At 31.5% G+C, this 60,948-nt stretch overlaps 3 protein-coding genes and 1 non-coding gene across 6 annotated transcripts in view; 2 read left to right on the top strand and 2 right to left on the bottom strand.

Annotated features, from left to right (window-relative positions):
* Window positions 1-5,838, top strand: part of LOC130962055 (agamous-like MADS-box protein MADS3) — a 6,369-nt gene extending 531 nt beyond the window's left edge. The window contains exons 2-8 of the mRNA XM_057888142.1: window positions 2,533-2,608; window positions 2,827-2,888; window positions 3,191-3,290; window positions 4,379-4,420; window positions 4,593-4,634; window positions 4,799-4,941; window positions 5,745-5,838. Of these exons, the coding sequence (XP_057744125.1) occupies window positions 2,533-2,608; window positions 2,827-2,888; window positions 3,191-3,290; window positions 4,379-4,420; window positions 4,593-4,634; window positions 4,799-4,941; window positions 5,745-5,838 (559 nt within the window). The remainder of the gene's footprint in view (window positions 1-2,532; window positions 2,609-2,826; window positions 2,889-3,190; window positions 3,291-4,378; window positions 4,421-4,592; window positions 4,635-4,798; window positions 4,942-5,744) is intronic.
* A 15,061-nt stretch (window positions 5,839-20,899) lies between these two features.
* LOC130964784 (small nucleolar RNA R71) lies at window positions 20,900-21,007 on the top strand. Its single transcript, XR_009080858.1, has one exon. It is a non-coding gene; the product is annotated as a small nucleolar RNA R71 (small nucleolar RNA).
* A 9,906-nt stretch (window positions 21,008-30,913) lies between these two features.
* LOC130961949 (MADS-box protein SOC1) lies at window positions 30,914-40,027 on the bottom strand. Of its 3 annotated transcripts, none has more exons than XM_057888001.1 (9): window positions 39,665-40,027; window positions 39,257-39,313; window positions 38,938-39,133; window positions 34,189-34,270; window positions 32,239-32,303; window positions 31,983-32,082; window positions 31,816-31,857; window positions 31,685-31,726; window positions 30,914-31,399 (listed from the first exon to the last, which is right to left on the bottom strand). In XM_057888001.1, the coding sequence occupies exons 3-9, from the start codon at window positions 39,117-39,119 to the stop codon at window positions 31,229-31,231; spliced, it is 684 nt and encodes a 227-aa protein (XP_057743984.1). In that variant the 5' UTR covers window positions 39,120-39,133; window positions 39,257-39,313; window positions 39,665-40,027; the 3' UTR covers window positions 30,914-31,228. The 3 variants fall into 3 exon arrangements, with proteins under 3 accessions (XP_057743984.1, XP_057743982.1, XP_057743985.1); XM_057887999.1 differs by having other exon boundaries at window positions 38,938-39,137; window positions 39,665-40,026; XM_057888002.1 differs by having other exon boundaries at window positions 32,239-32,300; window positions 38,938-39,137; window positions 39,665-40,023.
* Window positions 40,028-54,551: 14,524 nt separating this feature from the next.
* LOC130961113 (lysophospholipid acyltransferase LPEAT2) lies at window positions 54,552-60,730 on the bottom strand. Its single transcript, XM_057886796.1, has 14 exons — window positions 60,167-60,730; window positions 58,701-58,881; window positions 58,538-58,597; window positions 57,782-57,945; window positions 57,621-57,684; window positions 57,449-57,514; window positions 57,243-57,338; window positions 57,011-57,055; window positions 56,699-56,769; window positions 56,514-56,580; window positions 56,226-56,276; window positions 55,949-56,059; window positions 55,799-55,846; window positions 54,552-55,247 (listed from the first exon to the last, which is right to left on the bottom strand). The coding sequence occupies exons 1-14, from the start codon at window positions 60,592-60,594 to the stop codon at window positions 55,083-55,085; spliced, it is 1,617 nt and encodes a 538-aa protein (XP_057742779.1). The 5' UTR covers window positions 60,595-60,730; the 3' UTR covers window positions 54,552-55,082.
* Between the last annotated feature and the right edge of the window lie 218 nt (window positions 60,731-60,948).

A 60,948-nucleotide genomic window follows, 5' to 3' on the forward strand; every position in this document is an offset into this window, starting at 1 on the left:
CCCATTAGTTTTTTTTTTAGTATTTTTTAGAAAAATATTTTTTTTTTATTTTTTTTCTTACCAATCACCAACATTCATGGTTTTTTCTTTGTCTAACACATACATCTGACACCACCTTCTGGCTTCTTTATCTCTCTCTTAGTTCTTCCTTTTCTGGATCAATGGATCTTATAACTATACTCCTCCATGATTTCACACCTTCTTCTTTTTATTTTTTAATTATTATTATTTTTCCAATTTTGGGATTCTATTATATTTCTTGGGTTAGAGAAAGTTTCATAGTTTCATACCATAAGTTTTAATTTTGCTCTCATCCAATCATAGATGGACACGTTTCATGATGGTCATTCAATCAATAATATTATTATTTTTTTTTCTCATACCATATACCTTCTATTGGGGGATAAAGGGAAATTGGTTCAGCTTTCATACTCTTTTTATGGAACAGTACAATCATATATTTTTCTTCTTCTTTTCTGATTCTAAGTTTCTAATAACTCACAAGCAAAGGAAAGAAGCTAAGAAGGAAAACAAAGTAAAGGAAGAAAGCAATCATCATATGATATGAGTGGACAAGGCATACAAGAGAGTTTATTTGTAAAATTTAATGGATATTTTTGTGTTTACTCTCTTGTACCGTTGTGCAAGATCTAGGGCTTTTTCAACACCTTATAAAATGAAAAAAAATAAAAAAATTTAAATTTAATTTTTTTTTTTCTAAAAAAAAAACTTACCCTTGTCCATATTCCTTTCTATCCATGCTTTGATCTTTTGGTTCTATCATTGATTTCCTCTTTCAAGTTGAGTTGTTCTATTATTCTATATATAATCTCAAATCTTGTTTTAATTTCTTTTCATTCTTGATTCTTTTAGATCAATTATTTCTCTCTTTCTTTTCTGGGTATGTTAATTATCCATCACTTTCATAAAGGTTCATGTCCATTATTGATATTTTCTTCTTGGTTTCTTCCACTCTCTTCTTATTGTATTTGTAGATTATTTTAAGGTGTTATAATTTGACATGTAATTTAATTTTTCCGCGTGATGAATAATGATAAGGTTTTACTAAAGAAAAGCAAAAAGAGGATAATGAATTAGTTTATTTTTGTTTTGTTTACTTTGTTCCTTTTTCATTGCTAGCCCTAATAGGTATATCTGATTTTCTGTGGTGAAGGAATGCCTTTAGGACATTTGAAAAGGAAAGGAGAGTGCAAAGATGAAAAAGTTGGACTCAGATTTTTACTATTTTATTTTATTCTTTTACTCTTCTGTGAAGAGATTTAGGTTAAACAAATTGCAACCTATAGTAAACTTTGTGATCCAAGGTATAAAGAGAAAAGTAAAACTTTGTTCTAGGTCAAGATTAGGGATTTAGAGCTGTTCACCTTTAATTTGTTCTAATTTTCGGATTGTATTTGTTGTTGCATTATATTCAACTTTCTCTCTTGTTGGAGCACCCAATTTTCTCTAAAAAAATAAAACAAAAATAAAAATAAAAATAAAAATAAAATAAATAATCTAGGTTTCCTGGAGAAGTAGTCTGTGAGAGAAAATAATCCCTTACAAGTGGTGTCCATATTTTCTTTTCTTTTTAGTTTTGACTTGCCTAACCAACAAATAAAACACTTCTTTTGCTCTAGAAAATGATATAGTGATTTATATGTTTTTCTTTTTCTTTTATTTTTTTTTCAAATTTGTATAGTCAATAAAATGAATGAAGGGGTAAAGCTTAGTTGAACTATTTGTTCTTTGTATTGATTTCAAATTAAGATTAACTTTTATGGATGCAAAATTTAGTTTACCCTGCTTATGATTACGCATATATACATAAAAAAATTTAATTTTAATGTATTAATATTATAAAAGAATTTATATAATTATTTAATTATATTATTTTTTAAAATAATCACTTATACAATTAATATAAAAGAAATAATTATTTTTAATGACACATAATCTTACATAATTAGATGTACGTATAAATTATTTATACTGATATTTTATATTGATAATATATTAAAATTAAATTATATAAAAATCAATGCATAATCATACCTGTTTTAAGAGAACAATATAAAAAATGTATGTTACATGATTTACCCATGGCATTATTATTACCGCGTTCGTTTTCCCTTTTCAGAATATTAGAATTGGGTCTTTTTCATTCAATTGTCATGTACCTTTCATGTTTGTGCAATTACAAAACTCTATGTATGAATTTGAACATGAGTATTTGCAAAATGATGATAGTAAATAGTAATTTTGTACTGAACAACAATGTGAATTGTTTTTCCTTGTCCGAAATTATTATTTTTTAGTGAAATGGATGGCATTGATAAGAATTAACTATGAAATATCTAGTTACTTTAATTAAGAAATGTTTTATGGACTATGCATAAAAAAAATATTTGTATATAAGAAATTAAGAATATATAATTTGTTTTGATACTTATTTTCAAAAAAAAAAGTTATATTATACCATTAATATATTATATTATATCCTAATTCTTATTTTGTTTTGAAATAATGCAGTATCAACAAAACTATTGAACGATACCAACGCTGCTCTTTTACTCCTCAAGATGAACATGTTGAATGTGAAACTCAGGTACACTGTATTTTTTCACTACTTCTTTCATCTAATAAGCGTAGCAATTTTTAAACAATGCAAGAAGATTGCTATCTTTGACAATAAAGATTAATGAAGTTTAAATTCTAAGCCATTCAACTAATTAACAATGGGATGCATATCATATATAAATACTAATTAGATCTTAGTAATTTTGATTGAATAATATTTTAATACATATGTGTTGCAATAATCAGAGCTGGTACCAGGAGGTATCAAAGCTAAAGGCAAAGTATGAGTCTCTACAAAGGACTCAGAGGTATTATTCACTTATTTCCCTTCTAATAATAATAATAATAATTACAATACACACTTAAATTAATAATATGGATATGTATGTTATAATATTAAATGACTACTTATACGAAGACATTTTTATACAAAGATGATATTTGAGAATCGTTAAATTGATTCATATAAAAATATATATTTATGTAACATATTAATCAAAGTGAAGACAAAAAAGGGCCTGACCTATTAGTAACTAATTGAATTTATTAGCAAAAATCATAATATATAATGGAATATATTACAAAATTTAGTTGGCAATGTAAAACACAGGCACTTGCTTGGGGAAGATCTTGGACCATTGAGCATAAAGGAGCTGCAGAATCTTGAGAAACAGCTTGAAGGTGCTTTAGCACAAGCTAGGCAGAGGAAGGTGAGTGCAAACACCTATCTATTATCTTTCATTTGCTTCCTTCTTTTTGTTCAAATTTGTTCTTTGATTGCTTTCCTTTATCTTTTTTTTTTATATATATAATTATTTGGTTACTTTTCTTTGGTTGTATATATATATATATAACATGCGTGCTAATAAAGGATCTAAAATTAAATCAATGGGTTAATTAGGGTACAATCTAGTTTAACTTGATTCAACAAAATTTTGACTGTTAAATTAAACATCATATAAGGTTGAAAATGTGGAAGTAAGGAAAAGGAGGGGGAAATGCTTAATTACTTGGTAATGAAATTTTATTATGCAAAAAAATTAAACTGATTTTTTTTTTAAATTTCTTCTCACAGCACTAAATTGATCAAGCACAAGCAATAAATTGTTAGAAAAATAACTGAGAAATTTCTAGAGTCATGTCTTGTATAATTAGTCACTTTAAAGTCATATATATAGTGACTTATTATTGATAATAATAGTTCCTATCTGTAATATAATATACTAATATTAAGTGTATATGCATTGCTATATAGAGATCCTATTCTCTATAATTTTTATCTCATCCTTCCACATCAGTAATGTCAGAACAGCATACTCATGAAGAAACTAATAACTCTTTCAGGGTTCTTAAATATAATTATAAGGGTTCTTTTAACATATCAATAATTTTCAATCATGGCATGCTATTCTAATAAATTCCATCATATTATTTCTTTTAAAAATTTAAACTAATATAAAAAGTTATATAAATAATTATATTTTTAATATATTTTTTTAAATATATTTATTTTTTAATTTGCTTAAAGTTTTGTATAAATTGCTAAAATTCTTTTTTTTTAATTCAATAAAAATCGAATACTAAATTTTTCAATCATAACAATTCTGATTTCATATCGTAATTGATATCACTTCTTACAGAAATTTGAGATGGTAAGATGACAAATAAATGCTTACACATTATTCTATTAACAAACAATTTGTATTATGTGATAAAGAACTGGTTCGTTTCAATTTCTTTGGTAAAGATTACCTAACAAAAAAAGAAATTTAATTGTGGACTTTTACTTTAATTGCAGACACAAATTATGATCGAACAAATGGAAGAGCTGCGTAGGAGGGTAAGACATGATACTCATCATCAATTAATATTTTTTATCTTATAATTCTATATATTACTAATCTGCAGACCATTATGAACACTTGACTTGCATTGTGTTCAAACATTTTAATTTTGTAACCTGAAACACGTTATAAATTTCTCAATTTTTGCATTTTTCATTGATCTTGCAGGAGCGTCATCTTGGAGATATGAATAAGCAACTTAGGCTCAAGGTTTTGAAATATAACACCAAACATTTTAGAATAAGATTATTATTGCAACAATTCTAGCTATGGAGGATACATGCCTCTTGTCATATTTGTTTAATTAATTTAATTAATCAACACATTTTTAAATTAATTTATTTTTTTTTTAAAAATTAAACTTGAATTTTCAGCTTGAGGCAGAAGGGTTCAATTTAAAAGCTATGGAAAGCTTGTGGAGTTCAACTTCAGCTGCTGCAAACAGCAACTTTACCTTTCAGCCTTCTCAAACCAATAACCCTATGGATTGCCAACCTGAGCCTTTCTTGCAAATAGGGTAAATTAAATTTCCAATTTAATTTTAGCCATGTGTTCATAAATAATTGATTAATGACCTGATTAAGGCATTAACACTCAAGTACTAATGGTTTTTTCTTAAACTGAAACTTGGGTCAAATGTCATACTACTGGTGTCAATTATTTTATAAAAGCAATTTAAAAATCATAGACTATATATATATATATGAGGGATTTCTATAGTCATTGAGATGTTTTATTTTTTTATTTTAACTATTCACAGTATTTTGTCTTGTAGTTTTAGCTTTTGATTTACACACAGATAACATGTGTCTTTTGAGTTTTCCAGTTCTATTTTCAGTTATAGTTTCGGAATATTATTTGAAATTATAATAACATTCTTGATATATTTAATTACTGTTTTTTATTTTGAGAGTCAATCCTATTCTTATTATAAAGAAAAAAAATTTAATGCATTGACAGTTTAAAAATTTTTACACATTTTTATAATTACATCTATTTTTTATGATTATTCACATATCCAATAAAAATAGTAATTATTTTTTATAATGTGACATTAAGTGATTGAATACACATGAAAAATTGATTTACATTGACAATACACCAAAATTGAATTTAAAAAATACTATAAATAAGAATATAAAGAATTGATTTACACTGAAAAATGCACTAAAATTAAATTTAAAAAAACTATAAATAAGGGTATGAAGAATTGCCACTGATTTTTTTCTCCTTAGAACTTTTTTTCCCTTCTCTTCAATAATATGGAAATTAATATATATTCCGGGATGGAATTCTAAATTAACAAGTTGTTTTGAACAGGTACCATCACTATGTTCAACCTGAAGCATCTAATAATGTTGCCAAGAACATGGTTTGTGAGACCAATAACTTCATGCATGGATGGGTGCTTTGATCTTCATTATAATTACTATATAATATAATAGCGTATATGACTACTCACCCTGTTGTCTATATATGCTTTTATTTGAATTAGAAGATACTTGTGTTTTGAATGGTTTTTAATTAATTAGCATCATAAACTGTGTATCTTTGTTACTATCATCAATGTGTGGGAAGCTATTACAGACTTCTATAGCCTCTTCTGTGTAATTGGATACAAAGTATAGACCTTAAACAATGTTATATTGTTTGGACTAATATGCGCTACAATTTTTTTTAATATAATATGAATACTAGACGAATATATTTTAGTTTAATATGTTTCAAATAAATTATTGTTTTGGTTTTGATTTCTTTTCATTAAATTTTTATTACTATGCTTTATTTTGGTTCCAAGTTGCAACATCTCAATAATTTGATATTAAGTTGTTACATGTTAAAGATTCAACAAATTTTGAAAAATATTTGTATGACTAAATAAATATTTTTTTTATATTTGAATTAACTAAATAAATACATTTTTTAAAATATTTATCAGAGAATGTTAGAGAATTAATAATTTTAGTGAAAAATAAAAAATTAACTAATATTGATTAAAATACAAAAATATGTAAGGGAAATATTAGTTACTAATATCTTTTTAAATATTATGAGAATATAGTAAAAATAAGAGACAAAAAAACGAGTTTATTTTATTAGAAAATGTTTAAATATTTTATAAATACTGATATTCTAGTCATTTTCTATATGATTAAAATTAATTACTAAAATTACTAGAATACCACTTTCAAAATATCATTGTTCATTTTATTTAAAAAAAATGAGATAGAACAGTTTTGAGAGCGTGTAATATTTATTAAGTTTGGTAAAAGAGAAAGAACAGTGGAACTACAAGAATCCAGGAAGTTCTGACAGATGAAAACTTTAGCGTACTTGGTTGTCTTGTGGTTCCTCAACTTGATTTTGTGACAGAACTGGAATCCAATCCAGTAATAAGTATTCTCTGCTCTCACTTCAGATATATATCCCTATGCATTACATGCTTATGCTTTTGGTGTTCCTCAAAACACCCCGGATTTTTCCACTTACTATGCATGGAACCCCTTTTCATTCCTCAATATTTAATGCTTTCTAACTGAAATTCTTCAATGTATTCTCCTATCTACAAACCAATCAACATATTACAATAAAGGAATAATTTTAGTCATTGAGATTAATAGCCAAAATTACTAGAATTATGTTTACATGTTTAATATACAGTGAAAAATATAACATTATTTTTATTTACTTTTATTATGATTTTCTTGGATATAAGATGGCATTAAATAAAAGAAACTCTTATTGGTAATTTGGTGTGTTGTATGTATATATGTACTTAAGGCTTCAATAAAATGAAAAAATTAAAAGAAAAAAAAGTTAGTTTAAGATAATATTTTCAGTTTGCACATTATTGTGGCTTGGCCTGTTGCAAAAAACAACACGGGGAAACCTTCTCATTCTAACAACCTGAACTAAAAGTTTCTTTTATCTAAAAGATAAAAACAATCTTATCATATTTATTAATTTCACGTGGCTTTTATATAATTATATTTTAGAACATGCCTAATCCTACTTTTGTTTTTATTTTATTAAGAGAAAAAATTTTTAGAGTAACAATTTAATTCGTATAATTTCAAAGTTACGGTTCAAATTGTAAAAACATTTATTGATGTAATTATCATGTTAAACTATGTACATTACATTTTTTGGGTTCAGTCTTTGGATTTTTGTATAGTGGGCTGTCTACTATTTTTTGGTATTTTTTTACCAAACAAATCTCACACTAATCAATACATGGGTTTTTATTGGGCTAGTTTTGGTCTTTTTAATTTTTGGGTAGGATAAAGGGGCCGAAGCCCAAGAAAAAAAACAAAACACAAACTACTCAGTTACATCTGCAAGTACCTGACAAATCTCGCACTAATAGGTTGAACTTGCAAGGAAGTCCACGATCATCAAGAAATGGGTCTGTTTTTAGTTTCAAAATCTTTAACTAAGATACCTTAAAGGGCTTCTTAACCTATTCAAAGGTTTGAAGCTGTCTAAACATACAAAACATTAATAATTGATTGATCGGACCACACATCTTGAATTCTAATTGCACATACATGTACTATATTTCTTATTGTTGTTATTATAACTTATGATCTCAAAGGTGGATATGTTGATTCGTTGTAAGAGAATGATTTTATGAGCTCTCCAAACTACCATATTTTGTATATTTTCTATTTTATTACTCTTGAATTTAGTAAGACTCCTATCTGAAACAATAATAACTTTAAATTTTATTTGACTGTTAGTTCTATTAACACACCATTTAAAATATTCAAATAACACAACTTAGATATGAATATGATGGCTGGTTTTACTGTGGGGAAAGAATAATGTGGTCCTTTAAGGACCTGGGAGGTTTTATAAAATAAAAAAGTTGTAGGAGTTGATTTATAAATGAAGATGAGTTGAGAAAAATTTGGGTTGCTTCACTCAAAAAAATGAAAATGAAATTTTGGGTTTTCGAATGGCGGGAACGGTGCCTGTCTGTTTCGGTTCCTTCTTTTCGCTAGTTCTCCTATGTTCTAATATTATGCTCACTTTAACTGGATTTTTTTTAAAATAAATAATTTATTTATTTTAATTATCAAAATAAATAATTTGTAGTGTATTTATCAATTTAAATGGATGATTTATTTTTTTATTATTTAAAATAGACTGTTTAACTTTTTTTATTATGTTAAATCGTTCATCTTTTCTATTATTTGAAATGTTCTATTTTTAAGAGTTTAGTCCAATTTTAAATTATTTTTGTGTCCACTCTGACAAGAGGACATAGAGACACTAACAAGAGACACAATTTATTTTTTATTATTTTTGTTAATTTACTATAATTATATTTTTTATTATTATATTTTTTTTCCAAATTTATTAATTAAAAAAATGATAATAATTTAAACTTTTATAAATTGTGCTAGTTTATCACCAAATAAAATATAACAACACTAATTTTGTGCCTTATTTTCAAAGTCTTATCCTATTTTCAAAACCAAATAGAGCTAAGCCATTAAACCAATTTAATTAAACTTAATTATCGAAATATCTTTGTTATATAATATTACGGTTAGATTAATATAATAACAGAAGACAATTGAACTATACATATATTATTCACAATCTAATTTTAGTCATTTTAAAATTTAAAAAAATAATATACTAATCTTCTTTAAATTATTTTTAAGGAATTGTTATATGTTTTGGCTAAAATCAATGCTTTGATGAAACAATGTATATAATTAAGGATTATTATTATTATTATTATTATTATTATTATTATTATTATAGTGGACACTTTTGCTTGTGAGTTTTTTTTTTTCTTGTTTACAATTTGTTTTATGAGTTTTTTTTTTCATAAAAGAGTAAGTAGTAACGTTACAATTTTGTTAACTAGTGTCCAATATTAGTTTAAAATATTTGTTCTTTATACACGTCTGTTAAAATCTCAAGTTACAAAAAATCCATAAACTCAACTCTTTCCTAATTGCATCTAAATAACAATGTTTTCATTAATGATTGAGGCTTTTTTATAATTATTATAAATTTTGGGTAAGAATATAAATACACATACTAACCTGTACGATTGATTAACAACCACACACTTAGAATCAAAGTGTCCTTTAAAGACCACTTGATACTTTCACCACCATAGCCAAATCCGAATATGATATGAGTTAAAACTGTTTGGTCTAGTGAAATAGATCAGAGAATAAAGGAACTGAAAGCAGGGTACTAGATTAGAGTCTAAGTCATTAACCAATTCGGTTATATTCTATTATTTCTGTTATTCTAGTTATATAACAGAATTCTATCCTTCTTCTAAACTTTATACTGATTGATATATATATATATATATATATCACAAATATCCACAATCATGAGCAATAGCCAAAGGGGGCTTAGGTGCTTCTCAATTTCTAGAAATTAATATATAATAATTATTCATGCTGTGGGTGTTAGGAAATTATTTAATTTCCTAACTTATTTGTGGGCAATACATATATCAATTATAATCACAAATGATGCTATTTTAAATTAAATGACTTATATAATGACGATCTCATTTATTGTTATAAATGCTAATTGAATAAGTCATTATTATTTTTGATTTGGAATTAAATGAGAATAAAACCGGATATTATCTTTTGTTCCTTAGATAATTATCTTTTTGGATTTTAGATATATTATCTTTTGGGCTTTAGATACTATTTTATTTGGGCTTAAGGGTTTAATGGGTGCCATGCTCAAATATAAATAGACCTTCAGGGTTTCGGTCCCCAATATACCAAAGCCGCCTTTGTTGCTCTTTCCCCATCAAAAGAGTTACAGTTCAACCGCTTAGGAATACAGAAGGCTTTGGTTGAGGAAATTCTTCCGATCGTATGATTCATATTTATGAATTCAGGTACGCTTCCGCATTATGTTATATTTTTGGTGATTCAACATGGATGATCTGGATTATAGAAAATTAATTTATTCCAACAAGTGGTATCAGAGCCATCCATAATTTAATCATTGAAAATATTTTATTTTATTTTATTGGATTAATATATATATACATATGCATTATTTGCATTACATATAAAATTGCTGGACGCTTCGTGAAATTGTTTCCATGTGCATCGTGCGTCATATGTATATATATATTAATTAGTATGTTTACTAATGCTTCATGAAATTTCTACATGAATTATTCAGACGTACTAATGTGTATGTACGATTGATGGACACTAAAGGTATATTTATATATGTATATAAATATATTATACGAGATTAATTCAGGACTTAATTTATATAAAGATTAATTTTAATCTTAACGGATCAAAATTTGTTGGCACATGAATTATAATCATGTTTTTTTTTAAGGTATAAAAAGATACCATTAAGATTAAATTCCTTTTGGAATTTATATATTTTGTTTAATTGTTACATAAGGAAATTAGTAATAATTTGAATTATTATACCCACATGTTTTATAAAGATTTGGTTTTGGAATAAATTGATTGAATATTATGCTGCCAAAGTAGCCTCTTTTGTGAAAATTGATTTATTCAAAACATTAGGAATATGGTGATATGTAATTCATGCAAATATTGGTCGGCCCAAAGGAAGGCCTATATTTGGCCGAATTACATACACATATTAATGGTAAATAAATATTTGGGTAACTGATCAAGAATAAAGTAATACTTATTATTTATGCGAACAATAATCGGCCCAAAGGAAGTTTATTGTTTGGCCAAATAATAAGCATTGCACACTTTTGTTTATTTTATATTAATTATGCGGTCAATAATCGGCCCAAAGGAAGGTTATTGTTTGGCCAATTAATAAAAAATATATGCGGTAATAAATAGGTTGCGAAGTTTAAGTTTCCATGTGCGCATTAAGTCGGTCCAAAGAAAGGCTTAATGTGTGACAGGAATTTTGACAATATTTGATTACTGCAATGAGAGTATCACTTACAGTTAATTTTTCTATCCAAAGATTGAAAATTAATGTTGTGCTAGATATCTCAATATGGATTTTTTACCCATTAATTAACTAATGTTTACTGCATGTTTATTTGTTCTAATCCAGAAACTATGGCTTCAGCTACCAATGTTTCTGCACAAATTAGCAGTATTCCTATGCTGAATGGTTCAAACTTTAAAGTTTGGAAGGATACCGTGGAGATTGTCCTCGGTTATATGGATCTAGACACAGCTCTTCGAGAGGAGAAACCCACTTCCACTCCGGAAAACCTCAATGAGGTTAAAATAGAGAAGTGGGAGAAATCCAATCGAATGAGCATTATGATCATGAAACGCTCAATTCCTGAGGTGTTTCGGGGCTCAATTACTGAGGATAAAGATGCCAAACAGTTCCTAAAGGATGTTGAGAAATTCTTTACTAAGAAATTCAGTGCTCACATGGCTTTATCTTCTCAGTATAAAAGAAAGCGTGATACTACTGCGGATGCGCCTTTTCAGCAGAAAAAGGCTAAGAAACAGGATCAAGTTTCAACCTGTTTCTTCTGTAAGAAGGTGGGACACATGAAGAAGGATTGTACCAAATATGCCACTTGGCGTGTGAAGAAGGGTATAATTCTCACTTTCGTTTGTTCTGAGGCTAGTTTAAGTTATGCACCTGTTGATACTTGGTGGGTAGATTCTGCTGCTACTACTCATGTAAGTGTCACTATGCAGGGTTGCCTGTGGAGCCGACCGCCAAGTGATGTTGAAAGATACATCTACGTGGCAGACGGCAATATAGTTGCAGTCGAAGCTATAGGAACCTTTAGATTATGTTCCACGAGTGGATTTTATTTGGATTTATTAGAGACATTTTATGTACCGTCATTTAGACGAAATTTGGTTTCTGTTTCTCGTTTGGACAAATCAGGTTATTTTTGTTCATTCGGAGACAACAAAGTCAGTCTCTTTTATAATTCGAATAATATTTGCTCTGGTCATTTGGTGGATAATCTATATAGGCTTAGCTTAAATTCCTATAATAATGAAATACTGCAAACGGGTACAAAACAAAGACTTAATGAGAATTCGGCATCATTATGGCACAAGCGCTTAGGCCACATCTCTAAACAGAGAATCAGAGGCTTGTGTCGGATGGAATTCTCGGACCCCTAAATTTGGCGGACTTTGAAGTTTGCATTGAGTGCATAAAGGGGAAAAGGACAAACGAAAGAAAATTAGGTGCCGAGAGAGCTAAAGATGTATTAGAACTGATACATACCGATATATGTGGCCCATTCCCTACTGTATCTTGGAATGGACAACGGTACTTTATTACGTTCATAGATGATTACTCTCGTTATGGGTATCTATATTTAATTCATGAAAAGTCCCAAGCCTTGGATGTTTTCAAGTCTTTCAAAGCTGAAGTTGAACTTCAACTTGGAAAGAAAATCAAAGCTGTCAAATCTGATCGTGGTGGTGAATACTACGGAAGATATGACGGTTCAGGTGAGCAACGTCCCGGGCCTTTTGCTCTTTTCCTAGAGGAGTGTGGTATTGTTCCGCAATACACCATGCCAGGCAAACCTAGCATGAATGGCGTTGCAGAGCGAAGGAACCGAACTCTTAAAGACATGGTGAGAAGCATGATTAGTCATTCTTCCTTGCCTGAATCACTCTGGGGAGAAGCCTTAAAGACCGCAGTGTACATCCTTAATAGGGTGCCAAGCAAAGCAGTTAACAAAACCCCATATGAAATTTGGACTGGGAAAAGGCCCAGTATAAAGCATTTGCACATTTGGGGATGTCCAGCTGAGGCGCGACCTTATAGGCCGCATGAGAGAAAATTGGACTGCAGGACAATTAGTTGCTACTTTGTTGGTTACGCTGAGCGTTCACGGGGGTACAAGTTTTATAATCCTGCATCAAGGTCTATTTTTGAGACGGGAAATGCGAGATTTCTTGAGGATGTTGAGTTTGGGGGGGAAGGAAATATTAGGAATGTTGCTTTTGATGAGGATTCTATAACTGACAATGATCAGGACCTTGTGCCTATTATTGTTCAAGATACAGTTATAGTACAAGAGCACAATGAGAATCCTACTGTAAATCCAGCTACAGTACAAGAGAACAATGAGAATATTGTTGCTCAAGATACTGTTACAGTACAGGAAAATAATGAGAATCCTCCTCAACTCCAACCCATACAGCAAGCTCAACAACCTCAAGAAGTGTCATTAAGGAGATCCAATAGAGAAAAGAGAAAATCCATCTATGATCTCAAACAAGCTTCCTGTTAAATGGTATCACAAGTTTAATCAAGTCATTACCTCATAAGATTTTGAGGTAAATATTATAGATGAATGTGTATACCGCAAGTTCAGTGGGAGTAAATATATCCTTTTGGTCTTATATGTTGATGACATTCTACTTGCTAGTAACGATATAGGCTTGTTGCATGAAACTAAGAACTTTCTATCGGACAAATTCGAAATGAAAGATCTTGGTGATGCCTCTTTTGTATTAGGAATCGAGATACTAAGAGATCGCTCTCAAGGTATTCTTGGATTATCACAAAAGAACTATATCGAAAAGATTTTAAGTAGATATGGCATGGAAAATTGTAGACCAATGGACACACCCGTAGCTAAAGGAGACAAGTTTAGTCTCAAACAAAGCCCTAAAAATGATCTTGAGAGGACAGCAATGCATGATAAACCTTATGCATTAGCACTAGGGAATTTAATGTATGCTCAAGTCTACATACATCCTGATATATCATTTATAGTGGGAGTGTTAGGTAGGCATGGCAAAAATCCCCGGCGGGGCGGGTACCCGCGGGGATTTACCCGTCGTGGAGCAGGTATGGGGGGTCATTTTTACCCGCGGGGACGGGGGACGGGGCCCCGTATAATAAATGGGGCGGGGGCGGGGGTAGAGGTCCCCGCCCGTGGAGACCCGTTAAATCCCCGTTTGTGTGAAAAGACAAAAATGCCCTGATATATATATATATATATATATATTATATTTGAGCCACTCAGCCACTCTCATTTGAACCTAACCCTAGCCGTCCTGCTTCAGAGAGAGACAGAGAGTGAGAACTGAGCTGAGACCTGAGAGTCTCGTCTCCGCACTCCACTCCTCCTCAAACCCTTAGCCCCTCCTGCCTCCTTCCCGCTGACCACTGACCGCCGACCGCTGACCGTCGCCGCTGCCTTCCACCCTCTGGTCTCTCAGCGCTGCCTCCCACCCCAAACTCAGCAACATAGTCGTCTTTTCCTGGTCGTGGTCGTCATCTTCTCCTGTTCGCGTCGCCGGTCTTCGCTGGACGCTGGTCTTCTGGTGCACGAAATTGTGATCAATACTTTTACACAGAACAATCCCTAGTAATGGCTCCAAGGACTTGGTGCTCAATACCATGGCATAAACACAACTTCGCACAACTAACCAGCAAGTGCACTGGGTCATCCAAGTAATAAACCTTACGCGAGTAAGGGTCGATCCCACGGAGATTGGTGGTATGAAGCAAGCTATGGTCATCTTGTAAATCTTAGTCAGGCAGACTCAAATGGATATGGTGATGAACGAAAATAACATAAAAGATAAAGATAGAGATACTTATGTATATCATTGGTGAGAGCTTCAGACAAGCGTATGAAGATGCCTTCCCTTCCGTCTCTCTGCTTTCCTACTGCCTTCATCCAGTCCTTCTTACTCCTTTCCATGGCAAGCTCATGTAGGGTTTCACCGTTGTCAGTGGCTACCTCCCATCCTCGCAGTGAAAGCTAATGCTCACGCACTCTGTCACAGTACGGCCAATCACCGGTTGGTTCCCGCTCCTACTGGAATAGAATCCCTCTTTTGCGTCTGTCACTAACGCCCAGCAGGTTACAAGTTTGAAGCACGTCACAGTCATTCAATCATTGAATCCTACTCAGAATACCACAGACAAGGTTAGACCTTCCGAATTCTCTTGAATGCCGCCATCAGTTCTTGCCTATACCACGAAGACTCTGATCTCACGGAATGGTTGGCTCGTTTGTCAGGCGAGCACTCGGTTGTCAGGCGATCAACCATGCATCGTGTAATCAGAAATCCAAGAGATATTCACTAAGCCTCAGATGCTTGTAGAACAAGAGTGGTTGTCAGTCACCTTGTTCATAAGTGAGAATGATGATGAGTGTCAATCATCACCTTCATCAGATTGAAGAACAAGTGATATCTTGGACAAAGAACAAGCGGAATTGAATAGAAGAACAATAGTAATTGCATTAATACTCGAGGTACAGCAGAGCTCCACACCTTAATCTATGGTGTGTAGAAACTCCACCGTTGAAAATGCATAAGAACAAGGTCTAGGCATGGCCGAATGGCCAGCCTCCCAAAGTGAGTTCAATCATCAAAACATGATCAAAAGACTCTCTATCTCTATTACAATAGTAAAAGGTCCTACTTATAGAAAACTAGTAGCCTAAGGTGTACAAAGATGAGTAAATGACATAAAAATCCACTTCCGGGCCCACTTGGTGTGTGCTTGGGCTGAGCAATGAAGCATTTTCGTGTAGAGACTCTCCTTGGAGTTAAACGCCAGCTTTTATGCCAGTTTGGGCGTTTAACTCCCATTTAGGTGCCAGTTCCGGCGTTTAACGCTGGAATTTCTTGAGGTGACTTTGAACGCCGGTTTGGGCCATCAAATCTTGGGCAAAGTATGGACTATCATATATTGCTGGAAAGCCCAGGATGTCTACTTTCCAACGCCGTTGAGAGCGCGCCAATTGGGCTTCTGTAGCTCCAGAAAATCTACTTCGAGTGCAGGGAGGTCAGAATCCAACAGCATCTGCAGTCCTTTTGAGTCTCTGGATCAGATTTTTGCTCATATCCCTCAATTTCAGCCAGAAAATACCTGAAATCACAGAAAAATACACAAACTCATAGTAAAGTCCAGAAAAGTGAATTTTAACTAAAAACTAATAAAAATATACTAAGAACTCAACTAAAACTACTAAAAACATACTAAAAACAATGCCAAAAAGCGTACAAATTATCCGCTCATCACAACACCAAACTTAAATTGTTGCTTGTCCCCAAGCAACTAAAGATCAAATAAGATAAAAAGAAGAGAATATGCAATGAATTCCAAAAACATCTATGAAGATCAGTATTAATTAGATGAGCGGGGCTTTTAGCTTTTTGCCTCTGAATAGTTTTGGCATCTCACTTTATCCTTTGGAACTCAGAATGATTGGCTTCTTTAGGAATTCAGAATCCAGATAGTGTTATTGATTCTCCTAGTTAAGTATGATGATTCTTGAACACAGCTACTTTATTGAGTCTTGGCTGTGGCCCAAAGCACTCTGTCTTCCAGTATTACCACCGGATACATACATGCCACAGACACATAATTGGGTGAACCTTTTCAGATTGTGACTCAGCTTTGCTAAAGTCCCCAATTAGAGGTGTCCAGGGTTCTTAAGCACACTCTTATTGCCTTGGATCACAACTTTATTTCTTTCTTTCTCTTTCTCTTTTCTTCTTTTTTTTTTTCGTTTGCTTTCTGCTTCTTTTTTTTTTGTGTTCACTGCTTTTTCTTGCTTCAAGAATCATTTTTTTATGATTTTTCAGATCCTCAGTAACATGTCTCCTTTTTCATCATTCTTTCAAGAGCCAACATTCATGAACCACAAATTCAAAAGACATATGCACTGTTCAAGCATACATTCAGAGAACAAAAGTGTTGCCACCACATCAAAATAATTAAACTGTTATAAAATTCAAAACTCATGCAATTCTTTTCCTTTTCAATTAAGCACGTTTTTATTTAAGAAAGGTGATGGATTCATAGGACATTCATAACTTTAAGGCATAAATACTAAGACACTAATGATCATAAGACACAAACATGGATAAACATAAGCACTAAAATTCGAAAAACAGAAGAATAAAGAACAAGGAAATCAAGGAACGGGTCCACCTTAGTGATGGCGGCTCTTCCTTCCTCTTGAAGGTCCTATGGAGTGCTTGAGCTCCTCAATGTCTCTTCCTTGCCTTTGTTGCTCCTCTCTCATGATTCTTTGATCTTCTCTTATTTCATGGAGGAGAATGGAGTGTTCTTGGTGCTCCACCCTTAGTTGTCCCATGTTGGAACTCAATTCTCCTAGGGAGGTGTTTAGTTGCTCCCAATAGTTTTGTGGAGGAAAGTGCATCCCTTGAGGCATCTCAGGGATCTCATGATGAGAGGGGTCTCTTGTGTGCTCCATCCTTTTCTTGGTAATGGGCTTATCCTCATCAATGGTGATGTCTCCCTCTATGTCAACTCCAACTGAATAACAGAGGTGACAAATGAGGTGAGGAAAGGCTAACCTTGCCAAGGTAGAGGACTTATCCGCCACCTTGTAGAGTTCTTGGGCTATAACCTCATGAACTTCCACTTCTTCTCCAATCATGATGCTATGGATCATGATGGCCCGGTCTAAAGTAACTTCGGACCGGTTGCTAGTGGGAATGATTGAGCGTTGAATAAACTCCAACCATCCTCTAGCCACGGGTTTGAGGTCATGCCTTCTCAATTGAACCGGCTTGCCTCTTGAATCTCTCTTCCATTGTGCGCCCTCTTCACATATGATTGTAAGGACTTGGTCCAACCTTTGATCAAAGTTGACCCTTCTTGTGTAAGGATGTTCATCTCCTTGCATCATAGGCAAGTTGAACGCCACCCTCACACTTTCCGGACTAAAATCCAAGTATTTCCCCCGAACCATAGTAAGATAATTCTTTGGATCCGGGTTCATACTTTGATCATGGCTCTTGGTGATCCATGCATTGGCATAGAACTCTTGAACCATCAAGATTCCAACTTGTTGAATGGGGTTGGTAAGTACTTCCCAACCTCTTCTTTGGATCTCATGGCGGATCTCCGGATATTCACCCTTTTTGAGTGAAAAGGGGACCTCGGGGATCACCTTCTTCAAGGCCACAACTTCATAGAAGTGGTCTTGATGCACCCTTGAGATGAACCTATCCATCTCCCATGACTCGGAGGTGGAAGCTTTTGCCTTCCCTTTCCTCTTTCTAGAGGTTTCTCCGGCCTTGGATGCCATAATGGTTATGAAAAAACGAAAAAGCAACGCTTTTACCACACCAAACTTAAAATGTTTGCTCGTCCTCGAGCAAAAGAAGAAAGAAGAGAGTAGAAGAAGAAGAAATGAGGAAGAGGGAGATGGTGGTGTATTTGGCCAAAGAGGGGGAGAAGTGGTGTTTTGGTTGTGTGAAAATGAAGGAGTGAAGAAGGGTATTTATAGGAGAGAGGGGAGATGGGGTTCGGCCATATTGGGTGGGTTTGGGAGGGAAAGTGGTTTGAATTTGAAGGGTGAGGTTGGTGGGGATCCTGTGGGGTCCACAGATCCTGTGGTGTCAAGGAAAAGTCATCCCTGCACCAAATGTTGCTCAAAATCACGTTTTGAGCTATTTCTGGCGTTAAACGCCGGGCTGGTGCCCATTCCTGGCGTTTAACGCCAGGTTCTTGCCCTTTTCTGGCGTTTAACGCCAGTCTGGTGCCCCTTTCTGGCGTTAAACGCCCAGAATGGTGCCAGACTGGGCGTTAAACGCCCAACTGCTAGGTTTACTGGCGTTTGAACGCCAGCAACATCTTCCTCCAGGGTGTGCTGTTTTTCTTCCTGTTTTTCATTTTGTTTTTGTTTTTTCAATGGATTTTGTGACTTCTTATGATCATCAACCTACAAAAAACATAAAATAACAAAAGAAACTATATAAATTATAATCATTGGGTTGCCTCCCAACAAGCGCTTTTTTAATGTCAGTAGCTTGACAGAGGGCTCTCATGGAGCCTCACAGATACTCAGAGCAATGTTGGAACCTCCCAACACCAAACTTAGAGTTTGAATGTGGGGGTTCAACACCAAACTTAGAGTTTGGTTGTGGCCTCCCAACACCAAACTTAGAGTTTGACTGTGGGGGCTCTTCTTGACTCTGATTTGAGAGAAGCTCTTCATGCTTCATCTCTATGGTGACAGAGGGATATCCTTGAGCCTTAAACACAAAGGATTCTCCATTCACTTGAATGATCAGTTCACCTCCATCAACATCAATCACAGCCTTTGCTGTGGCTAGGAAGGGTCTGCCAAGGATGATGGATTCATCCATGCACTTCCCAGTCTCTAGGACTATGAAATCAGTAGGAATGTAATGGTCTTCAACCTTTACCAGAACATTCTCTACAAGTTCATGAGCTTATTTTCTTGAGTTGTCTGCCATCTCTAGTGAGATTCTTGCAGCTTGTACCTCAAAGATCCCTAGCTTCTCCATTACTGAGAGAGGCATGAGGTTTACACTTGACCCTAAGTCACACAGAGCCTTCTTGAAGGTCATGGTGCCTATGGTACAAGGTATGGAAAACTTCCCAGGATCTTGTCTCTTTTGAGGTAATTTCTGCCTAGACAAGTCATCCAGCTCTTTGGTGAGCAAAGGAGGTTCATTCTCCCAAGTCTCATTTCCAAATAACTTGTCATTTAGCTTCATGATTGCTCCAAGGTATTTAGCAACTTGCTCTTCAGTGACATACTCATCCTCTTCAGAGGAAGAATACTCATCAGAGCTCATGAAAGGCAGAAGTAAGTCCAATGGAATCTCTATGGTCTCATTTTGAGTCCCAGATTCCCACGGTTCCTCATTGGGGAACTCATTGGAGGCTAGTGCACACCCATTGAGGTCTTCCTCAGTGGCGTTCACTTCCTCTCTATCCTCTCCAAATTCGGCCATATTGATGGCTTTGCACTCTCCTTTTGGATTTTCTTCTGTGTTGCTTGGGAGAGTACTTGGAGGGAGTTCAGTAACTTTCTTGCTCAGTTGTCCCACTTGTCCTTCCAAATTTCTAATGGAGGACCTTGTTTCATTCATGAAACTTTGAGTGGTTTTAATTAGATCAGAGACCATGGTTGCTAAGTCAGAGGGGTTCTGCTTAGGATTCTCTGTCTGTTGCTGAGAAGATGATGGAAAAGGTTTGCCATTGTTAAACCTGTTTCTTCCACCATTATTATTGAAACCTTGTTGAGGTCTCTCTTGATTCTTCCATGAGAGATTTGGGTGATTTCTCCATGAAGAATTATAGGTGTTACCATAGGGTTCTCCTAGGTAATTCACCTCTTCCATTGAAGGGTTCTCAGGATCATAAGCTTCTTCCTCAGATGAAGCCTCCTTAGTACTGCTTGGTGCATTTTGCATTCCAGACAGACTTTGAGAAATCAAATTGACTTGTTGAGTCAATATTTTATTCTGAGCCAAAATGGCGTTCAGAGTGTCAATCTCAAGAACTCCTTTCTTCTGACTAGTCCCATTGTTCACAGGATTCCTTTCTGAAGTGTACATGAATTGGTTATTTGCAACCATCTCAATTAGCTCTTGAGCCTCTGTAGGCGTCTTCTTCAGATGAAGAGATCCTCCAGCAGAGCTATCCAAAGACATCTTGGACAGTTCAGAGAGACCATCATAGAAAATACCTATGATGCTCCATTCAGAAAGCATGTCAGAAGGACATTTTCTGATTAATTGTTTGTATCTTTCCCAAGCTTCATAGAGGGATTCTCCATCCTTCTGTCTGAAGGTTTGGACTTCCACTCTAAGCTTACTCCATCTTTGTGGTGGAAAGAACTTTGCCAAGAAGGCATTGACTAGCTTTTCCCAAGAGTCCAGGCTTTCTTTAGGTTGAGAGTCCAACCATATCCTAGCTCTATCTCTTACAGCAAAAGGGAATAGCATCAGTCTATAGACCTCAGGGTCAACCCCATTAGTCTTGACTGTGTCACAGATTTGCAAGAATTCAGCTAAGAACTGATGAGGATCTTCCATTGGAAGTCCATGGAACTTGCAATTCTGTTGCATTAGAGAAACTAATTGAGGCTTAAGCTCAAAGTTGTTTGCTCCAATGGCAGGGATAGAGATGCTTCTCCCATAGAAATCAGGAGTAGGTGCAGTAAAGTCACTCAGCACTTTCCTTGCATTGTTTGCATTATTGTTGTTTTCGGCTGCCATGTCTTCTTCTTCTTTGAAGAATTCGGTCAGGTCCTCTAAAGAGAGTTGTGCTTTGGCTTCTCTTAGCTTTCTCTTCAAGGTCCTTTCGGGTTCAGGGTCAGCTTCAACAAGAATGCCTTTGTCTCTGCTCCTGCTCATATGAAAGAGAAGAGAACAAGAAAATGTGGAATCCTCTATGTCACAGTATAGAGATTCCTTGAGGTGTCAGAGGAAAAGAGAAATAGAAAGAAGAAGGAGAAGAAGAATTCGAACTTTAATTAGATAAGGTTCGAATTGTGCATTGAGAAGGAGTGGTACTCCATAAATAAGAGGATGTGAGAAGGAGGGAAGAGAATTTTCGAAAATTCAATTAAAAAGATTTTGAAAACATTTTGAAAATTTGATTGATAATTTTCGAAAATTCAAAGTGAAAAAGAAATCAAGTGATTTTTGAAAAAGATTTTGAAATTAGAAATTAAAAAGATTTGATTGAAAACTATTTTGAAAAAGATGTGATTAGAAAGATATGATTGAAAAGTTATGGTTTTAAAAAGATGTGATTGATAAGATATGATTTGAAAACAATTTTAAAAAGATATGATTTGAAAACAATTTTGAAAAGATTTGATTTTAAAAATTAATGACTTTCCTAACAAGAAAAGATATGATTCAAACATTAAACCTTTCTCAACAGAAAAGGCAATATACTTGAGATGTTCAATCAAATCATTAATTGTTAGTAAGTATCTTTTAAAAAGGAAGGAAATTGATTTTGAAAACATTTGATTGAAAAGATTTGATTTGAAAAAGATTTGATTTTGAAAAACTAAAAAAATTGATTTGAAAACAAAATCTTCCCCCTAGCACCATCCTGGCGTTAAACGCCCAGAATGGTATCCATTCTGGCGTTTAACGCCCAAAATGCACCCTTTTTGGGCGTTAAACACCCAACCAGGCACCCTGGCTGGCGTTTAAACGCCAGTCTGTCTTCTTCACTGGGCATTTTTGAATGCCCAGCTTTTTCTGTATAATTCCTCTGCAGTATGTTCTGAATCTTCAATTCTCTGTATTATTGACTTGAAAAGACACAAATTAAAAATATTTTTGGATTTTTAATAATCAAAATGCAACAAGAATCAAATAACAATGCATGCAAGACACCAAACTTAGCAGTTTGTATACTACTGACACTACATGAGACACATAAACACTCAAGTCAAAAGAATTCAAAGATCAAAACAAGGAAATCATCAAGAACATCTTGAAGATCTGTAAGATACATGCATGCAACAAAAACATGCAATTGACACCAAACTTAAGATGAGACTCTAGACTCAAACAAGAAATATTTTTGGATTTTATGATTTTCTAATTTTTTTTTGTGTTTTTCGAAAATTAAGTGAAAACATCAAAATTCTTAATGAGAATTCCAGGAATCAGTGCAATGCTAGTCTAAGACTCCGGTCCAGGAATTAGACATGGCTTCACAGCCAGCCAAGCTTTCAAAGAAAGCTTCGGTCCAAAACACTAGACATGGCCAAAGGCCAGCCAAGCCTTAGCAAATCACTGCTCCAAAAGCAAGATTGATAAATAAAAGAATCAACAAACTCTTGTGATGATAAGTTGAAACCTCGGTCCAATGAAATTAGACATGGCTTCACAGCCAGCCAGATTTCAACAAATCATCATGAAACTCTAGAATTCATCTTCAAGAATTTCGAAAAAAATAAATGCCTAATCTAAGCAACAAGATGAACTGTCAGTTGTCCATACACAAGAACAATCCCCGGCAACGGCGCCAAAAACTTGGTGCTATTGCCGGATTTGGCACTGATGTCACCGGACCAAAAGCTTGCTCAAAACTCGAACAATCCCCAGCAACGGCGCCAAAAACTTGGTGCACGAAATTATGATCAATACTTTTACACAGAACAATCCCTAGTAATGGCTCCAAGGACTTGGTGCTCAATACCATGGCATAAACACAACTTCGCACAACTAACCAGCAAGTGCACTGGGTCATCCAAGTAATAAACCTTACGCGAGTAAGGGTCGATCCCACGGAGATTGGTGGTATGAAGCAAGCTATGGTCATCTTGTAAATCTTAGTCAGGCAGACTCAAATGGATATGGTGATGAACGAAAATAACATAAAAGATAAATATAGAGATACTTATGTATATCATTGGTGAGAGCTTCAGACAAGCGTATGAAGATGCCTTCCCTTCCGTCTCTCTGCTTTCCTACTGCCTTCATCCAGTCCTTCTTACTCCTTTCCATGGCAAGCTCATGTAGGGTTTCACCGTTGTCAGTGGCTACCTCCCATCCTCGCAGTGAAAGCTAATGCTCACGCACTCTGTCACAGTACGGCCAATCACCGGTTGGTTCCCGCTCCTACTGGAATAGAATCCCTCTTTTGCGTCTGTCACTAACGCCCAGCAGGTTACAAGTTTGAAGCACGTCACAGTCATTCAATCATTGAATCCTACTCAGAATACCACAGACAAGGTTAGACCTTCCGGATTCTCTTGAATGCCGCCATCAGTTCTTGCCTATACCACGAAGACTCTGATCTCACGGAATGGCTGGCTCGTTTGTCAGGCGAGCACTCGGTTGTCAGGCGATCAACCATGCATCGTGTAATCAGAAATCCAAGAGATATTCACTAAGCCTCAGATGCTTGTAGAACAAGAGTGGTTGTCAGTCACCTTGTTCATAGGTGAGAATGATGATGAGTGTCAATCATCACCTTCATCAGATTGAAGAACAAGTGATATCTTGGACAAAGAACAAGCGGAATTGAATAGAAGAACAATAGTAATTGCATTAATACTCGAGGTACAGCAGAGCTCCACACCTTAATCTATGGTGTGTAGAAACTCCACCGTTGAAAATGCATAAGAACAAGGTCTAGGCATGGCCGAATGGCCAGCCTCCCAAAGTGAGTTCAATCATCAAAACATGATCAAAAGACTCTCTATCTCTATTACAATAGTAAAAGGTCCTACTTATAGAAAACTAGTAGCCTAAGGTGTACAAAGATGAGTAAATGACATAAAAATCCACTTCCGGGCCCACTTGGTGTGTGCTTGGGCTGAGCAATGAAGCATTTTCGTGTAGAGACTCTCCTTGGAGTTAAACGCCAGCTTTTATGCCAGTTTGGGCGTTTAACTCCCATTTAGGTGCCAGTTCCGGCGTTTAACGCTGGAATTTCTTGAGGTGACTTTGAACGCCGGTTTGGGCCATCAAATCTTGGGCAAAGTATGGACTATCATATATTGCTGGAAAGCCCAGGATGTCTACTTTCCAACGCCGTTGAGAGCGCGCCAATTGAGCTTCTGTAGCTCCAGAAAATCCACTTCGAGTGCAGGGAGATCAGAATCCAACAGCATCTGCAGTCCTTTTGAGTCTCTGGATCAGATTTTTGCTCAGATCCCTCAATTTCAGCCAGAAAATACCTGAAATCACAGAAAAACACACAAACTCATAGTAAAGTCCAGAAAAGTAAATTTTAACTAAAAACTAATAAAAATATACTAAGAACTCAACTAAAACTACTAAAAACATACTAAAAACAATGCCAAAAAGCGTACAAATTATCCGCTCATTATCTTCCTTCCCCTTTTCTCCATTAGGTTCAGGTTTAGTCTGCTCTGGTCTTCGCTGGTCTTCCATCCCCCTTCTCTGAGTTTAGATTTCTGAATTAGGGTAACGAATTTGGGTGTTCTGAATTAATGAGATTCCTATTGATTTGAATTTTTGTGTTTTGAATTTTTGGATTTTTGAGTTTTGAGTTGCTGAATTTTTAATTAGGTTGCTGAATTTCTGACTATAAATTTCTAGATTCTGGTTGTGTAAGTTCTGAATTAATGAGATTCCTATTGATTTGAATTTTTGTGTTTTGAATTTCTGGATTTTTGAGTTTTGAGTTGCTGAATTTCTAATTAGGTCGTTGAATTTCTGACTATGAATTTCTGGATTCTGGTTGTGTAATTTATACTTCTGAGTTAGGTTGATATAAATTTGATTTTTGATTCTGATTAATATTTGAGTTAATATTGAGTTAATCTAAAGTTAGGTTAATCTGATTCCGATTATGAATTTCTGATTGTGTAATTGGTATTTCTGAGTTAATATTCTGAATTGGACTAATTTTCTAGGTCGTCCTAATTTTCAAAACTATGCCTCATAGTTTATCGGTGCCATACTGCCATATTTGCATATTGTTTCTGCATAAAAGTTTATTATGCTAAGTCCAAATAGTTTCATTCTTTTTAAAGGTCATTGCAAAATAATTTGATAAACAGGGATTGGAGTATTGGATTTATAGAAAAAAAATCCATCCCTTCCTCTTATCAACACACAGGCACACCCCAACTGAGCTTGGTGGAGAAGGTCTATATTGAAGATAGAAAAGGAAAACAAACTGAAGCTAATCAAGAAGCAACCCAAGAAATTCGTTAGAAACTGTTTTATGTTTTTTTGTTCTAACAGCAGTAGTAGCTCAATTATTATAAACTTGGAGCACTATATAAGAGTAGTTGTGTTTATTAGTTTTTTCCTCCCTGATGTATGAGTCTAATTATGTTTTAATACACTAGTGTAAGAATATTACATACAAGAAATTGTATATACTCATTTGATTGATTACTTAATCTGCAAAAAATTATCTTTGTTTATTCTGATTTTTTTACTATTTTTTCTTGTTCATTCCTTGTGTTCTTACGTTCTTCTTTTTCAAGCTTCAGTAGCTGAGATTCTTTAATTTATATATATATATATATATATATATATATATATATATATATATACTAAATTAAAGAAATGCGTTATATATATATATATATTCTACTATCCTGTTTCCAGTTTTTTTTTATTTTTTGATCTGTTTCACTATATATATATATATATATAAAGCTTAGAAAAAGGATAAAAACAAAATATAACCGAATTGGTTAATGACTTAGACTCTAATTTACTATCCTGCTTCTAGTTTCTTTATTTTTTGATCTGTTTCACTAGATCAAACAGTTTTAACTAATATCATATTCCTATCTAAGTGTTATTTGAATAGTTTGGAGAGCTGAATTTTAATTTTTAATTTATAATTTATATTTTTGAGTTAAGTTAATAAGATTTTGATTGATGATTTATATTTTAGATTAATGTAATTTTGATTCATGATTTATATTTCATTATTTATAGAATGTCTTCTTCGGATGCACTGAGTAATACTCTTGAGAAGAGTGCTCCATCGGAAGAACCTATAGGCACTAATATTCAAACTACGCAAGAGGCTCCTCAATCTCAACCTCAAGAACCCCCAACGGATACCGCAACCACTAATGAAGGAACGACAAACTCTACAAGTGGTGTTCGAAAGAGAAAGTTAACCTCCGAAGTGTGGAATCACTTCAAGATTGTAGAAATCAAGGGAAAATTAAAGGCTGAATGTAATTATTGCAAATCGAAGCTACTTGGTGACCCAAAACAAAGCACTTCGCACTTACGTGATCACTTCAAAAGCTGCAAGCTCCGCACCACTAGAGATATAAGGCAATGTATGATGAAGACAACTCCAACAACTAGTGGGGAAACAGTTGTGGTTGGTGCATATACCTTCGACCAAGAAAATGCAAGGAAAGAGTTATCAATTATGGTTTGTCTTCATGAGTATCCGCTATCTATTGTGGACCACATTGGGTTTCGACGATTTTGCAATGCTTTGCAACCTCTCTTCAAGGTGATTACTCGCAACACTTTAAAGAGTGACATCTTGAAGCTCTACAACGATGAGAGATTGAAGACAATGAATGTCCTTGAGCGTAATAAAAGTCGAGTTGCAATTACGACTGATATGTGGACAGCAAGCAACCAAAACAAAGGTTATATGGCTATTACAGCTCATTACATTGATGATTCTTGGAAATTGCAAAGCCGTCTTGTGAGGTAATAATATTATCATTATAGGTTCTTCCGAATGTTTATATAATTGCAAAGCTGGTGATAATTGTACTAAATTATCATTACAGGTTTATATATGTGCCGGCTCCCCACACGGCTGAGGTACTTTCAGAGGTTCTTGTGGATTGTTTGATGGATTGGAATCTTGATAGGAAGGTATCCACTTTGACTGTTGATAATTGCAGTACTAATGACGTTATGATTGAGAATATTTTGACAAAAATGTCACATAGAAACTTTATCTTGGGTGGTAAATTATTTCACATGCGATGTTGTGCGCATATATTAAATTTGATTGTCAAAGATGGGTTACAACTTATTTCACATGCTATTGAAAGGGTGAGGGATAGTGTTCATTATTGGACTGCAACACCTAAAAGAGAAGAAAAATTTAAGGAAACATGTGCGCAACTTAAAATATCCTACACAAAAAAATCTTTGTCTTGATTGTAAAACTAGGTGGAATTCAACATTTTTGATGCTTGAAGTTGCAATTATGTATAGAGATGTATTTGAAAGATTGTCATTGCGTGAGAGTCAATATAAATCTTTGCCTAGTGAGAAGGATTGGGATATGGTGGATGAGATTTTTCAAAGATTGAGGGTATTTTTTGATGTGACTGAATTATTTTCTGGAACAACTTATCCTACATCAAATCTTTATTTTCCTAAGGTTTGTGTGATTAAGTTGGCTTTGATGGAGTGGAAAAATTGTGGAAATGAGATAATTGAAATGATGGCTACTAGTATGATAACTAAGTTTGAAAAGTATTGGGGTGTGATTAATACAGTTATGGCTATTGGGACTCTTTTGGATCCTAGGTACAAGATGTATTTATTGAATTTCTTTTTTCGTAAAATATATGGTGAGACGGAAGCATGTGTTGTAATTGGTCAAGTGAAAAGGGTAGTGCAAGATTTAGTTTTAGAATATGCAACAAAGGGAAGAGAGAGAGACCAAGCTGCTCAATTAGATATGCCGCCACCACCATCAATTCCTTCAAGTTCAAAGGGGAGGAAGTTCAGTCATGAAGATTGGCAAGCTGATTTTGCTGCACATGTAAGTGAGGAATCCGCATTTATTGATACAAAGAGCGAGTTGGACTATTATCTTGAAGAGAGACCGGTACCACAAACTGAACATGATTTTGATATCTTAAATTGGTGGAAGTCAAATGGAGCGAAGTTTCCTACTTTGCAAGCTATTGCTAGAGATTTTTTGGCGATTCCTATCTCTACCGTTGCCTCTGAATCTTCATTTAGTACGGGTGGTCGATTTGTTACGCCACATCGTAGTAGGTTGCGTCCGGACACATTAGAGGCTCTAATGTGTAATCAAGATTGGCTTTGGAATGAACTTGGCACTACAACTAACATAGGATTTGAGTGCTACACAATTCATAACATTGAAGGAGATGTTGACGTAAGTAAACTATTAAATTACATATAATACACTATGTTTTTATATTATTGACTTATTGAGTTATTATATGATTTTAACTTTAAATTGTTTTCTTGTCAATGTAGGATTCAAGTAAGTCGGAATCTACCATCACTACCATTATGGGATGAAAGGAAGATTGAGATGGTGGAATTATGTTTTTATGATGTCATGAACTTTATTTTGTTGTTTATGAATATGGTTGGTTGTTTATGTAATATTTGGTTGTTTATGGATATGTTTGGATGTTTATGTCTTGTTGTTATTGCTATTTAAGTCTTTAAAGACTATGAATATTATGTTTGTAATGACAAATGAAGATTATTTTTTATTTTCTCTAATTTTTTTCATTTTTTTCAATTTTTACTTATTTTTACAAAAATCCGCGGATATCCGCGGAGACCCAGGTCCCCAGCGGATACGGGGTCCCCGCTACCCGTCATGGGGACGGGGCGGGGACGGGGACAGTAATTGGGGGCGGGGGGCGGGGGGCGGGGACTGTTAAACGCATAATGCGTTATCTAAAGAGAACAAAGGATTACATGCTTATTTATCGGAGATCAGAAAATTTGGAGATCATTAGGTACTCTGATTCCGATTTCATGGCATATGGTTGCGAAACTTTGTCACTAAGCTTCATATAGTAGATGACATTGAAAGGGCCATTAAAGATATTTTGTGACAATAAGTCAGTAAGTACTATACTCCAATAACAATAAGAGCTTGACAAAATCGAAGCATATAGACATCAAGTTTCTTAGTTGTCAAGGAGAAAGTTTAAGAAAAAAACAGATTTCCATAGGACATATGGAAACAGAGTATATGCTAGCAGACCCATTACCAAGGGATTGAACCCTAAAGTTTTTCATGAGCACACTGTTCGGATGGGTGTCAACATTTGTGATGCCTTGGTTTAGTGGGAGTTTATTTTATGCTATATGTCCTATGACAGATATTGAGTTATTTTCTGCAGAATTAAGTTGATGGTTTATTTCATGTTATATGAAATGTTCATTTTGCAATATTTGTATTGTGTTTGATCTCAATAAAGTTGGACCAGCTGGAAATAGACATGCATGAGATCACTTGGCATGTAATTTTCATATTACTCATCCAAATTTGATCTATGTCGTTAAGTATATTAGGATGGTGATTGGCGTGGTTTAGTCACGGCATTTAATGTGATAAAAGCTGCGATAGTTCCATATCTAATGTATAAGACGGACCAGATTGTTAAAGTAATGAAAGAAATAGCATTCAGATGCGCGCATAAAGTTTATAAAATGTGATTATGTCAAGAAAGAATATATGTATAGCCCAAGTGGGAGATTGTTAGGAAATTATTTAATTTCCTAACTTATTTGTGGGCAATACATATATCAATTATAATCACAAATGATGCTATTTCAAATTAAATGACTTATATAATGACGATCTCATTTATTGTTATAAATGCTAATTGAATAAGTCATTATTACTTTTGATTTGGAATTAAATGAGAATAAAACCGGATATTATCTTTTGTTCCTTAGATAATTATCTTTTTGGATTTTAGATATATTATCTTTTGGGCTTTAGATACTATTTTATTTGGGCTTAAGGGTTTAATGGGTGCCATGCTCAAATATAAATAGACCTTCAGGGTTTCGGTCCCCAATATACCAAAGCCGCTTTTGTTGCTCTTTCTCCATCAAAAGAGTTACAGTTCAGCCGCCTAGGAATACAGAAGGCTTTGGTTGAGGAAGATCGAAAGAACCACAAGATCCAAATTCTTCCGATCGTATGATTCATATTTATGAATTCAGGTACGCTTCCGCATTATGTTATATTTTTTGTGATTCAATATGGATGATCTGGGTTATAGAAAATTAATTTATTCCAACAGTGGGTGCAGTCTTTAAGAAATTCATTCCAAGCTAAATTGGTTTAAATTAATTAATACCACACAATGGTTTGCTAAATAATAATTTCTAAGAATATATGTTTAATTCTTTAAGAGTTTAATTTTACTGACACTATTTTTCAGCAAGAGTCTAGTAGCTAGTTAGTTCTCAAAATATCATACATCACTATACTTGAAATCTGAGTAAGAAAATAGGAGAAATTAATGTTGATGATTATCCTAATACTGCACTCATATAATAGTGAATTCAGGAATTTAATTTGAATCAGAGTTCCATTAGGCATTTGCCATTACAACTTGTCATATAATAATCAAACTCCAAACATATGTTTGAGGATATAGCATCAAACAAAGCACTCTAGTCATCACTATTATTATCTTATCTCTATTAGAGCAGAATAAAGAAGCACATTTCTAATATACATTAATGATAAGGTTAATTTTGGGTTAATTACCCTTATTATTCTATACATACTTTTGCATAGGGATGGATTAGTTCCAACAATCATCATAGAGAACTTAATTTTAATTAATTTGTAGGAGACATGCGCCTTGTTCTTGTTTCAGGAAGTCCAATGAACAATTCGGTCTCCACATCTGAACTTGGACTACTACTTTCTGCATAGGGTTGAGCTTGATTCTCTCTCTGATCCTTATTATTTGTTTTATTTGTTGCTAGATTTTGAACCATATTATCACACTGAAACAAAAAAAAAAAAAAAATTCAGTCTAATATAATGGTTTAAGAGTTGAATTTTACTGAATTTAAAAAATGTGAGTGTAATTTACCCTATATTATGTTTGTGACACAAGTATATATAAGTATCATCTCTCAAATATGCACAAACTAATAATTATAAGTGAACTTTTTTTAAGATTTAGATTTCAATTAGGGTAATGAAATGTTGAATAATCCAAATCAGCTATATATGAGTGTGCAAAAAAAATTCAGATCAAATAGCATTAGAATGTAACTTTATTATACCTTGTCATAGAGCATGGCATTTTCATCCATTAGGGCTTTTTCCTAAATTTTTAAAAACAAATTATTAGTCAGAATATTTAATTTTCAATCTAATGTTTAGTGGGAATAATGCAATGATGCAATAAGCTTACCTTTTCTTTTAGTTGCTCAATTTGTTCCTTGTAAAGCTGAGTCTGGAGAATAGAAATTAATTAATGTTATTATACATTGTTTAATAAATATAAATATATATATAGTTAATTTTGACAATTTTAGAGAAAATTTATTCAGAAATGCTTGTTAATAATGACTGTGATACCTTTCTTTCTCTAACAATGCTTACACTCTTCTCCAATTGTTGTTCTATCTGGATCAGTTCTTCAATGCTGCAGGACCCTAAACCTTCTCCCAAGAATTTCCTGAGAGAATCACAAATTCAATATGTATGGTAGTGTAGATGTTAATTTATTAATAATGTGATTACCTAAACTTTATTGAATTTCAGAAATTGAGTAAGATGAATATAACTATATAAATATATGGAGAATATTTATTCAAACAAGATCTTGAATAACCTTTTTGCGGCTTCAAGAATGTCAATCTTTTTCATCAAGGTTGCTGCTTCTTGCTTCAAATTCTGCTATTATTATAATAGGGAATGCAATGTCATTCATCAAACTACAGAGTTAATATTCAATAAAATTAATAAATATGTCAATCATAAGCAAATGCAATTAGCCAATTCCTACACAATAAAATTTAAAGATTTGCATGCCTTTATGTGGAAGGATCAATCAGGTTCTAGCTAGATTCACTATAGAAAAATTTAAAGGTCACAAAATATGGTGCTACTTGTATGAAAGCATGAATCTAAGTATACATTAATCTGAATGAAAATATTAATGCAGTTGTTAGTTGTTGCTTCAATTCAGGTAAGAGGTGTGTGCATGTTTATTGTACTTGTAAGGCCTACTAGGGTTAAGCTATAAGCTAACCAAAACGCCTTTTCCTATTGTCATCACTCATCAGCACCATATCTTAGCCAGATCTAATTGAAGTTGGAGTCAAATCGAGTCATAATATTTGGTAAAAGTTTAAAAGGTCATTTTAGTATGTCTATATTATCATAATTATGCTAGTGAATATAGTGTTTTAAAAGGTATCGTTAAAATTAAAATATTTTTTTATTATTTAGCAATATTTTTTAAAAAACATTGCTAAAAAAGGTTTACCAAAAAAAAGATGACTTTAATTTAACAATATTGGATAGTTATTATATTTATCATAAAGATAGAGATAATAGAATCCACCAAGTTTAAATTAATGAGTTAGAGTAATAATAATAGGTATAGCCAGCTAGACTACCAGTTATACTTTTTTTTTCTCTCTTTGATCCAACAAGTGATACAATTCTAAAATTATGGGTTCAAATTCGTTAAGAGGAGATGTTATTAGTTGTTTTGTGGTTTTATATGTTATTTTCAATTTGATAAATAAATGATTAATTTATTACGAATTTAAAGTTTATTTAAAAATTTATTGTTGGCTAATAACTTATTACATACACAAAATTTTTTATATTTATTTAAATAGAGAATTAAATTAATTACTCGACTAACTAAGGTTAGTTAGGAGATGTTATTAGTAAGATGCTAATAATCTGACAGTAACATTTTTCAAGATCAAATGAATTGAAGTATAAGATTTGTCTCTAACTAACAACTTTAATTTTTGGCATATATATAAGATATAGTACTTTGGATACCAAACAGACCAACATTATTGTTGTTTAATTTTATGCAGCAAACAATAATACGCTTTTTATCAATCTAAAAATTAAACATAAATATAAACAATAAAGACAACTCACTAGTTAGCTAGGCTTCAACAAAATGCACTATCATCATTTATTCATATCAAAATGACTAATAAATCAGAAAGCAATGCAAACCAAACATTATTTGTCCATGTATCCTTTGAAGTATCATCAAACCAAAACCTTAAAACAAGTAAATGTTAGAAACTAGATGTTGTATTATTAAAAGGAACATATTGCCATAATAATCTGCTTTACCTACCTCTTGAATTAATTTTCAGGATTAACTTAAGTTCAGATCAATATTCTTTTTTTGTTCATAAGGACTAATTAAGGAGTTCAAATATATATTCATATCCAATTGCTAGTATAATAAATCTTTCTTAAAAAAAAAGACTTTCCTAAATTTTAATTCGATAGATGTCTTTTCATAAATAATCAGAATGGAAAAAGGTAGAGAAATTCTAAGTTTAATTAGTTTGGTAGAAGACTAGAAGTAGAACTATGATTTAACTAGGTTTGGTAACTTTATTATGGTAATTAAGGGTCACTACTGAAAGCTAGGTACTTAATCAAACATGAGTATAATCACACAAAAAACCATCTATATGCTAGATAATGGATTGGAAATGCTTAATTATGGAATTAAAAATAAATAAATATATAAAAGAAACTTAAAGAAAATGGTATATGTAACCTAGCAACTAACCTGCACATTCTGTTCAGCTGATTTGGCTGCTGGTGGAGTATCCTTTGTATGCTTGCGATATCTTTCAATTATCTCCTGCATGCTGTAAAATTAATAGCCAATTTACAAATTAAGTTTGATAAACAATCTGAAAAGATGAACATATTAAATATGTATAAGGTTTTGATTTTCTGATACACTGATATATGATATATACTTTAGGTAGCACCCAATTATTAACCTATAATGCTAGAACAATTATCATGCATGTATATGATACATACTATATATACTTACAAAAGCTATTATTTGTAACTATGAAAACATGTACCCTTTCACTAGTAACTATGAAATTTTGGTATATACTTGTGTCTATATATATAGATCAATGAAACTTTGTTATATATGTGTATAGATATATAGATCAATGAATGTATTAACTTTTATAGTAACAAATGAAAAAAAAAAGTATTATTTTGATCTTTAATATTTTTGTTAATATTAAAATCATTCTTAATTTTTTTTATTAAAAAGATATTGTCCTTATTATAATAAATTTTTAAAATAGTTCTTCAGCAAAAAAGCATTAATTTTAGATGAATTTATTCTTGACAAAAATAATAATTATAAAATAAAAAAATAACTCTCTATTCTAATCTCCATTTCTATCTATCTCCATCCTTACCTCACTATCACCCTTTATCCCCACTCATACTTTAAGGTAATAAGATGATGTTGATGATAGAAGTGGGTTGGTGGAGGATTTGGAGAAGGAGGTGATGGCTAGAATTAGTGAGAAGTGGAGATTTTTGTAATTATTATTTTTACAATAGGTAAATTCATCTAAAAATATTGTTTCATAACAAAACACTATTTTAAAAAATTTATTGTAACATTAAGAACCACTTTTTTAAAAAAAATATTAGAATGATTTTGATTTTAAACAAAATCTTTGAGGATTAAAATAGCACTTTAACTAGAAGAGTTTATTAAACTAGAAGCATGAAAATAGTTGTTAAAATTGTATTATTGGAGTGAATCATTTTCTATTTTTTTGAACTTTGAGACTCATATGCATTGTGAGTGTTTTGATATAGAACTAAGTATGTGTTTTAATTTAATAGTTTGAGTTCGAAAGAGGGATGATTTCATATAATATGACATAAAAATTCATAAGATAAAATTATAATTATCCATGCTGACAAATTCAATTTATAGTTTCATGACACTCATCATATTGATTTAAGTCATTTTCAAATTTTATCTAAAAATAGAGACAACTTTTCTTTTACATTTTTTTAAACAAACTTTAAATATCCAAATAAATATCTCTATAATTGTATTCTAAGACATATACCAAATAAGTCCAAAGGCCTAGGCTAAGAAGTAGATGCCATGTTTAGCTTTGTGAATAATCCATTTGCCTCATAACTAGCTTCTTCAATCATGCATTGGTGTACTTTAATTTGATGAGAAGATTCCCATTGAAATTGCATGGATGAATATACTATACTTTTTGATGAAATGTTCAACTTGAATAATTAAGGAAACTTTACTATTTAGCAACTCTCATCTTCTTTTGACATAACCTTAGAAATTAGAGATATTTATGCTTGTCCAAAGCATGTTAAGCTTGATATTATTTATTATTATTATTATTGTAAAGATTACAGAAAATTTGTGACATGAGATACTTTTTAAAATTTATGCTTTATATTTAAAAAAAATATAAAACTATGTTTTAATAAAGACTCAAGTTTATACTTTTAAAGAATAAGTATTTGGAGTGGCTCATGCAATTTTTTCTAGCTATATGACGAATCCACTTCCACTATATTTTGGTAATATTTCAAGCTTGTGATTATCTTTATTTACACTTTTGCTACCTTAATTGTGTCATAATATAATTCAAGTTTACAGAAAATCCTAAATTATTTGAATTTAATCTAGATATTATGAGTAAGAAATTTAGCTAGTAAGCTCAATTAGCATCGCATCATATCCAACTTTGAGTTTGAATCTTTCTAAAATTCACTTGAATTCTAAGATGTGTGAGTGTGTAGTGTATGTGAAAGAGGAAGAGAACAACAAGTATAATTTCGGTATAAATGTGTCGATATAATAATATTTTATTAGATTTTTACAATAAGTAATTTTATAATATGATACTAATATTTTTACGACAAAAAAAATTATAGCTAATTTAATTTCTGTGATTTCCAAAAAAGAAAGAATTTAAATATAAGCCAATACAAATAAAAAAAAAAGAACAAAAAAAAACCCTCCAAAATGTTAGGGGACTAACATTTTATAAAGCTAGCTACTATAAACTTGAATACAAAACAAAGTTAAGAAGAAAATATTGGTCACCTCACATTTTTAGTTTTGTTTAAAAAAGTTTATAAACTGCAACTAAAAACATATAAATAATATATATCTAAAATATTTCTTTTTACTAAATGCTATGTCAGAAAATTATTTATTCTAAAAATTTAAATCAATAAGTAAAAAACACAAATGATTATATATCTCTATAATCTCTCTTAACAAGTGGATTCTCTTACACTTGTCACCTCAATGAAGGATTGCCAACTAACTATATAGAAGTTTCCAGCATTAACTACATCACAGTCTAAGCATATTTGTCATTTAAAAAAACATGTTAGGGTGATGGAAGACTTTTCAAATTGATGATTTGATGACTATTTTTAAAAGAGAGGGAAAAAATAAATAAATCAAAGCTCATTACAAGCAATGCAAGAAGTGAAATGTTAAGTGAAAAAAAAAAAAATCAAAGCTGATTAACACTTTTCTTCACTTAATCATACTGCTACTTTTTGAATGTAATGAAAGGGTATACATCTCAAGATTCACTCTAGCTTAGGTTATTATTGACCTAAACTCTATCACTATATAACTTCAATATTTATTATTTAAGCTGCAAAAAATGTTTACATGCTCTTTTAAAATATAAGAATGCATTTGGTTTATGATTTTATTTTCTAGTTTTATTTTTATTATTTTTTGTTTTTAAAATTTTATAAAAAATAAAAAGTAAATTTTTTTTTATTATTTTCTCTTTTTCATAAAATTTTAGAAACAAAAATTAATACAGATAAAAATAAAAATAAATCGCAAATCAAACAGCCTCCTAACTGATTTTCCATAAGACGTGAGTTTTCAACACCATTTTTTTTATATAAACAACAGGACAAAAAATCGCCCAAAAAAAAAATAGATCACACAACCACCATAATTTTTGCAGTTTCAACTCTCTATACAAATACAATAAGCTCTAGTAATTAATAATAAGAAATTAAATTTTATAAATAAATAAATAATCTTGGAATGAGGTACTTGTTGCTCTTATATATATATACTAAGATAGTAATTAAGTACTGTGGTGATCACCACACTACTATGCACGTTATTTTATGAAAGATCACAAGCAAGCTCCTCGCACAATGAGTTACAATACTACTTTAATTTCCTTTGTCTTTTGACACATTAATTATATACACTACTCTGTCAAAACACTTTGTTGTTGGATGTTATATCAAAAATCGCGTACCTATACACTACTTATTAATTCTATAAAACAAAAACTAATCATCATTATTAGTTAAAGATCATATATATGATGAGATTTTACAAAAGGCATCAAGTAGAATTGTTATGTGGTGCAGGTTATATATATTAACGACAGGATAATAATGCATCAAAGGATGTTACATAAACTTCTATATATCTTATATTGTAATGCATCAATACAATTGGATATGAAGTTTCTATCATTCAAATTTCATTTAATAATAATTCTAACTATAAAAATTATATGCCAAAAAAAAAAAAAAATAATGGCTAGAGATAAAGTGACACAATTCTATCACAAATTCACAATACTTATTAGTGTGACTTTATGCCTGTGATGAACATCGTAAATGCCAGAGCGATTATTGTTATTTAGTACGTATGATTCAGCAGCACTACTAAGTACGAACATGTGCTAGCTATCTTCTCATGCACCAATATGAGGAAACCAAAATAGTACATTTCATCATTTATATATATTTACCCCCTTTAATTTGTACTATATATGTATCTACCGTGGGTTACTAATCAATTATTACTTCAATGGCCTCAATCCTATTCAACATCATATCATCTTATTATCTTAATTAATTTGAACTACTATTACATGTACATATTTATAGCTTTACTAAGTAGTAATGTTTATGTTAAGTAATAACAAACAACAATAATGAAGTGTTTCATTCAATATATGAAACTAATAAGTAAAATATGAGTTGTATATTATTTTAGTTAACTACAAAATTTAATTTTATTAACTTAGTTTCAATATTTTATTAAGACATTGATAATATGTATTTATTATTTTATTAGAAGATTTTTAAATTAAAATATATATGTAATCCAAATTTTTCTGATTTTTTTTCAAGCATTTATATATCTTCGTCCTTCTACTCTCACATGAAATGTTCCCTATCTACTCTTCATACCTTCAGACCCCAACCTCAAAAAATAAATTATAAAAAAAAAGATATAAATGTACTTGATAAAAATGTTTGACTACTTTGACTATACTTTGAACTATATATATGAGGTATACACCTAAGATGCAAATGAATAATTTGAGCTAATAAGAAACTAACATCAACAAATAAATATAATAATAAAAATAATAATTGTTAAGGTTATAAACTGAATATAATGAGATATATATAATAAGTAGAAGTAGAATATATATACCTTGAGCTTGCAAATTCATAAAGCTTGCCTCTTGGAGAGAAGATGATGAGACCAACCTGAGCATCGCAAAGAACAGAAAGCTCAAACGCTTTCTTAAGCAACCCATTGCGGCGCTTTGAAAACGTCACTTGCCTGCTTGTGGCATTTTCTATGCGTCTCATCTGAGTCTTCCCTCGAACCATTTTCTCTTCTCCTTCTTCCTTGCCAAATTAAAACATGGAAATAAAAAAATATTATTATTTAATTTCCATATCAAATAATTTAATTATTATAAATAAATAAATAAAAATAAATAAATAAATAATAAATGTTTTCTTACCAAAGTATTATATTCCTTGAGTCAACCAAGCAAGGTAGAGAGTTGCAGCGAGCAAATCTGAAACCAAGATGAAAAATGTTAAAGGAAAATAATGGATCGGAACATATATATATATATATATATATATATATATATATATATATATATATATATATATATGGAGAAATTAACAAATTTTAAAAATTAGAAAGAAAAATTTTCAGTATATGATGTATGTATATAGATTTTGATGGAAAGAAATAAAGATACCTAATTATTGTTGAGAAGAATATCAATAAAAGTAAATAAATAAATCTGGTTTCCAAACAAAAGGATCTATAAACACCAAGCAAGAAAATATGTAGATAGAGAGTTTTTCTTTTCTTTTTTTTTTTTTTTTTTTTTGTTTCTTTTGAGTTTGATACTTACCAGCAGTTAGAGAAGCAACTTCAGTTCAAGTAGTTTCTCACTGAGCCAAGAACAGGGAAAAAAATCCAAGGGTTTTTACTTTCCAAAAGGGGAAATTATTCAAACCAAATTGAAAAAAAAAAAACAAAAAATTAAGAGAGAGGGGGGAAAATAGTTTAGGGTGGTGTTGGGAAGGGGAAGAAAATGATGAAGAATGAATCTGAGGAATCAGAAGAAAGAAAAAAAAGAAAGGACTAAGGAGGCACCCAAAAGAGAGGAAGGAGAACATAAAAATAGAAAGAACGAAAGAATTGAGGTAAGTCAAGAAATGGTGTTGGATTTGACCTATTTTTATTTTCTTTAATTGTTTTGTCTAAGAGAAGAAGCAAAAGCTTTCACATACCCAACTTTCCTTATTCATCCACTCTGATCCAACGTTATTTATGTTCCCCTGTGCCCCACCATATTAAGAAACAATTTGAGGTTTTATTTTATAAAAAATAAATAAAAAAGATGTAAGAGAAAATCGAATACCTCATCCTTTTCTTGTTTTGGAATATAGCAAAAGCCCACTCTCCCAAAAAAGAAAAATTTCAGATTAAAGGAAGGTATATAATGTGGGAAATAGTTTATGAAAGAACTTATGATGACTACCGTGATTAAAAAAATGATAAAGTATATATAGAAAGCAAGGGATGACAATGAAGTTTCAATGAATTATTAGTAGTGAAAAAATAAAAAAACGTCATTTTGCCAACTCAATTGGACATTGCGTATGTGAAGAAGGTTTTGGTCGACAAACAATTTTTTGGGTCTTATTCATTCAATGGTTGTGTAACTAACTTTAATTTGTTAAAAGGAAAAAAAAATAGTCATAGCTATAGTTTTTTAAAAATTATATAATCTTATAAATACTATATTAGAGAATAAATCATGTCAAAATATTATAATAGAAAAATGGATTTTTTTTTCGGATTAGTTTATTTTTGTTAAGACATAATACCAATTGTTCACTATAAAAATTTCTTGTTGTATTTCACACATGTAAAAGGTTTTCTATATGAGTAATGTTATGTGTATAAGTCTTTTTGTAATTAGATTTAATTTAGTGTAAAACTCAACGAAAAAATGAGGTGCATATGTTATTTTTTTTGTCTTTTTACAGTATATAAATTTTTGTTGAAGAGCACAAAAATGTATTAATATAAAATACATATTTTCGAAGTATAACTTACTAAATTTTGTACATAATACAAATTTATTGATATAGTACACAAATTTTTACGATAGTACATATATTTTTGCTAACACACAAATCTTTGTACATAGTACAAATTTTTGCTGCAAAGGTATTTTGTTAGTTGAGTGAGTCAATATTCTGAGTAAATAATCGTCCAAAAATTTTTATGTTACACATAAAAATTCTATGTTATGCAACAAGATTTTTGTGTTGTACACCAAAATTTATGTGATGTGCATATTTTATTTGTTAGGTGTCAATATTTTGGGTATGTAATCTTTAAAATTTTTTGGTGCTATATACTAAAATTTGTGTGCTATATATACCAAAATTTATGTGTTGTACATCAAAATTTATGTGCTCTAATTTTCTGAACATTTATAAGAAAAGAAGAAGATAAAGATGATGAGGACGATGATAATGATAACACAAAAAGATGAAAAAGAAAAAAAAAGAGAAGAAGAATTTAAACAACAACAATGTTAACAATAACATCAACAACAGGAGGAGAGGAAGAGAAAGCAGTAGTGACAGAAGAAAGAGGTAGCGGTAGTGACAGCGACTATGACGATGGTAGTGGCGACAATGACGACGACAACGACATTACGACGACGACGATAACAAAGAAGGAGAAAGATGAGGAAGAAGAAGTGTCCATGTGTATACAAAAGACAAGAAGCACGGACTTAGTTAAAAACTTGGTTATAAAAATATTTGGACACCTATGTAAAGGAGAGAAAAGATAAAGATTCTAAATTTTTATTCATAACATAATTAGAGAAGTAGTTAGTTTAGTTTTATTTGATGGTATATTTTGTTTTGAGTGAGTCTTGGTGTAGGGCAATTATATATATCTTTATTCTGTGTATATATATATAAGCTACTGCTATAACTTTAGAAGTGTCAGTGTATTCATTCTCTCTCTATTATTTTTCAATTTTAGCTTCTGTCTTCTATTTTTTTCTTTTCTGTCCTTTTTTCTTTCTTTTTTTGGTGTTCTGCTCTCTCTCGTTCAAAATTCACGGTTCTAAAACTCCTTCATGATATATAGAGCCTAGTCTTTCTTTCTCTTTGAAGATCCATGGCCTCACCTTCCAATAATTCTGCTATCTCTATCAACAAAGATCCAAATGCTGCCAATACAACTTTTAATCAGATTCCATTTTAGATTTTCAATTAAAGGCCCTTTCATCCGATTCAAGATAAGTAGGAAAAAAATAACCACAAGACATGGAAGTAACAATCCTTAGCAGCTAGTAGAAGATAAGCATTGGAAGAACATTTGTATTAAAAACAGATTCTTGCACCTTTTGATAACTCAGAAAATCAACTTGTTGGGATTGAATCTTCTCAATACACACAATGGATCCAAGATGACCGAAATAAACCTAATTTTTTGTTTATTGACTTCTATGGACTCAATTTTCAAGCCAAAAATGGTTGGATGTGTCTATAGCTATCAAATTTAGCACAAGATTAAAGCTTATTTTGAGGAGTCAACAAAATTTAGGATCAAGCAATTAAAGGCACAACTTAAGATTATCAAGAAACACAATCTCACAGCATCAGAGTACGTTTCCAAAATAAAAACCATTGAAAATTCTCTTGCAGCTTTGGAAAAGCCTCTCAAACCAGAAAAACAGGTTAAAGCTATTCTTGAAAGACTTAATGAGGATTATCAAATACTTATGACCACTGTCAATTCAAAACAAAAAATGTTTAGTCTTTGTGAGGTTGAAACTATGCTGCTAACTCATGATGAAATACTTGATAAGTATCGAAAGTCAGAGAATCTGGTGATGCAAGTGAACCTCACATAAACTTCCTTTCCATCTAGGGGTGGCAATATGTACTCTACCCGCGGGTACCCAATCCGACTCCACCCAGTCGGGTAGGATTGTCAACCCGATTCGCAGCGGGTAGGGTTCTCGTGCGGGTCAGGTAGGGTGCGGGTTGAGCCTCAATCCTACCCGACTAACTAACCCGCACTCTATATATACGTATATGTTATATACTTATATAAAAATATGTTTTACATGGATGTTGAATCAAATACCTCTCACTAAATGTAAAATATCCTTAGCCACTAAAAAAAATCATTAATTGATAATTCAATATTTTTTTACATAAAAATCAGTTATATTTTAAATTATCATCAAGTTATATAATAAAATTGTATTTTTTTTATAACCCGCGGGTAGGGTCGGGTACCCGCGGGTTAAGAGCGGGTAGGGTTAGAGTTGGAAAATTCTCAACCCGCGGGTAGGATAGGATTGAGTTTATATAAAAATCTCAATCCGCGGGTAGGGTTAGGGTTGGATCCAAACCCTACCCTACTCTACCCATTGCCACCCCTATTTTCATCCATTCCAAATTTTAATCATGGAGCTGGAGGAAGACAAGGAAGAGGAAGACAAACCAGAAGAGGAAGGTCACATTGCTTGGCATTGCTTCCATCATTTAACCAAGAACTTCCACCCCTTTTTCAATCTCAATCATTCAGGCCACACACTTATGGTTTCCACTCTGTCTGCTCCTCTTCATCATAAAGCAATTCCATAGCTTTCACTCTTCCACCACCAACTCCATTTTTTCATAATCCACAAGCCTTTGTTGCTGCATCATCCACTATATCTGATCCGACATGATATCCAAATACAGGAGCTTCAAATCATGTGACTCTAAATTAATCTAACATGCTTTCTTGCTTAGAGTATACTGGCCCTGATCAAGTTCAAGTTGAAAATGGTTTAGGTATCTCTATATCTTATATTGGTAGTTTATTTTCATATTCTTTGAATTCTAAACGATAATTTTCATTACAACAACTCATACACACACCACACATCACTAAGAACTTAATAAGTGTATCCAAATTTGCTCAAGATAATTTTGTTTATTTTGAATTTTATGCAACTTATTGTATTGTTCATTGTCAGTTCACGAAGAGAGTTTTTCTATAAGATTTTAGAAGAGGAGGTCTTTATCAGTTTGTGAATGTTGTTGTGCCTCAATCTTCATCAACCCCTAATACTCTTTATGTTTTTTCTATTTTTTGTTCTAATTTTGATCTATGACACAAACGTTTAGGTCACTCTGCCACCAAAACAGTTCAATTAGTTCTCAGTCAATGTAATATAGCTTATAATAGTTTCAGTTCTGATTCAATTTCTAAGATCTATAAAAATTGTGCTAAAGCTAAAATGTATAATTGTCTTTTTTCTGATTTTAGTACATCTTATGATGCACCTTTATAACTTATTTATAGTGATGTTTGAGCCCTGCCCTGTTATCTCTTATCTTGATTATCGATACTATTGATTTTTATAGATGCATTTAGTAGATATACTTGTACTTTTTTACTTGTTAACAAATTCCAAGTTCGATATGCTTTTAAACAATATTAAAATCTCATAGAGAACCTTACTAATTGTAAGTTTAAGAAACTCCAATATGACAATGGAGGTGAATATAAATCTCTTATTTTTACTAATTTCATGACACAAAAAAGTATTTCACATCATTTTTCATGTCATTAAAATGAGTTTGTCTATATTATCTATTGTGTTTATGCCTTTAGTCTATTGAGATAAAGCTGTTATTATCTCAACATATTTAATTAATAGATTACTTACTTTTATTTTGACAAATAAATCACCATATGAAGTTTTTATTACATAAAAAATCAGATTATAATTTTTTAAAAATTTTTGGCTGTTCTTGTTATTCATTGTTGCAAAATCTTCTTATGAACTAGATGTTCTTCTGTCGACTCCTCTTATGATTCACTGTGATAATCTGAGCACAGTCCTCTTTATGCATAACCCAATCTTCCATGATAAGACGAAACATTATTTTCAACTTGAAGTTTAGCTCATTAGAGATAAGTTAAGGAACAACTCTCTACATATTGTGCACAATTCAAACGATGTTGAGCAGTTTACATATATTCTTATCAAATTTTTATCTGTTACTTTTTTTTGAGAGATTGAAGATCAAATTGCGAGTTGCTCTTCGACCATACTCGAGTTGGAGGAGGTATAAAGGAGAAAAAAGATAAAGATTCTAAATCTTTATTCATAATAGAATTAGAAAAGTAGTTAGTTTGATTTTATTTGGCAGTATATTCTGTTTTGAGTGAGTTTTGATATAGGACAGTTATATTATCGTAGAATTAGAGAAAAATATTACATAAAATATATTATTGTTGTGTATTTTTTATTTTTATTATTAAAAGTAATTAATAAAAATTATTGCAAGTATTGCAAGAGAGAGAACGTAAAAGAGAGAATGTAAAAGACGTAATATTTTTAAATAGTAATCCATTACTCTCTCATGATCACGAGGGTAATTCATTATTAATTCATCTTTGATTAATAAAAAAATAAAAAATTTAAAAATATTAATATAATTTTTTTATTTAAACAAAAAATATTTTATTTATTTTTTATTTTTTTTTTATTTTTTATTATCTATTCAAACAAAATGTAAAAATAAATCAAAAACTATAAAAAATAATTCTAACCACTTAATAACTTAACACTGTTATTTAATTACCAAACTAAAATATTAACATTTAGTTATACCACATAAACCTAAGAGTATATCAAGAACAATAAAAAACTGACCACTTAACAACTTAACTAGGTAGTTGTTTAACTACCTAACTAAATTACTAACAATTAGTTATACTATATACTCTTACAGTCTTCACAAACTCAAAAAGGCTTTAAAACAAGTGAATTTAACTAGATTTTTTGGCTATAAAATTCTGATATATGTCATAATACTATTCATCTAAAAAATTTAAGATGATAAAAAAAATATGAATAATTATATATTTAATAAATATAAAAATGATAAAAAAAAATGTAAATTTTATTTATGGAAAGAAAGAAAGTATGAGCAATATTATTGTAAGTACTAAGTAGGTGGTGCATAGGAAGTATGAAAATGGGGAAAGGTACAAACGTTAGAAAGATGTTAGATGATTGATCATTCCGTACAAGAGCGTACAGAAGCTTACCAATAAGAAGTCGAAAACATACCAAAGCTATTTGTGACCCGTCATCATCATCTGCATAATAGCATGCTCATTTCATTATTACTTTCAACCTCCTAGATTCCTTTTCTTTTTATTGCTCTCAATTTTAGTCAAGGATTTTATTACTTCGTTCTATCCATCCAACCTAATAGGTTACTGTTATTTATGTAAAAATTAAACTAGCCTGTGTACGTAGTACAACGATTTAGAAGAAATTAAAGCCCGGAGCATGAGCAACTATAAATGCTTCAAATCTTAAACAGAGGCTGGAACTAGATAAATGGTTAAAAATAATAATTATTTCTGTATGTTAATTTATCAATTTAAATTAAATTTTTGAGATAAATAATTTTATTATGATATAATATGAAATATTTTATATATAATAATAATCTAGAATTTTATTTTTTTTATTTTAAAACAAAGTTTTAATATAAGATAAATAAAAAGAAATAAAAACCTATACAAGGACGTACAAGTGATTTCATGATATACCTCTATATGGTATGGTGGGCATTATTATGAGGGAGATGGGGGTAAAAAATTCTGAGCATTTTTTTTATTAATCATTTTGGCTACATGAATAAAACTAGCGAGAGATATATGCCATCTTTTGGCTTTTGCTATATCCGAACACTTTTTGTGTAAAAGTTGTGGGATATAATGAAAACAAGGAAAAACATACGCTAAAAAAATCTATTCAAAACTTCCGGTAAATTCATGATAAATAATAACTAGCCCATTTATACTAACAAACAAACAAAAAAATTATCTAATCCTAGCATAATAATCAAATTCACTACAAGGAAGGCGTCATTTAGCGACGATTTTTTCGAATTTTTCTATGATTCAAACTGTCACAAAATAAATTATTAGCGGTTGGGAGTCATCATCCTTCAAGATACAAAGATTAATATTTATGACGATTTGTAAAAATCACTAGTATAATTGTAGCTATATCGGTATATATTACGTCACTTTGATTTATAGTGGTTTAAAACTGCTATATATTTTCGAAAGTTACATAAGATTTAGAGGTAGGAGGTTGAATTTATATATGGCCTTCTTTTACTTTAAAAAATTAATTTTTTATTATTCAATTTCAACTTGATTTTTGTTTGGACTCTACAACGAAAAATTTAAAAGATAATTTTATTTTATCTCATAAAAATTAGAAAACATAGCAGTGAGGGAGCGAAAAAATTGATACAGTCATGTATGCTGATTTAGTTGTCTTGTGCTATGCAACCTGTATCCAGTCTCTACTATAATAATGGTAGAATTTTTACCATAGTCAAAATATTACATATACTAATTTTCTAGGATTTACACAACCCTATTTGAACACACAAATTTCCTCCAAAACTTGATTTGGTTATGTAAATACCTAATTTTTTACACTAAGTGTTTATCCAACTTAATATAATTTATTATAATATAATTAATAAATATTAAATAAAATAAATTTTAATTTTTTTTCTAACATATTAATGTGTATATAGGGTGCTCTGGATTTGCTCAACAATCATAATAGCCGAGTGGATTTTATTTTCGAGTGACTAAGAAATCTAAAGGAATGCCACAATTTACATATAGAACTCAAATGTTATTGAATTTTAATTATATTTTAAATTTTTTTTACTTTATGTCTTTTAAATTAATATATAAATACAACTGAGATGTTTAAAATATTTTAAAAATTGTCGGGAAATGTATGAAGAATTTCAATTTTCAAATTGATAACGAAAAAAGTAAGAATAGTTTATGCATTGTTCGAGTAATAAAAACAAGCCCCAAAAAAGGTGGGATATTCCTTTATCATGATAAGATTTCAATAAATCAAACTATAATCATTAAATGCAATCGTTCTATTTGTTAACTTAACCACACCTAATACTTTAGCAAAACCCTAAGTTTCTAACCTTTATTCTAAGAGGATATGTTCAAGTAATTAATTCAAAAATTATTATAAAAATATAAAACTTAAGTTTTTATTATATTTGTTTTTATATTTATTAAAATAAAAAAATTAAAAAATTTGTACTAATAATAATATTAATAATATGTTCCCTTTACACTAAATCATAAAAATTGGTATTAGAGATATAAGTAATTTTGATACAAGTGATTTACTAATATAATATAAAAAAATTATGATTAAAATTCAAAAATCGACTTCTATTATTTAAAAAAAAATTAATATAAGACAGCGCAAATAAAAATAAAAAATACAAAAATATACACTTCAAATAAAAAATAATATTTATAAATATTAAATATATTATTATAAATTTAACTATCATATATTTAAAAATCTATATTAAAATTTCTACTAATATTTTTTTAAAGCAAATTTTTTTGTAAAAGCTTTTTTTGATTGTCATTAAAACACATATTAACTAAATTCTATTATTATTTATGACAATTTAGATTAACCAAATCAACTAATTTGGGATGGTCCAGTTCACTCGTCCGCTTAAGCAAGTGTCGGGGGTTCGAATCCCGCCTTGTGCATGCAGTAATTCATTGGTCAGCGATAGACCCTTAAATGGAGTTCCGATCCACGACAAATTAGTCCTTAACCTATCGAGTTGGAGAATACCGTGGACAACAAAAAAAAAATTAACCAAATCGAAATTTGTTAAATAAAATTGACCCAATAGGCCAGCCAATACATGACAGATTAACTTTCGGTTCAACTATGTCGGCTAAATCCTAGTCACCATCATTTAATAATGTGTTTAGTTTTAATCATAATTAATGGTAAGTAGTCCATTTGTGGATGGCACATGTTAGGCAAAGAGGTTGGCACGTGGCAAGTGGTAATAGTCTAAAAAATATCTATGCTATTTATGACAAAGTACTATTGTTTCTTGCTTCCAAAACCATATGTAAATGTGTTGGGTTCAGAACTCAGTTACCAAGAATTAATGAAATGAAATGAAATTGCTAAGTATAAAAGAAATCAGAATGTTAGGTGTTGGATTATGGGGGACCACTGAGCGTGCAGTGGTCCTTCGATGCGTTTGATGAGATCCAACGGTCACAAACTACTTACTTTTCCCAATTTCTTTGTGCACGTAATTCCCCATGAATTTGCTTTCGTCACCTTTTCTTATTTATCTGCCTTTGTTTTCGTGCAATTTTTTTAACTTGTTTATGTGGCTAAAAAATTTTAATATGAAAATAAAATAAGTGATATACTTTAACATGATAATTTTTTGTATTTTTTAAAATTATGGGAGTATAAATCGAAGAGTTCGATTTGTTTAAAAAATTGAAAAAAATTCAGAATATACAAATCGGAAGGTCCGATTTGTGTTAAAAATTTTAAAAAAACTCAGAGTACACAATTCAGACCATGCGAGTTTTTTGGTGATAAAATTTTGCTTCACAAATCGCATGATCCGATTTGCAGTTGATGAAATTTGAAGTTTAAAACGTGAAATTCGGACTTCCGTTTTTCTTATTTTGTGTAATTTTTTTTTTACATTTTGAGAGACACAACTCGCAAAATTTGAGTTCTGCTTCCTCTGATCCCACAATGAGATAAAAACCCCTCCTCCTTATACGCGAGTACAACACTTCCTTTACTTCCATATTCAAATTAAATTTCCTGTTTATGTTATTGAACATTGATGAAACAAATTGAAAGATGAGCAAAGAAATTTTGTTCTTCTTATATGTTATAATGCACCAAGAAATTTGACGTAACTTAAATAATGTAATCAATTTGAGTGTTACATTATTGAAAAAATATATAAGATTTTGAAAGTTCTAATAGTAATAATAATAATAATAATAATAATAATAATAATAATAATAATAAATAATAATAATAATAATAATAATAATAATAATAATAATAATAATAATAATAATGAATGCTACAATATTTTAGAAATTTTATGAATTTTTTTTAACTTTAATATTATTAACAATTGCCATAATATTTTATTAGAAATAATACTCATTATTTTTAAACAATAATTATCGTCTTTAACTTTTTAAGTAAATTGACTTTAATGTATGTGGTTATTTTTCTGTCTGGTTACATTAAAGAATCAATAAATCTAAACGTAAAAGAAATTATTATTGTTATTATAAGAAGAGAAGAAAAAAGTATAACATGAAAGCTTTTAATTGTTTCTTTATATTTTCTTAATATTTTAGTCTAATTTTCTCTTTATGTAGTGTCAATTTTTTTTTTCAGAGTTTTTTTTATTAGTAATCAAATAAACTTCGTTCTTAATTGTTAGAATATATTAGAATCAATTAGCATTAATTAAAATTATTTAGCATATCTAAATATTTATTATAGGATATATATTACGTCTTTATTATTATTATTTCTATTCTCTTAACATTTATAAATACTATTTTATATTGTATCATTTTAGACAACTTAAACACAGTTAATAATACACAAATTTTTTCTTCAATTTAGTTTCTTATTTCTAACATTAATTACTTTTATTAGATTTAATATCATTTTCAATTTCTAATCATTTGTTCGAAAGACAAAGTATGTATTTATAATTTAAAAATTTTTAATCATTCTAACTATCTAAGTAATTAGTTTTAGCGGTCTATATATTACAGGTTTAGACGATTTTTGACACATTAATTAATTACTGTTTATAAAAAACTATTAGATCAATTACTTGAATATAATTTAAAATCGATCAAAAATAGTAAGAGACTGTAAAACATATTTACTTTTTAATTTTTCTTTACAACAATTAGTACTTTTAATGAACACCATCTACTGTTCATAAGATCTTAAACTTTAAAATATAATAGGTGGACAATATTGGCCATGAAGCTTTGCTAAAAGATACAACAACATGTTAATCACGAATGTACCAAAACAGTAGAAACAAAATAATTGACAACCTTAAAATGTATATATAGATAAGATGATGGTATGCCCTACATATTGTCTCAGATGTATGTTGACAAGTTGCGACTAATTTACATCATGGACCTTATGCCTTTTCTTACCACAATATAGGGGTGTAAGTTACTGAACCAAACTGAAATTTATCGCAAAATCGAACCAAAATTTACAATAACCGAATAAAAATTGAAAAAAATCGATTTTTTTATTTTTTTCGGAAGTAAATCAATCGGTTCGGTTCGGTTTTTGATTGGTTTGACAGAAATTGAACCGAACCGAACAGCAGAAGTGGTTTAGTAATACATTGAAATGGAAATTTTAGATTTAACAAATGTGTTTGTTTTATATTTAGTTGTTGAAATTGTGTTGAATTTGAATGTAATATAATATTATTTCAGTTTATTGATTGTTTTGAACATCATTTTACTAAGAATAATTTTCTATTATAGAATTTAAAAATCGAAAAAACCGATCGAACCAAACTGTTTTTAGTTCGGTTCGATTGTTACGCAGATAACAAACCGATTAATTAGTATTATGTAAAAACTGAACAGATCAGTTCGATTGGTTTTTAGTCTAAAACCGAATCAAACCGAACCGATAACACACATACCACAATATCATTCAATTTCAATACAATCGAACGAAAACTAATTTGATTAGTTGTGAACTCCATTTAAAAATTTCTTTCTAGTCAATAAATTGCTACTTAAATACATGTGAAAAGAAAAACTGATTTATTTTTCTATACCAAATTATTTTGGTTTCTTCTGTATGTATGTGTTAGGGCACCGTTGGATTATTGTAATTATTATCTATTTTGAAGTTCATTTTATCATCGTACAACAGCTAAACCCAATAATGAAAAATAGTTACATACATATCATGTCCGATAAAATTATTGAATCTCTATTCAATACGATTAATATTAAGAGACAAGATAAGCTAAAGTTACAATCATGTCACACATTATAAAAGTATACTTTATTCAACTGGATGAAAACACAAGTTAAATACACAAATATTAGAAGCTAATAAGCCCTTCAATAATAATGTCAGCCAAAAAAATGTAACTTTAGATATCCTTTCTCTGTTTTAAAATAATTATACATTAAAAAAACCAATATATTTGTATGTAAAGTAAATTTAAATAATCCATTTTTAATGTATAAAAAATCAAAACGATAGTGATATTAAAATACAGTAATTAACATGTAATTATTAAATTTTAATATGACCAATGTTATATGATTGAATAATCGGTTTATTTATTCGTTTAAGTGAATATGGTGAGTTTGAATTTTATTTTATATATTTAATAATTTATTGATTAATAATAAAATTTATATTTACAATAAATTAATGATTAATATATGACACTGAAACATACCATAAAAGTAAGACGAAAGCAATTAATTAGAATGTAAAGATAGAAGGTAACTAATAAATGTGTGTGTGCGGGCATCAGTTTTTATGGACCAAATCCATTGACACAAGCAATCGGTTGGTGACTTGGTGGTAGGTCCCTATTTATTCATTTGTGGCAAATATGAATCACATTCAGAAGCATGAATCACGTGTTATAATCATAGAATTAATTCTATCCACACAATATAGGTATATGTCTAGGATTTTGCTAATTAGATTTAGTATCATTAACGCAGTGTTTGTTATAAAAATATATTAACAATACATGCTAAAGTGGCGTTTCATAGAAGAAATAAATTTCTAAGAATATATAATGTGTTTAAACTTAAAAAAAAAATATAACTCTTAAACCTTTAACATTATTTTTTTGCTATGCATCAATCTCTGTCTTCTCCTTCACTTTGTTTGCATTGGGTTCCACCTCCAGTTCATTCTGTTAAATTGAATTGTGATGCTAGTTGGTTTGTTCCTTCTGGCTATGCTGGTTTTGGTTGTATTATTCGCAATCCTGATGAATGTTGGTTGAAAGGTTGCACTGGAAAAGTCGAAGTGTGCAGTGTTCTTTTTGCTGAATTGTATGCAATTTGGAGAGGTTTACTTCTTGCTTGGGAGAGTGGATTTCGTGAGGTTATTTGTGAAACAGACTGTTTAGAAGCTCTTTTCTTGATAAACCAAAGAATGCTTAGTAAGGATATTCCGGAATGGGATTTGGCAGAGAGTCTCTATTCTTTTAATTCAGAAGACTGCAAATAGTGTTGCAGATTGTATGGCTAAAGCAGCTGCTTCTGTCGCGGACATTTACTCGAATTGGAGCCAACCATGGAGTGAGCTTCAACATCTAATAGATTTAGATATGACCCTAACAAATTAATTTGATTTTGTCTCTTTTTTCTTTCTTTTCTATTTAGTCACAAAAAAAAAAAAAAACCTTTAACAATTATTCTTAAAACAAATGTTCACAAAAATGGCATACAAAACTCTTTTCAAGTACTGTGTTTACAGTTGTACAAAATTTTTGGGCCATAAAATTATAACAGAATCTGCCGACCTAACCTATATAAAAGTAACTTTTGACTAACGCCTAAATAAATGAAGTGCATTTGAAGTTGGTCATAATTTTTCTGCCCCAATCACAAAAGTATACTTTACCTTTTTTTGTTTCTCACCTTTTATTTTATTTACTTTGCTAATGCAATGTTTGTTCAAATTTACAATTTGAGACCAGATGGAGATTTTTTTTTCTTTGGGGGAGGTGGTGTGATTTAGTTTAAAAAAAAAAATCGAATCGCAGGCACTGCCCAGAAGAAATATTTAAATGTTTATAGAAAATTACGTTTTATTAACGATGCTTTTTTTCAAAATACTTCAAACATTGATTTGAAGTGTTACTAGAAACCTAGATGAATTCAGGTTTGAACCTAAGATCCAAACGCTTTTAAATAAAAGTTTTGACTTGTTCGTTTGGATAAACAAAAGTTTCAATTTTTTCATCTGGACAACAATAAAAAATACCTGTAAGAGATTCTTATATCTAAATCGGCAAGAATTTTAGTAGATTTTTAATGAAATTAGAATAAAAAAATACCTGTGTGTTAGAATATTTATAAAATAACAATGTGAAACTTAGTTATTTTTTAAAAATGACTTCTGAATATCATAAATAAATATTTTTTTACGGTGTGCAAAATTATTTCCCTATATTTAGAGTGATTATCACTTGGAAGTGATATTCAAAGTAGTGAGAAAATGTCTAACTTACTCTCTATATCGGATCGGATACGGATTTCAGAAATCTATTTTAAAATCGATTTGACCCATATAGATTAGGCCTCATGGATTAGATTTGACACTATTAAACCGACCTTGTCAAATCTAATTTCGAATATAACTTGTCTGTTAGGAGGAGCGTGGGGCTGTGGGCCAGACTTATATTCTTTAGGCTCATGTATGAACAAACATATTGTAATTCACTTGACAATTTCTATTCTCTCATTTCTTTATCCAATGATCAACTTAAATATTCTCATTCATTATATGTGAAAATCTAAAGTAACATGTGAACAAGTTTCGATTTAAATTGACTGAAATAATTTAGCTAGTCAAATTTCTGATAATAGGATTGAATGCATAAATGCTAGCGATTTTATGGGATAAAATAATATTTCTTTTAGTTAAAAAAAATTTGTTCATGTTGACCCATAAAAGGCCCAGTTGATCAAACTAGCAAAATGTAGACTGAAAAAGAAGATCAAATTAATTACTTGAAAAAAGAAAAACTAAAAAAAGTGACCAAAGATGAATAAACATAAAGAATCAATTGCATTAGTTTTCTTGTCATCACAAACAAAAACAAAAAATTACATTAGTCTTTTTTTTTTCCAGGAAACTAACCAGTCACATGTTTGAAAATACACTGTTGACAAAAAAATTATACCCACAATATTTGTTACAAACAAAAAGAGATTCACACATTGGTTCAAATTTCAAACCTTACATGATCTAAAATTGACCCTTGAATGCCACTATGATCCCTGAACCAAACTCAAAACGTTGTGTTAGATCAGTTTGTTTGATCACAACACCAAGGACCAGCTGAAATTTATGTGTAATACTCACCTTGTTAAAATGAGGCAGCAAAACACAGATTTGTTGACCAAATTATTAGGGTTCTATGAGTAATTAATCAGGGCATGTTAAAAATAATAAAAGAAAGAGAAAAAAAAATGAAACTTGTGCACTCTATAATTTTTTTTTTCTCTTATGTTTTTTTGTGTACTAAAAGAACAAACACCCTATTAATGGCAAGAGTTTCTTTTTGATCCACCAATCATACTATTTCTAGAACTCCATTATTGCCATCACACTCCTTGTGTTGAAGGTGAGGTGTAAGAAATGCAATGAGAAGAGGGTTTTTCTTGAGGCATGAATGAAAATCATCCTTGGTTATTCTTCCATCATTGTCATCATCAAATAACATAAAAAGCTCATGAACCTGCAAATAACAAAAGTTACCATCATTAAAACTTAAATAAGGACAACTTATCATGTAAAATGTTTCCTTTATGGACCATGCTACGTGTATACCAAAATTAGCCACCAAAGTCAGCCACTAGTATAAAATAGATGCTCGAATACAAATACATGTTGAAAATAAATTAAATCACATATACACAAATACGTTGGTGACTGATTTTAGTGTACGAATAACATTTTTGTTCCTTGTGTATATATAATCGTGTATTGTCGTGCCAGCGAAATCTGACAAATCCAGCTCAAGAAATTGTTGCTGCCTTTCTCATCACCAATGATTTCTTTCCATTCCTATGACTCGAACTCGAGACTATTAGGACAGTGAGGAGCTTGCCTACCACCCAACCAACACAATGTTGGTTTGACTTTTATGATATGATGACTTTTATTAAATAACAACAACAATAACAATAAAGATTTTGGGCTATATGGATCAAATGACGCCATTTGAGCCCTATCATGTCTATAGTGAGACTGTTTAAACTACTTGTATACTAAATCAATGCAAGTTACCTCATTCTCATTCCAGCTTGGGATGGCATGTTGCATGAAATCTTGCAACTGGAATTAAAATGAATGGCAAAGAACAAGGAAGTTAGAGTTAGGCTAGTGTAAATATAGTAAATGGAAATAGCCAAATAAGAGTATGAAAGATCATAGTACTTCTTGTTCTACAATGTAGCCCTTTACTGCACTGCTGCATTCCGCAAATGCTTCTTCGCAAGCTTGATGGAATCCTCGATGCTTCATGACGTAAGCAGATCCGTACAAGAACTGGAAGCAACATAAAAGCACGTGGATAAGATGTCGTGTCATTAATCTGAACTAAATTTGCAGAAGTAGTTATCTTTGGCTTAAAACTAGTACAGATGTAAAATGCAGAAAAGCTACTCCTAGTTTTTGATATAGCAAAGAAAAAGAGTAGAATGAACAGAATCACCTGTCTAAATGTTATTGAGCCGCACTTCTCCACATCAATGAATGCAAACATCTGTAATCAAATATAATCAACATGCAAATGAAAAGGCAGAAAAATAGTTGGAAGATGGAGATTCAAATGAACCTCATCAAGCAAAAAGCGTAATGGAGCAGAGAAATGTTAGTTTTGAAATTAGAAGACAAGACATGATATTGCAGAATTCGAAAGGTAATTTATCTTAAACACACAAGGGTCAGAACTCCGAATCTTGAGGGGATTTTGATAGAAAATTATTAAATAAAACTTTACCTTTTCAGATAAAGGGCATGCCTTAAGTCTTAAAACCTTCAAGAAGTTATGATATTGAACTCGACCGCTGCAACCAAGACATGGGTATCATTAGTTTCCACAAATATAAGATTGGATTATACCACAAACTGTAGCCATTAACAGTTGAAATGACAATTTAACTTTGATATTTGTGACAATAGTACCTGGGATCAGGATTCATAGCCAAGAATTTATCTAGGAATTCAACAGCTTCCAAGCTTCTGATATGAAATAACTGAAAAGATATACCAAGTCTCTTTTTATCTCTCTTTCCACTATTGGTAAGGCTATAGCAGTATCATTTTTAAAAATGAATTAAACAGCATAAAATGTTTAACCTAAAAAGCCTACTTGCGTAGGCTGAAGGAGAACATAATTTTATGGGGACTAGTCAATGACGGCAAATAGAAAGGAAAAATTAAAGTTTCTAGGAGAAAATACAACATAATTAAGGTTTATTAGTTTTATGGACTTACTGATTCCAGCGTCGCCATTTCAACCATAAAACTTGAGGGGTTTTCCTGCACAAGTCCATAACCATGATTAGTTCAGTACCTAGGTTGCAGTTACAAACAGAGAGAAAAGTATAACTACCACAAAATCTATGGAAGGCATATAATAAATTTTATAGCCAAAAAGCAATTTAGTAACTAGGAAAAATACATAACAATATTTATAACCAATAAATCAATAGTTAAAAAAACACACCTGTTTTGCTTCTTGTGCTTTCATATAAAGCATTATGTCTCCATAAGTGTGTCCAGTTTGGACAACGTTCATCGCAGATGCAATAGCACGGCAAGCCTGCATTTATCCACATATTATTAGTATAGAGGAGCAAATAATCAACAAATCATCCAGTATAAAGTCCTTTGATAATGCATGAAAGCATAAAACAAAACAGGAAGACTCACCCTCTCACGAAAGTGGACTGCAGTTTCCTTATCATGCAGGGGTGAAATGACAGGAAGATATTCTACCTGTTCAATTTGAGATCAAATTTATGTGCTATTTCACAAATGATAAGTTCCCATGCAACAGGACATTAACCAGTGAAAAGAAAAATTCAATCTGTAAGAGGGTAACCTCGAAGAAGTTGTGGAATTGAGTGAACATCCTGAACATAAGCTTTCCCAAAGAAACATTACCCCTACACAAATTTGCATACCACATAAAATGTCAGTGACAATCTATTGCTGCAAATAATGGAAACAAAATTCAAGGATCTTCGTAAACAAACTGCTTACCAAGATTGATCAAAGTGTACATGAGGATAGCGAACAATTACAGGCTGGATTGGGTAACCGGGGATGAATGCACCAAGTTGGAAGGAGATAAGGCTCCTGCCATTAGTTGTGGTTCCCTCAGGAAATAGCAGTACTCGAGGAAATCTATTGCAGGAAGCCCTTCTCTGTTATTCAGATCCTTGAAAGCAGATTTATGTATCAAATGGCTTATAAATTGATAAGTTACATGCAGCAATTTCATGCCCAAGCATCTAGTGTTTAGCCTCTAATTCCTATTAGTTCGAAAATTCTTGCATCTTTCTATTCAGTTTCGAAACCTGAATCACATATAATTTTATCTAACTTCATCTCTGAAGATCCCTTCCATTTACTTGGCAACTAAAGTTTTCATAACTTACAGACACCTTAATCATTTATGCTGCACAGTGTAGCCTGAAACATATTGCTTGTACAACTCCTACTTGATGTTATTTATTTATATATTTATATTTATTCTGTAAGGAAAGGTATACTTCTACTTTGCCACATACGAACATAAACTTCTATCATTAAGTAGTATCTCCCTGAGTTTTAACCAAATAGCCCTTTCATAAACTTTGCAGATGCTTGGTGTAAAAATAGGGGCATCAGAGGAACATATGTGAAGAAGATAGCAAATTGAGCATCAATCAACCACCAAATCAACAACCAAGGAACAAATACAAGTCTAAGATACAGATAAAACGACGGTAAGCAAGCTAACAGAAATGTTTTTACCTTTATTTCCTTGACGGCATGTTTTCTTGATGATGGTGAGAACCTGTCGACATATATGACCTGAAAGCATAAAAAGTGGGGAGAAAAAAGAAAGGACAAACAGCTGAATGGTGTGTACTCTTTAACTGAGCATACGGAAAGTGTAACCATGAAATGAAATTACCTGCATTGCTCTAATAATGGTGCCAACAAAAGGTAGTGCATCATGAGACTCTGATGCTACAATGGTTGGAAATAATTCATAGAAATAGAAGATAGGTTCAATGTAGGATACGTGATTAGATACAATTATCGGTGCAACTTCCCTTGGTGCAGGTCTTCCCTTCCGCTTTATCCACTGATAGCTGCAATGAGCAGAAGGAGAAAAGAGTGAACTACAAGTTGATATATTTATGTTATACAACACTGAAATCAACCCTATAGAAAAGAAACTAACCCAACACCTCAATGTATCTTTCATTCGAAAAAACAACACAAGTACATTTTTTTAGTTCTGGCTTCCAAACTTATTTCCTGCATAAGCCATCAAAAACTATACAGGGAATATTCAATTCTAATGTGTTCCCTTTCATTCAACATAACATCACAGGGAAGTGCAGAATAGGAGGTAGAAGGAGAACGAATGGTGTATTGTAGTATATAATATAACAATGAAAGCAAAGTTATTTTGAAACACAGACAAAATGTGGAGTTTTCTAATCTATCAACCAAAATAGCAAGTATGTGTAACTATTTGCATGATATTTGAGATAATAATTATGATACTCAACCACTTTTTAACAACTTGGTAATGCATAGTTGGACGACAATATATAAAAAGGAAAAAAGAAGAAAAAGTACACTAGAAGTGTTTCACTAAATCCAATCAATAATTCATGAATTGGAATATTGAAAATTTACATCCCCCATTTCCTTAATGGTATAAGTCAAGTCCTTGATCCTAAATTTAGTTTTGTCATTTGCTCCTTTTCCTCACCTAACAACTGAAGTTTTTACCTTCATATTACAACGTAACAAGTAAGTTAGAGCAATGATTACATTACATTCACTCTAATGGCAAATCAACGTGCTTAAAAAGAACAAATTAAATCAAATGAAATAAATGATTAGACAAACTCTAGTGCCACATCAACATCCTGTGTCATAAACAAGATAAAGTGACCTAACCACAATCAATATGTACTAGCTAGTAGTATCACCTAACCTAACTTAAATAAGATCTTAATTCAAAAAATCAAATAAAGACAACAACCTAAGAGAGAAAGAACAGGGGAAGAGGGGGGATCAAAATTCAGTGATGATATGCATCTATGCATTACATCACCCTACCTAAGTTCAAGGGGAATTTACAAAGTTGACTAAGATCTTGGCTAAGAAAAACACCACCACCAAAAAGGAAAACGAGATAAAACAAAAATCAAATCAATCAGCACTAAGAGATCTTAGTTCCTAAATAGTCCATTCAACTCAAAACAAAGTACAGTTAAGTCTAAAACACTTCATATAATTGAAATCAGATTAGTTGAACTAAAGTTGATTCCAAACACTAACGATCAACACGGACAGACATAAAAAAAAAATCAAATTTTGAGCTGAAGCCAAGTCAAAGTCTGAAAATCAAAGACATACCCAAAAGAGAAGAGGATCCATCTGGCGCAAATCCTTGTAACCCACATGAGCCTGCACCTCCACTTAGGCATGGGGTTCTCCTTGTCCTTCCACCCTTCCAACGCCAACCTCGTTGCAATATACCCAACAGCAAGGCACAATCCGAAAAGCACAAGCCTCAGAATCGCAATTGGCAAGCACAGAAGCATCTTCAACCACTCGTAGACTCCCTCAATATTCGGCGTGTTGTTCTTGAACGGGTCAACGGTCATCGGAACCGGCACAGTCAACGCTTCACTCTCACCGCATCCCAGAAAAGTAAAAGGATTCCCGCCGGCGGTGCCGGAAAGTGGTGCGGCAGAAGTGGTGTCGGCGGCGGGGAGTGGGTCGACGGTGAGGATGAGATGATCGGAGGTGATGAGAGGGGAGGTTATATCGTGGTTCGGCATTGGAGGGGTGTAGGGATACGCCAATGGGTTGAAGAAAGTGGACACACGGAAAGAACAAGGAAGAAGAAGAAGAAGAGGAGAAAAAGAAGAGGGAAAAAGAAACAAAAACGAAAAGCGTTAACAGTTGTTTTGTTGTGTTTTGAGCATCTTTTTGAGGATTCCGTGTTTATGGTTTAAATAGATGGAAGAGGTGTATGAGCCAAGTGTGCATGTGATTGCGATGTTTCCATTTTCCATGTGAGACTCCATTTTTATGTTTAACTAAGTTTGGTAAAAACTCAAGGTTGTCTTTTTATATAAAATTGATACGGTTCTGCTACGTTACCAACAGCATATCTGTCAACTTCTGCCAAC

The sequence above is a fragment of the Arachis stenosperma genome, chromosome 2, assembly GCF_014773155.1.
Source record: "Arachis stenosperma cultivar V10309 chromosome 2, arast.V10309.gnm1.PFL2, whole genome shotgun sequence".
Lineage (NCBI taxonomy): Eukaryota > Viridiplantae > Streptophyta > Magnoliopsida > Fabales > Fabaceae > Arachis > Arachis stenosperma.

Coding starts and splice junctions, on each gene's coding strand:
- LOC130961113 (XM_057886796.1), bottom strand. CDS start 60,594: ATGCCGAACCACGATATAACCTCCCCTCTCATCACCTCCGATCATCTC. Junction 57,685..57,781: donor GTACACTTTGATCAATCTTG/GTAAGCAGTTTG, acceptor AAATTTGTGTAG/GGGTAATGTTTCTTTGGGAA. Junction 56,277..56,513: donor CATGCCCTTTATCTGAAAAG/GTAAAGTTTTAT, acceptor ATTTGATTACAG/ATGTTTGCATTCATTGATGT.
- LOC130961949 (XM_057888001.1), bottom strand. CDS start 39,119: ATGGTTCGAGGGAAGACTCAGATGAGACGCATAGAAAATGCCACAAGC. Junction 34,271..38,937: donor TATGAATTTGCAAGCTCAAG/GTATATATATTC, acceptor TTAATTTTACAG/CATGCAGGAGATAATTGAAA. Junction 31,858..31,982: donor GCATTGTTAGAGAAAGAAAG/GTATCACAGTCA, acceptor TCTATTCTCCAG/ACTCAGCTTTACAAGGAACA.